The sequence below is a fragment of the Vigna radiata genome, chromosome 7 (genome assembly GCF_000741045.1).
Source record: "Vigna radiata var. radiata cultivar VC1973A chromosome 7, Vradiata_ver6, whole genome shotgun sequence".
NCBI classification, from domain to species: domain Eukaryota; kingdom Viridiplantae; phylum Streptophyta; class Magnoliopsida; order Fabales; family Fabaceae; genus Vigna; species Vigna radiata.
The window spans coordinates 4052316-4124007 of record NC_028357.1 but is presented as its reverse complement, the minus strand read 5'-3'; the positions used below and the strand labels follow the sequence as shown (position 1 = coordinate 4124007).

General features: G+C 31.1%; 5 protein-coding genes across 17 annotated transcripts in view; 2 read left to right on the top strand and 3 right to left on the bottom strand.

Annotated features, from left to right (window-relative positions):
• Nucleotides 1-1054, bottom strand: part of LOC106768331 (protein RRC1) — an 18656-nt gene extending 17602 nt beyond the window's left edge. For all 5 annotated transcript variants that reach the window (XM_014653418.2, XM_014653419.2, XM_022782886.1 and 2 more), the window contains exons 1-4: nucleotides 931-1054; nucleotides 646-754; nucleotides 98-184; nucleotides 1-7 (exon numbers count right to left, since the gene is read on the bottom strand). The exon at nucleotides 1-7 is cut by the window's left edge and continues 129 nt beyond it. In XM_014653418.2, coding sequence (XP_014508904.1) covers nucleotides 1-7; nucleotides 98-172 — 82 coding nt within the window. In that variant the 5' untranslated portion in view covers nucleotides 173-184; nucleotides 646-754; nucleotides 931-1054. The remainder of the gene's footprint in view (nucleotides 8-97; nucleotides 185-645; nucleotides 755-930) is intronic.
• An 8036-nt stretch (nucleotides 1055-9090) lies between these two features.
• LOC106765731 (probable calcium-binding protein CML21) lies at nucleotides 9091-12342 on the bottom strand. 4 transcript variants are annotated; one of them, XM_022782885.1, is made up of 6 exons: nucleotides 12277-12342; nucleotides 12044-12133; nucleotides 11252-11485; nucleotides 10637-10839; nucleotides 10068-10242; nucleotides 9091-9467 (listed from the first exon to the last, which is right to left on the bottom strand). In XM_022782885.1, exons 3-6 carry the CDS (start codon nucleotides 11448-11450, stop codon nucleotides 9364-9366), a joined length of 681 nt encoding a protein of 226 aa, XP_022638606.1. In that variant the 5' UTR covers nucleotides 11451-11485; nucleotides 12044-12133; nucleotides 12277-12342; the 3' UTR covers nucleotides 9091-9363. The 4 variants fall into 4 exon arrangements, with proteins under 4 accessions (XP_022638606.1, XP_022638605.1, XP_014505930.1 ...); XM_022782884.1 differs by having other exon boundaries at nucleotides 12020-12133; nucleotides 12279-12297; XM_014650444.2 differs by lacking the exon at nucleotides 12277-12342 and having other exon boundaries at nucleotides 12044-12270.
• Nucleotides 12343-24488: 12146 nt separating this feature from the next.
• Nucleotides 24489-34600, top strand: LOC106769032 (actin-related protein 8). 3 transcript variants are annotated; one of them, XM_022782883.1, is made up of 13 exons: nucleotides 24490-24935; nucleotides 25017-25105; nucleotides 25200-25270; nucleotides 25373-25440; nucleotides 25906-25967; nucleotides 26693-26790; nucleotides 27562-27612; nucleotides 29200-29281; nucleotides 29510-29652; nucleotides 30580-30725; nucleotides 33612-33745; nucleotides 33936-34054; nucleotides 34270-34600. In XM_022782883.1, the coding sequence occupies exons 1-13, from the start codon at nucleotides 24622-24624 to the stop codon at nucleotides 34345-34347; spliced, it is 1455 nt and encodes a 484-aa protein (XP_022638604.1). In that variant the 5' UTR covers nucleotides 24490-24621; the 3' UTR covers nucleotides 34348-34600. The 3 variants fall into 3 exon arrangements, with proteins under 3 accessions (XP_014509966.1, XP_022638604.1, XP_014509965.1); XM_014654480.2 differs by lacking the exon at nucleotides 34270-34600 and having other exon boundaries at nucleotides 24489-24935; nucleotides 33940-34053; XM_014654479.2 differs by lacking the exon at nucleotides 27562-27612 and having other exon boundaries at nucleotides 24491-24935.
• Nucleotides 34601-37412: 2812 nt separating this feature from the next.
• Nucleotides 37413-49853, top strand: LOC106768275 (phototropin-2). 3 transcript variants are annotated; one of them, XM_022782882.1, is made up of 23 exons: nucleotides 37413-37436; nucleotides 38003-38748; nucleotides 38936-39118; nucleotides 40943-41034; nucleotides 41109-41379; nucleotides 41570-41786; nucleotides 41892-41962; nucleotides 42442-42548; nucleotides 42795-42844; nucleotides 42970-43074; nucleotides 43194-43253; nucleotides 43409-43498; nucleotides 43741-43817; nucleotides 44205-44289; nucleotides 44729-44809; nucleotides 45500-45603; nucleotides 45791-45840; nucleotides 47139-47245; nucleotides 47613-47735; nucleotides 47897-47948; nucleotides 48485-48597; nucleotides 48913-49053; nucleotides 49439-49853. In XM_022782882.1, the coding sequence occupies exons 2-23, from the start codon at nucleotides 38072-38074 to the stop codon at nucleotides 49553-49555; spliced, it is 2973 nt and encodes a 990-aa protein (XP_022638603.1). In that variant the 5' UTR covers nucleotides 37413-37436; nucleotides 38003-38071; the 3' UTR covers nucleotides 49556-49853. The 3 variants fall into 3 exon arrangements, with proteins under 3 accessions (XP_022638603.1, XP_014508814.1, XP_014508815.1); XM_014653328.2 differs by lacking the exon at nucleotides 37413-37436 and adding an exon at nucleotides 37656-37787; XM_014653329.2 differs by lacking the exon at nucleotides 37413-37436 and adding an exon at nucleotides 37804-37906.
• A 5919-nt stretch (nucleotides 49854-55772) lies between these two features.
• LOC106765403 (CTP synthase) lies at nucleotides 55773-60941 on the bottom strand. Of its 2 annotated transcripts, none has more exons than XM_014650011.2 (21): nucleotides 60653-60941; nucleotides 60350-60429; nucleotides 60085-60171; nucleotides 59946-59996; nucleotides 59694-59811; nucleotides 59529-59585; nucleotides 59360-59424; nucleotides 59186-59269; nucleotides 58785-58835; nucleotides 58621-58683; nucleotides 58485-58531; nucleotides 58291-58360; nucleotides 58148-58210; nucleotides 57611-57700; nucleotides 57476-57514; nucleotides 57165-57392; nucleotides 56982-57067; nucleotides 56767-56815; nucleotides 56619-56699; nucleotides 56448-56541; nucleotides 55773-56357 (listed from the first exon to the last, which is right to left on the bottom strand). In XM_014650011.2, exons 1-21 carry the CDS (start codon nucleotides 60768-60770, stop codon nucleotides 56167-56169), a joined length of 1812 nt encoding a protein of 603 aa, XP_014505497.1. In that variant the 5' UTR covers nucleotides 60771-60941; the 3' UTR covers nucleotides 55773-56166. The 2 variants fall into 2 exon arrangements, with proteins under 2 accessions (XP_014505497.1, XP_014505498.1); XM_014650012.2 differs by having other exon boundaries at nucleotides 60350-60483; nucleotides 60653-60767.
• Between the last annotated feature and the right edge of the window lie 10751 nt (nucleotides 60942-71692).

The following is a 71692-nucleotide window of genomic DNA, read 5'->3' as shown; positions in this document are numbered from 1 at the left end:
CCGCTCTCTGCATGAGACAAATTCAACATAATAATAAATAAGAATGGCTTTGCCAAATTCAACAAAGAACTAACTAACTTGGGCATATCAACCCTACCTTCTTCTTTGCCTCCTCTTCTTCTCTATGCTTCTGGAATGGCGTTTTTTTCCGTGTGATGGAGAATGAACTCATGCTTGCATCAGACTGCAAAAAACAATAAAAATACTTCATATCCTCAAGTCAGGCATTCACCCAGAAATTACACATCTTGAAACGATCCTAAATTCTTTGCTCCACCATTTCTCATTCTCAAAAACAATCTCAAGTTTCGATTTCAACTTCACATCAGGTCCTCCAAAATAAATAAAAAAAAAAATCACAGAACGCAGAGAAAACATATCAAATACAAATCCCCATCAAAGAGTACTCTAACCTATCGAATTGACTCTTTCCTCAAAACCCAAGAAACAAAATAGTCACAGATGGAAAATAATTGGAAAATGCAGAGCCAAACTTCTGAACTCAACCACCAAAATTAACAGTAATAACCCAACAGACTCTCACTCTAAACTAACATAACCTAACAACAAAATTACCACACTAAACTCTGCCTCAAAAACAAAAAATAACACGAAACATCAAAGTGTAGAGGAAATCGAAGCTACCTTCCCGAAAAGAGAGTGAGGAGAAGCTAAAAGAGGAAATCCAGCGTCAGATAATGCGAGTCCTTCCTCCCCCAATCCCAATTGAGCAGAATCAGAAATAGTGACTTCACTGAAGGGCAAACACATCACCTCATAGTATCAAATAATTATGATTATAAACACACAAAAACAAAACAAGGTAATAAAATTGAAAACCCGGTTTTGGGGCTTGATTACGAGAGAAGCATAAAATAGAAAAATAGAAAGGGGAAAGAAAAAGCGGAACCTGAACTCAGCACAACTTACCTGCCTTTGGTTTTCACTCCTTCCACGGAGTCGCTAGTAGAAACGAAACGAGGCGCAGTAACAGTGATACAAGGGCACGCGAGCGACAGGGAAGGAAGGCTATTCTTTTCTTTTCCGATTAACTCCCCAAATAACAAAACTAAGGGATTGCATTATTATATTTTTACAATTATTCTATGAAATTCACTATTTTTTTATCAAAATAAATTAATATATTTCTAGATTATAGTAATTATATTTACAGACTAGATTTTCAACATTAGATTAAAAAAATTAGATTTTCAAGATTTTAAATTATCTATTTTCTATAACTTTTTTAATTTTTTTTTAATGAAATGTAATGTAGTGACTATTTTATGAAAAGGAAATGTGATATTTGAATAAAAGAAATAATTTTTTTTAAAGTTCTTTATATTTTTATCTTTTTTTTTCTATCTTTTGACTCAATCTTGAATAATATACTGTCATCTGTCTTTGATCAGAACATCGTTTACTCGATTATGGTTAGGACATTATTGGTTCGATATCAATTTTTCGACTATATTAGCACTTTTTTTAGTTATTTCATAATGTTTCAAATAAGGTTCTCTTACACATAATTATAATTTTGACATCTCACAAAAGCTCATCCATCAATAATAATAATGTGATTATATGAAAATTCATTAAAACCAAAAAATAAAATAAAATAATACAATAAAATTATATCAAATTTATGATAAAAATTATGGTTAAACATCTTTTTAGTCTTTAAACTTTAATACCAAATTGAAATTGATCTTTTTTAAAACTTTGATACATTTTAGTATTTCATGTTTGAAACTTTGATACATTTTAATGTTCAAACATTAAAAATTATTGGTTATAACACTTTTAACCCATTAATTTTTTTTTACGTGTAAGACACATTTTCCAACAAATATTAACTGTGTAAACAATTCACATGCTAACATGAAACGCATTTAACATGTTTAAAAAAATTAAAATAATTAGGTTAAAAATATTATATGCATTAATTTTAAGAATTTGATGATTAAAAGTTCATCAATAATAGTAATTTGTGACTATATAAAAATTTATTAAAATTATAAAATAAAATAAAAGAATACAAAGTTTGGGAACTATGTCAAACCTATAATAAAAATTATGGTTAAATATCTTTTTAATTCTTAAACTTTGAGAAGAAATTGAAATTGGTCTATGTTCGAAATTTTGATACATTTTAATGTTTAAACTTTAAAAATTAATGATTATAGCACTTTTAACCCAATTATGTTAAGGTGTGAAACACATTTTTTAGTAAATATTAACATGTAAGCAATTCAAATGTTGACCCAAAACGCGTTTAATATATAATAAAAAATAAGATAGTTGGGTTAAAAATATTATATCCATTATTTTTAAAAATTATCAAAATATAGCAAAATTTTAACATAAACGAAATTCAATTTCGTGTCAAAGTTTAGAGACTAAAAACATATTTAACCAAAAAAATTACACTTCACAAGACATATGCAAACTATTATGGAAAAAAAAAATATACAAGAAGGTAAAGCATAAAACCACTTGTTTAGCATAATTATTTCCTTCACGAAAAACATGACAAACTGCATATGCTTACTAAAAGGCAAGTCTCGGCGTCATCTCCCTTTAAGACTCAAAAAAACCACTCATTGATTCAAAAAATCATGACACACTAAAGAATAATCACTTTTTAACCAAAGTCTTTGAAAGTCCTCTCTCCAAGTATGCTCTAATGCGTAAATGACCATTATAAAATTTAGCATAAATAGAAGTTTGTACTTGTAAAATAGTTGAAAAACTACTCACATGTTCACACTGACTTCCTTTAAAAATACCAACACATAGAGAAAAATCAAGACAATCATAGTTACACCACCAATATTCACTTTAAGTCAATTAATAGATGAAACTTGTCATATTACTTCCATAAATGAAACTACCCTACCTTTCCTAGTATGAATATTGAGAAAATTTAACACCAAAAAACCAGAGATAGTATTATTCTTATGTTTCTTATATTTATTTTCAACCATATACATTAACTCCTTAATTTAAAAAATATCAAAAGGGATCGCAATTGAATCCTGAAACCTCATGTGATTTCTCATCCTTCAAATCATCCAAATAATTGTAGTAATGACAATCACTTTAAGCAAAGGACTATAAGGAAACTTCATAAACTAAAAACTCAAATCTAAAGAAGAAAACTACAAATCTTGAAAAGTTTTCTTTAACCATGCCCACAATCGTATAAAATAATGAAAGAACAAATGAGAGAAAGATTCAACATTATTACCATACAAAGAACACATAAAGTATAAAATCTATCCTTTTTCATAACCTTCAAATCAATAGGTAAATGACCATACAACAAATTCTAAAGAACCAAAATTTTAGCTAGTGACACCTCATCCAACCAAATCAAATTTCCCCAATTCACATATTTCATACCACACTACGCCAAAATATTTAATAGAGATGCTTTTTTTCCTAATTGATGACGCTTTTTAGGCATTATCTGTTGCAGCAATGTTTATTAATCGAAAGCGCGGGGAAACATAAGCACTACGTATCTATTATCCAAAAGATAGTGTTTTTTTTACAACGAGTGTTCTCTATTTTTCCTTTGATAGACAACGCTTTTCAAAATACAAACGCTCTAACTTTACTTTACTATATATGTTTTCTAAAACAAGCGTCGTTCTATATTGGTTCAATTATTTTTTATAGTTTATTTAGTTTTTAGTTCATTCCTCCTTATTTTAGTGTTATATATGCAAAAATAGCCTAGCAACCAACATCAAATCAAGGATATAACCTAAATTGTTCTATGTAGTCAACCAATATCTGGCCACAAATGAGTAACAAAACATTAATATAAGCTTGAATTAACACACTAACCAAGGATTAAACCAATAGAACAACCAAAAGCAACAAAACTAACAAGCTAATCCTATCCTAGTAAAGATCATTCAAACCATAAACGAGAAACAAAAGCACGTGGTAGAGGAACTTGAACAAAAGCAACAACATACTAGAACCAAGTAACCAAAGCAAAGCTAAAAATGCATAATAATTGTGAAATAGATGCATTAATTTGAAACATATCCACAGAGTGTATTCTAAGTTTAGCATCAACAAACTATTTCCATGTAAAAAACAACCAAAACCAATAGAACTAAGGTCCAATGTATAACTCCATCAATCCAAAAAAAAAGGTCTCTAAAGCGACTAAAGTAACAAAACTAATCATAGTCGAAAACAATCTATACGTAATGTATATATGAAAATATTCCATAGCCAATTGATCCTACAATAAAAATAAATTTTACTTGTCATCAACTAGATACAACATTAAAATGAATTGTAGAGATTTAAATCAACATGAGCAATGACAGTTTTATAATACAATATGTAAGCATAACATACTAACCTATAACATTTAAACGAACAAAACAAATATGAACAAATTTACAACAAATCTAAAATTATCACAAATTTTGACAAAAATTTAGAATCAAATTCCTGGTAACGACGCCAAAAACTTGATAATCCCCCGAGTTAGGAGCAATCACACCAACAAGTACACTAGTTCAATTATAATGTCAAGTGTTATATCCATAGGTATTTGATCAACTTTTGTAAGAACTTGTGATTATATTTGGATTTACAACTAAAATGATTTGATTGTAAAATATGCTGATCCATAACTTCAAATTAAAATGGATAACTCAATAAAATAAAGTGTGTTGACAATTTGATGCCACAACTTTGTTCTTAAGTGTGGTTAGTGTTTCATTGAATTAAAAAGCTTCATTCATTATTCTTGGAAGTACACTAATGTAATCCTAAACCCATATTTGCAACCTAGGACCTAAAGATATTCAAACTCAGCGCAATTTCATCATTCTTGGTGAATGAACTCTTTACATTAATTTGAATAAGACTCTACCACTAGTTAAAATATACAGGTGCATGTCTACCACCTAACAATAGATGACTCAATTGATCTATAAGATGAATTAACTTTCATGTAACTCGAGTTATATATACAAGATATAATTGATTAGTTCATCACACGTGAAATACAAATTTAATCACTAACATATGAATGAATACTTGTATAAAGCAATAAAACAATACCAATACAAAAGTTCACAGTACTACATTCAATACCAACACTATGATGTTCAACAACTCATGATAATTCTAATAATAATTGTTCCTAGGAGTTGTTGTCCTTTCCCATGTCTCCTCTAATATAAAATATATTACAAGTGAAGTGAGAGAGAGAGACTTTAGATAGAGACTAAGAACCTAGATATTGAATTCCATATATAAAAAAGGGAGTCTGCCATTAATTTATAGAAATTTGGAGGTTGGTTGTAACTCCAAACATGGTGGCCCATCTCATGAGTTTTTCTTCCATGGAGGGTTTCCTTATATCTTGGACCATGTTCTTACGGCTCAATTACGAAGCTTTCTTCAATGGCAGGTTTTCTCTATGGTTGAGTTCCAGAACTTGGTGTTTCATATTGCTTCGTGATGAAGTTTTCATCGTGTAGTTGAAACATCATATTCTCTGTTTAAGCTATAGAAGAAAAATATGATTTTATTTTAAATCATCTTTCAGTGCTCAAATTTTGATTCTGAAACTCGAGTTCTATGACTTGTTTGTCCTAAATTTGCACAAATTCATCAATAATGTCTTAATTTTTCATGTATATTCACGTCCAAATGTTTTGACTAAATTCTTAAATATTAGTGGACATAAAAAATAAAATCAATATAAATATTAAAATGCATGTAAATTATAAGAAAAAAAATTAAACTAGCATATTAAATATATGTTGGTTTCTATTAATCTCATCTTATTTGGTTTTTAATATGCATAGTTATATTTAGTCTTGGGATATTTTTTTTATAAGGTCTACTACAATATAAAATATATAATCATTATATTTTCACCCCCGAAAGGACCATGCTATCATATACAATTAACTATTAACTTTACATTTTTACTATTCATTTAAAATTAAAAACGTTAAAAAGAACTAAAAAACAAGATAATAATATAACAACTTTGTATGTATCTCATATATTAAACACATACATTATTAGTTCTCATCCATATTAGTCACAACAAACATGCACATATCCACACTTCAATTCAACGATTAATAACATCATCTCCTTTACTTCTTGCTAATTTATTACGTGAATCACTATTATCCATCATGCTAGACATATTGTATTCACACAAGGCCTTAAGATGAAAATTAAAAGATAAAATATAACAGTTACAAATAGCCATACGAAACCACAACACCATGATAAGGAACACACGCAAAAAGAAATGAAAGAAGTAAAGTTGATAGAAGATTTTGGCAAATAGTTTGAAAACAATGGTAGTTTTTGAATATTATTAATTTGAATAAAAATTAGTATTGGAGACATAAGATTATACTAAGCTAATTTTGTAAATATGGAAATAACAAGAACATGCGCAATATAATTGTATACAAATAATACTAAATGCTTATAAATAAATTATAGAGCCAAAAGAATAAGGAAAAAAGTAATAGAAAATTATTGTTGTTAACGTAAGAAATATATTTGTTTCTATCCACATTTGCTTTTAGAATTTATCCTATTTATAAGAAAATCATACTTTCGAAGTGGAATCACAGATAAATTGTTTTATTTAGGTCTACTTTGTTGTTAAGTCCTTCCTTCGTGTTTGCACGTTTCATTTGAAGTAAATTATTCTCATTCATGTGCAATCTTTCCAAACAACTGTTCTTCCACTTTTGAGGATTTTCAGACCCTTCTACCTAATTCCATATCTTAATTTGTAAAGTCCAAGGTTGTTATTAAACTTTTACCAGGTTGTCTAAATTTTAGGTATAATTGTATTCTCTTTAATTCCTATAATTTTTAAATTGTATAGTATTGGTATGTTACTTTTTTTTATCTATTTTTGTTAGCCAATAATTTTTCTATAAATTCTGATTTCTTGCTTTATTTTATTAATGTTTATTTATTTTTTAAAATTTCAGCATATTTGAATTGCATATTACAAGTAAACAAGCACTTAAGAGTTCTAATAAATAAAAAATACATGTGTTCATATAAAGTAGAAGAAAGATTATAGATAAAAACATTGTAGAAGAACCACACCATGGGAAATCTTATTCTTACTTAAGAGTACTTGCATTCTTTATTAATAGTGATATAACTGGTTTTTACTTACTATTGTTTATAAAACAAGTATCAGTTGTTATAAATGATATTGTTATTGAATTACAACAGAATTTATGGAAGATCATTTCAGTGACTTGTAGGACTAATGAAATATTTAAGAGGTATTATAGATTATATAATAAAGTTCATTTCTCACTGTACCAAAAGGCTACAATGATATTAATTCAATGATTTATATGAGACAAAAAAAGAAAATTAAAAAGTGATTATGTGTATTTAGGGATGGTGTTGTTACATAAAGATTAGTCAAGCAAACATTCCATTGAGAATTAAATCAACAACAAAAAAATGTAATATAGAAACATTCCATAAAAAGTGTTAATGTATTATAATTGCTAGTAGGTAGTAGCTATAATTATACTTACAACAACAAAAAAATACAATTCAAATATAGTTTGATAAAAACAAGTGTTAAATAGTGAAACAATTTTCATTATTTATGTTAAATCAAAACAAAATTTAGCATATCATTTAACGAAATTCCTAAACATTGTTTAAAAAAACATTAAAGGAAATGAGACTTGAATCAATTGAAAAACAAACAAATGATTACATTTCCCATAAATATAGAAACAAGTCACTTGTCAATTTTTTCTAGTACTAAAATTGATTTAAATCAATTATATCTCATCAAATGGTGCTTCAAAAAATGTTAGATATTTTGTCACTAAAAAGATAAAATTTGTAATTAAATTTCATATGGTATGAAAATTTTTTAACTTCTAACAAAGTTTTAATTTTCGTACATTTATAGATACCTCTAGTATAAGATATGAACAAGATGTCTCGAGTAATTGTGAACATTGAGTAAGCACATAACCCACTAATATAGCAACACAATAATAAGAATTATTAAAATTTACTGTGATCGATTAACTCCTAATATCTTGTTCTTAGCATTTCTTTTCTGCATCCTTCATTATAATATTGAATTTTCCATTATAGAATAAATGGTTAAATATGTTTTTAGTTCCTATACTTTGGGACGATTTTGGTTTTAGTCTCTTTTTCAAACTAAGGTACAATTTAGTCCTTCAACTTTAGAAAACTCTGGTTATAGTTCTTTTTACCAAATTTTAACTTTATTTGTTGTTTCAAACGCGTTTCTCAGTTAACATTAAAGCAAAAATGTGTCAAACAGTGTAAACAATCCAAATGCTATAATGAAACGTGCTTGAAACAACAAATAAAGTTAAAAAAATTTGGTAAAAAGGACTAAAACCAGAGTTTTCTAAAATTAAAAGACTAAATTGTACGTTAGTTTGAAAGAGGGACTAAAACCAAAATCGCCCCAAAGTATAGGGACTAAAAACATATTTAATCCTAGAATAAACTTTCTAAAACAATCTAGTACATATTTCGGAATGTTATTTCAAGAACTTTTAAAATTAAAACTTTCGGTTACCATTACCATGTTGTTTCTAGGGAAAGATGGGTCACTGTCACGGTTGCACGGCTCCAAGCAAATCCTGTGGCTGCTTGTGCTTTTTCCCTTCTCCAAGGGTTGTCCTTTTTAGGGTCCAACCATGGTTGATTAACAACTAAATAAACCAAACATCTCCATGTCGTAACACGTAATCTTACACTATCAATCAATTAATTAACTAGAAACTGAAAAGGCGACAAAGAGAAGGTTTACCATGTGTTGGGAGTACGAGGAATTGAAGGACTACTAAGTAGATGAATCAATCTTTGGATTTTCATCTTTTCGGTATGTTAAAATATTGTTAAATGATTCTCTTTATATTTTACTGTTTCAATTTTACCACCAGCACTAGCATGTTATTGCCAAATAATTTAATAAATCCATGAGTAGTTATGCAGTTCCCCCTGTTTGCCTCTCATTGGTGTAGTACCAAAGGATTCTCATAGTAGAATACTAAGCCCAAATGAGAAATATATGCACGAGAAAGAGAAAACAGCAGCAACCAATACAATCACTATGGTAACAGTTAACATGTAAATTTGAATATTTCTTCAATACTCACCTAGTTCTACACTTACTATTTACATTGTGAAGGTTCACGAATGGTAGTTTCAACAAAATTCAACATGTAGCAACTAGGCCTTTATTGCAAGGGAAAACTGGAAAAGCCCTTTTGCTTGTTTGGGCTGAGAGGCAGTCAGATATTTAGATGACAAGATTTAGGCCTCTTCATTTTCCTCATCCTCAATTCCAACCCAACTTGTAAAAGCAAAAAGAAACTCCTTGAAGTTTACCATTCCATTTTTATCCCAATCCATTTCTTCTGTCCATTTTGCAGAGAAAACAAAAATCCTTATTAGTAAATAAAATACTACTTTAGGAAGAAACAAAAAAGACAAGATTGCTTTTGGATTGTTACTGTATAGAAAGTCTTGGAATTATAATTTGGAAGTTTATAGCAATGATAGGTTTTTCATTTTTCAGTATGTAAAGTAAAAACTGAGATACCAAGACATTCATACTGACATTTTAAAATATAGTTCTATATTTCATTCAATACTCACGATTAGAAACAGAATCATATGACAGATGAATAGACAAACTCTCTGCAACAGAAACAACTCATGGTACCTATCATGATCTGTGAGTTCCTTAAATGTTTCCATTTGCTAATCTTTTCCAATAAGTGTGTTGTGTTATGATCTAGCTTGAAAACTATATGTAATGATGTTCTTTCGTCTGTGATCATTGAAGAGGCACTGACTTTTCTTGTGTAAGAATGTTACATTATATTTCAAAATTAAAATACATAACACACCCTGATAGAATGAGTATTTCTGTGTTTAAGCATGCTTGAATGCCCTTAATGAGTTTGCGTGCACGCCGTTATTTACACACAAAGGGAGAGGGAGAGAAAACTGACCAAATCTTTTCATGGCTATTCGTCCGGAAGAACGTTCCCCTGTTGTAGTTTCATTTATAGCTTGGACCATCTCATTTTTGCTGACATAGCCATCCTTGTTCTTGTCTAAGAATACAAATGTATCAACCAAAGTCTCGAATGTTGCCTCCAGATGTGGCATCCCAATTTGTGATTTCTAGGGAGGTTATGGCAAACAATTTAAAGAGGCAGCAAAACATGGAAATTCAAGGCTAAATGTTATCAAACATACCATGAAGACCAGTATGAAGAAATGCATGAAAGAGCAAAGCAAGACCATAACAGAAAAAATGATTAAACATATAGAACCGAATTGTTCATTAAGCATAAAACATCAGAGGCACAGGTTGAAAAAAGACAAGAATCTAGATTCAATTTCAGTAGATAAACTTGTAAAACCCCAACAAATTCAAATATGAATCAGCACATAAGAGCAGGTTACTAGTTAATTTGTCTTTCAAAATTGATTTCTTTAAGAATTTCAAACTACATTAATAAATAGACTCATACTAATGAAATTAATATAGCAAAGATAATGTGTGCTAGGATACAGCGTGAACAGCAGCTGGGTCATCCTTGAGAAGGTATACAAGGCAAAGAAGCACGATAAACTCATTGAACTTCATTCCCAGATCCTCGTTAATATCACATGCTTCAAAAAGATCATTTATCTCCTCCTCGGTAAAAGACATTTCCAGCTTACTGAAACTCTTTTTCAACTCCTCTTGATCTATTGTCCCATTAGAGTCCTCGTCTACAAGAAAAGGTATAAACACACAGCTGTTAAGAGTTATAACAGATCTAAATGCCAATGAGTCAATTTGAGTGGCCATTAGTGCTGACAAAAACAATGTGTTAGAAATTTTTGCTTCACAGCTAAAGCCTATGAATGTGCTCAACGGATAACAGGTCAGACCACAAAAATGAGCAAACTTTTTTCAGTTTTAGTGCATACAATCTAATTGAATTTCAATCAGTATTGAAGTGTTTGATCATAGGATTAGCTGCAGTCTTTCATGACAGAGGCATAATAAAAATGATTCCGAGAAGACGTCTATCGCTTACTCTTGCTCTGAAGTGAAATTTATGGTATCTGCTTTCAAGTCAAATATATTGTTGAATAAAAGCCCAATTTAAAAAACTGTAAATTGGAAGTGGAAACCTACCAAACTGCTCAAATATGGCTTTGCATTTTCTAAGACTCTCGTCAATCTTCGGGAATTTCAAAATTATAGTGTTGAATGATTTCACAGAACTTCCATGGGACTCCCTCCGCTGCATTGCTTCGACCATTTTAGCTTCTAGCTTGGTTTCTGGCATCCAACCCTTTTTTGGCGAGTCACTCTTTCCCAGTGTAGCTCCCATTGCCAATCAATAAACCAGAAATGCGCCTCTGGTAACTGACATGTAAGGAGGAAAAATTTAGAACAAAAGTGAAAAAAAAAAAAAAAGAGTTCTCACTCACGGACACTATGCATATGATGTCTTAGAGTGATCATCAATCACACATATGGTTAGATCCTTTTTCGATCCTTAGATCCAAAAAGAAAACTTTTCTTGAAATCAACACTTCCCATGAAGTACATCACCGCTTATATTATAGTATCTTTAATCAGAGCCAATTTTAAAACGTCCCAAATTGTAATGAAACTAACAAATGAAATAAAACAAATCTTTTTTTTCTTTTAAAGAGAGAGAGAATCAGTTTTGGACATGTTATGAGATTGGATTCTTTCAAGCATAAATAGTATATAGTATATGCTTGACAGAGACCAAACTGAAAAGACAAATTAATAGATTTAACCAACCAACAATAAAGAATTGAAGACGTAATCTGGAAATTCAGTAAAATATTCAAGGCCCTAACAAATTCTAAAAGGAAGAATAACTAGAAACGAAATAGAGACATAAATAAAAGAAGAAGGAAGAATTACTTGAAATGGAAGCAGAAAGTGTACCCTGAGACGAGGGAGAAGAAGGAGCAGGAGTTCTGAAGCTCCAGGGATTGAAAGTGAAGATGATCAGAAGAAGCAAGGGAGATCCAATAACTGAAAATTGAAAAATCAGAAGGATGAAGAAATGAAAGAGCTTTGTGGTTATTGCAGAAAAGTGAGATGCACGAAGACAGAGACAGAGAGAGAGAGAAAGAAAGAAAGAAAAAAAGGAAAGAGACAATGGAAGAAAATTTAACACAGAATTGTGGGTCTTCATGTGTCTTAGCCTAGGTTTGTGCTTCTCCCACCACGTATTCTCCTCCCTCTTACTCTTCGCTCACCATTTTCTACATTTTACTGCATTATACTCATTTTTTTATCCAATTTAAATTATTTTTTTAATTTTCTTTACAAAATTTAAAATCTGAATATTCTTGGTATTGGTCAACTACTCGTCTATTGTCCTATTTAAATTTATTATTATCATTATGATTATAATTATTTATATATTACTGAAACATGACGTGCTGACGCTTATACTTTGCACAAGACATGTTTTTCTCTTTTACAAAGGTTGTGTCTCCCATGTAATGTAAGATATGAAGATAGGATCATTATTATATTTCACTAGATTTAATTTTTTATTACACTATTTTATTTTAATATTTACGTTTTTATATATTCGTTTAAAAGACGAGTTTGTTGAAAATAATTTTGAAGTACTTTCATATAAAGAGATGTGTGTGGTTTGAAATACTTCTATTAAAGGAAAAGACTTATACCGAAGGTTTGTTAAAAAGTTTCAGTGCCGATTAAGTCTCATGATATAAAAATTATAAAAGTTAAACCTTATAAAAAAAAATACCCACTAATCTTGAGATTTATTTTATTAAAAATGATATTATATTCCTTAATAATTTTCACAATATAAAATATTAGAAAATGACATTTTAAAAATAATGATAATTTAAAAATAATTATTTTAATATTAATTGTTTTTAATATAAATAATTTTGTTATTTTAATATTAAATTATTTTTAATATAAATAATTTTGTAATGAACGAGTTTCATTATTTTAAAATATATTATTTATTTAAAAATCATTTTTTTAGATTTCTGACATATTTCTAAGAGTTCTTGTTTTTTGTTCGTCTGTTTAAAGATTAGATACCGTCTTAGTGATTTTCTTAGCAAGATCTTCAAGTCTAACCGATCAGTTTTTGCAAAAGAGTAAGTTGGTTTCTACTTTTTTCATTAGTATGTTTTCTTTTCCTTTACATGCGCACCCTCTCTAGTTACATATGTCATCTGAGTTTCCTATGCGACTCTCTACTAATCAGTGGTTCTAATGGCATACCTTGATCATGATTTCGTTGTTTGTATGTGCAAATAGTGTCATTTGATATGTGGGAGTTGTTTGAGATTCTATAGGTTCATTTGGTCATTTAATAGGTAGGGAAAGTTGATTACCACTTTTGATGTTGCTAATGTTTTGGTAAATTATGTTGTATGCTTGATTTGGCTTGAGATTGAATAAATTGGTATATGGAGTTTTTGATGTGAGCTTACTGGAATTATGCTACTGGATAGCCCAATTACATGAAATTAGAGTGAATATGTGATGTCTCATATTGAAAGGACCTTGCAATAATTGCTTGTTGAATATACTTGTTTTTGGTTGCTTGAATATGGGATTGTTGTTGAATTGTAGTGTGGTAGAATGATAGGGTTATAGTTTTTTGTCTAAAATTTAGGGTTTTGACATGTCAAATTCTAGAAGAATTGTTTTAGGAATTTATTTTATATTGTAGAAAATTGGGTTTTTAATATGTTTAAATTTGTTGTGAACTTTTAAGTTGTTAGTTTGATCTAGTGAACCTTGTTCCTAGCCAAATAAGTGAATTGTTATTCAAATTAAGTCATAAACATGTTTTTTAATAAATTATAATGTCAATAATACCAGTTTGGTCATTTGGATAGGTCTTGAGTGCATTTAGATCAAATTTAGAAGTTGTTGTCTTCTAGTATAACGTTGAGTGGCCCTGGGAGGCGTTAAGCGTTGCCAAATACAAGATCTACTAAGTTCCAGGACATTGAGAGACAATCTTTGGTGTCGAGCGTTGCAAGACCAGAGAGCTCTCTAGTCTTTGGACGTTGAGTGGTGGTTTAGGGGCATTAAGCGTCACTTCTCTACTACAAGTCTGAACCCCTTTGCTTCATAATTCGTTGAGCGAGCATGTTTTCTTGAGTTATATCGAAGCTTTATGCTCTTTTCTTTGGTATGTTTTCTTTTCCTTTGTATGGACATCATCTGTGGTTGCATGTGTAATTTGACTTTCCTATGTGACTCTTTATTAATTAGTGATTTTAACAGTAAACCTTGATCAAGATTCCATTATTTGTAGGTGCAAATAATGTCCTTTGATTTGTGGGAGCTGTTTGGAGTTTTATAGGGTTGTTTGATTGTCTAATAAGTATGGAAAGCTAACTACCACTTTTGATGTTGTTAATGTTTTGGTAAACTATATTGCATGCTTGATTTGGTTTGAGATTTAATAAATTGGTATATGAAGTTGTTGAATGTGAGCTTATTGAAGTTTTGCTATTGGCTAACCTGATTACATGAAACTTGAGTAAATATGTGATGTCTAATAGTGAAAGGACCTTGCAGTGATTGCTTGTTAAATGTATTTGTTTTTTGTTGCTTGAATTGGAGGAATTGATATTATTATGAGTTGGGAATTGTTGTTGAATGTGGTAGAATGATAAAGTTATAGTTAGTTTTTAGTTTGAAATTAAGGGTTTTTGTTAAAATAAAATGGCTCAATTTCTCACACCAAGAGGGGCATGGGTGAATTAGTGAAACGTAAAAACAAAGTCTTTTAAAAAAAATCGCAAAAGGTGATACCTTTAAAGCTTTCTCGAAACGCAAGAAAAAACACTTTCTAATGCAGTGGAATTAAGTCGAATAAGTACAAAGTAAAGTCAATTAAACATAAAAGAGTAGGGATTAGAAAAATCAAACATTGTTTTTTATACTGGTTCGGCTAACCTGCCTACATCCAGTGTCACTCCAACCACAGGAAGCAAATGCACTATAATGATCAAGGTTTTTACAACAAGGCTTTTATAGAGACCTCGCGTCAAAAATATAAAACACCTCTCTAACTCTCTAATCAAAATATAGGCAGTACAATAATTAGACCAACGGCAAGAATCCCCACTTCTGCTGTTTAAACCCTTTGAGAAACCTCTCAAAGTCAAGAACGCCACACGTTCTTCTTCTCGTAGTCACAACAGGGAACACAACCCAATCTTCAGCAGATTGTAGAACCTGATCTTGCAGTAAACACCCAAATGTGTAGATAGATCAGACTTTGAATACACGACAACCTTGCTCTTCAAGAAATCTTAAAGAGATGATCACCACAGTTACTTCTTAATTCTTGGAGCTCTTTTCCTCTTTCTGTAAGATAACACCTTTCTGAAAAAATATCACAAAAACTGTTAGATTCACAAAAGTTGTTATAGAGATCAAATTCGCATCAATTTATAGAATAGCACAACTCTGACGCATTTTAGTCGACTAGGCTACTAATGCAATCAAACATAACAAATCAGTTATAGCAGTTAGTAGCAGTCAAAGCAATTAATTGAATTCGCAATTAATGCAGCCGAATGACATTTAATGTTTGGTCAACATATTTAAAAATATGACTGTTAGACAGTTATATCAAGCATTAACAAAATTTCAAAACAGCAACAGACTTAGTCGAATGCAACACGCATATAATCGACTATGCAACAATGTAAGTCATAGTTTTGAAAAACTTTCTTTTTGAAAAAATCTCACAGCACACTTTGAAAAAGGTTTGTGCAAAAACACAAGTTTTAATTGACTCACCCCATAATGAAGTCGACTTAAAACTGTTGTTTTGCCACACAATTATAATTCAACATTAATGCATGTGGTTTTTCTTATCCAAAAACACGTGTCATGCATTCATGTATGAAATCACATATATAACACAATGAAATGCAATGAACAACACAACAACACAATCATGTTCTCATATAAACATATAACATGTAAGCATAGAACATGTAACACATAATACACGTGTGTTATTAATTATGCGTTGTCATCATCAAAAGCTCATATATTACTGAGATTATGGGTTCAGCTAAACCAGTGCTCCCCCTATCAACAATCTTAACCGTTTTAGCAAGTCAAATTCTAGAGGAATTGTTTTATAAATGAACTTGATGTTTGGAGTTTGTTATTAAGTCATTTAGGACTTGGTTAGCCTTTTATTTTACAAAAAAAATTGATCTTTAATATGTTTAAATCTATTGTGAACTTTTGAGTTGTTGGTTTGATTTGACAGACCTTATTCCTAGCCAAATAAGTAAATTAGTGTTTAAATTAAGTCATAAAATGTTTTTGAATCAATTATAGTGTCAAAAATACCAATTTGGTCATTTGGATAGGTTTTAAGTGCATCTAGATCAGATTTAGAAGTTGTTGTCTTCTGGTATAGCGCTAAGTGGCTTTGTGAGGCATTGAGCGCTGCCAAACCCGAGAGCTACTAAGCTTTAGGGCACTGAGCGACAATTTTTGACGTTGAGCGCTGCGAAACTAGAGAGCTCTTTGGACTTTGGGCGTTGAGTGGTGGCTTAAGGGTGCTAAGCGCCACTTATCCATTATAAGTTTGAACCTTTTGTTCCATAATTCGTTGGGCGAGCAACCTTCTTGAATTGTGGCGCTTTGTGCCATAAATTGGTGTTGAGTGTGCCCTATTCTCAAGCATGTGGTTTGTTTCTTTGTTTTTGTTCATTTCTTTAATTGAAGTGAGTTAATTCGTATCATATGTATATGTATTATTAGATTGGTGATGATTTATGTAATGAAACTTGAATGTAAGTATGTATGGTAGTTATTCACACAAGATATGGTGGTTATGATGATTATGAATGTGATATTAATGGTAAATATGGTATACGTTGATGAATCCATGGATCTCATGGAGAGATTCTATGATGGTGTTTAATAGTGTAATGTATTGTTATAGAGGCTTCGAAATGGGGATGATCTTGACATTTCAGTAAACATCCAACCTCAAGTAGACATGGCTGGTTATGTTGTGAGAGTAACAGGAAGTCTTTAGTTTGATGATCGTTAAATATTTAACGAATTAACCTTAGTGTGGGATAGTTTGATGTGGACGAGTTGTTTCATCACACACATGACACGTCCTCTAGAAGTTCGACATCAATACATGTATCAAGTGGTCAAGTCTAGAAATGATTATATGTTGTAAGATTATTTAATTTATCTGTTTTATATGCTTACTTCTACAAAGTTGAAATATAATTGTTTTTCTATACATTAGCTCCTCATTTATTTTTTGTTTGTTTCTTTGTATGTTTATTCTTGTTTACAATGATCACTTTTATGTGAGTATATAAAAATATTTTAATTAATCCCATGTAAAACCGGAGTGATGCTCAAGTTAGAGTTAGATTATTAAATTTCATGTTTTATTAAATTTTGTAAAACGGTAATAGACTTTTGTATACATTCTCTTTGAAAAATGTGTCTTCAAAGGAAAAGCTACTTACTTTTGTATAGACCAAAGGTTTTATTAAAAATTATTAATTATGAGTGGCAAATAACAACCCTCCTTATGTTTGAAAAGTAATAACTGAAAATGATGTAGAAAGAATATGCCCAACGATCAATTTTATAAATTATATTTCATTATCCTAAAAAATCCCTATTTCATTGGTTTCACTTTTCATAACAGTTGTATTGTATAAGCAACTACTCAACCACCACCATCGATTAGAATATTCTTTTTTATTCCATATGCTACTTATCTGAATGAATTCCACCTTTTCAAATAATTAAAATATCTACTTCATTTTTTAAATAATTAGTGTTGTCATTATAAAAGTGCTTTAATTAATGTTATACATATAAAATATATTTTCAGAAATATAATATATGTATTTGAGTTATACTTGAAAATAAGTTTGATGATAGCCAAAACATTAGATACTATAATTAGACTTGTGTTAATACTCTAGTTAGTCTTTATTTACTGGGTTAATTTAAATTTTGGGAATGTAAAATATGCTTATATAATTAATAAATTAAAAAATAGATTTTAAATTTAATTCAATTTTATAAAATTAATTTATAAGATAAATATTTATATCTATTTATATATTATAGGTTGACGTTAACTTTTCAACGCGGTACTTCTACCATAAATAACCATGAATATAGATGAGAAAAATTATGTTTTACAACTTCTTACGTTTACATAAGTTTCCAAGCAAGTTGATCTAAGAATATTTCCCATAAGCTTAATAAAAAAAGCTTAAAAAATGATATAAAATATTTAATATCTTTTTACTTTATATAGAGAAAACATTTTTAAAAGATAAATTTTATAAAAGGAACTTTTAATCTAATATTTATAAAATAATAAAATATTTTATATGTGAAAGAAACTTTTAATCTAATAATTAATTTTTACAAATAAGATTTAATTAGAAATTATGTTGTTCTTGACAGAATAGGTCGAAGTGACATGTCTGAGTGATGTCTAATTAATAATGTCTCAATTGAGATTAGATTAATAACATCCTAATTGGAATCTATTGATGGAGGTAAAGCCAATAACATCATGATTAATATATATCAACCTGATAAAGGAGAGTACAAATATAATAACATCATAATTAATATCGATTTGCCACCTAGGAAAAATAATACCACCAGTTAGGGATGGCAAAAAAATCTGTGCCCGCGGATATCTGCGGATAAAATCCGCAACTGATAGTTGATACCCACGGATATTTACTACCCGAAACCCGCGGATAGCGGATATTTTAATACCCGCTTGTAAACGGGTCGGGTGCGGGTATTATACTATCCGTACCCGCGCGGATATCCGCTACCTGCAAAAAATAAAAATAAAAATTTAATTTTTATTTTATTAAGTTAAATATAATTAAAATTAACATTAATTTATATTTTACAAGGTTAAATTTAATTAAAATTGTACTATATGAAATATACCGATCGAAATTAATTGTGATTTATTGACAATTAACAGATATTAATAGGTTAGATTGCCTTACTCCTTATAAAATATACGGTATTGATTATTGGGTTTGATTGCCTAAAAATATACCNCACTAATTAATAAGTCAGATTGTCTTACTCTTTTTGCAAAATATNCGATATTAATTATTTATTATACGATATTAATTATTTANTATTGGATTTGATTGCCTAAAAATATAATGCACTAATGGTTAATACCGTATATTTTACAAAATATACGGCATTGATTATTGGGTCGATTGCCTAAAAATATACCACACTAATTAATAAGTCAGATTGTCTTACTCTTTTTGCAAAATATACGATATTAATTATTTATTATACGATATTAATTATTTATTATTGGATTTGATTGCCTAAAAATATAATGCACTTATGGTTAATCAATGGGCTTGCCTGTCACAGGCTCTATAAATATATAAGTGATATCTAAGTACAATCTTCCTCTTCTATCCTAATAAAATTTAGACCTTTTTATATCTTGAGTGTCGGAGTGTCTTCTGCACGTCAACAACCCATCGGAGTGGATGACATTCTCAAGAAGGATTCAAGATCAAAAGAGAACAAAGCAAAGAAGGACGACTGACCATCGAACCAATTCAACCCAAACAAAAATTAAATTTTAATTTATATTTAATTTAATTTATATTATATTTTATATATTTTTTTGTAATTCTATTTAAATTTTATTTTAATAATTTATAAAAATTTATATTTTTTTAAATATTTGCGGGTATCCGCGGATTTTAAAATATCCGCGGATTTTTTTTAGGCGGATACCCGGCGGGTAGCGGATCGGGTTTCGGGTACAGTTTTATCCGGCGGATCGGGTTCGGGTATCACACTATCCGACCCGAACCCGACCCGTTGCCATTCCTACCACCAGTAAGTTTGTTTCTAATAAATTTATATCTCACTCTCATTTTTTTCATTGAAAATATTGTTAAATAATAGGAGATATATGCTTATTTTATAATAGTAAAATCTTTTTGCCTCAACAATTTTGTGGTAGATCATGAAATAATTTGTTTAATAAATTTTCATGATATTGTACTTCGATTCAAAGCAAAAACATAATCGATAGTTAATTTTGTACTAAATCAAAATTTATATCGTTCAATAATCTTAAGAAAATTTACAAATTGAATGTCATAATTAGAATAAACAAACAATATTATCAGTAAAAGTAAAAAGGTATCACAAAGAGTTTTAGTGTATGCATCTTTTAAAGGAAACATCTATAGATTCCATAATAATATTTAAAAAAAAACATTTACTTGAGAATAAATAATCAATAATTTTTATTTTCTTAATAAAAGGTGTATTAATATTTGTAAGACATTTCTACATTTTGAAATATTTTAAATGTGATTCTCTTTTTTTCCTTAACTCACAGGAAGTTTCATCACCACCTTTATAAAAATATCATGTTTAAAAAAGAAAGGGAAGTTGAACATCGTTTAATACTATAGAGAAAAAATAAGTTGTTTTAGAAATCACATCAAATATCCGTTGTCACAATTTCCTTAGTAAAAAAAAAAATACAATTAATTTTATTTTTAGACATACATGAAAGTGGCTTAATCATAAAGGCATGCTATATAATATTATTTTTGGCAATAAGAAGAATAATGATGAATAAACTAAAATAATTGAAAGTTTTCTCACTAAGAATATTATAAAAGATAATCAAAATATAAATAATTATAATGATAATAATAAAACCAGATAGAGACATGAATAATAAATTATTTATTAAGCCAAACAGATAATAACAATATAAGACAAAATTATATAAATAAGGAAAAAAAAATAAAAAGAGTGTGAGTTGAGGCATGTAGAACACACCCCTTGTTACATAGGGCAAGACAAAATGTTATGTCTTTCTCTTCTAAAATATAGCAACCCATGAGACTGGTCGAGTGTAATGAAAGACTTCTGAATAATTTGTAATCAATAAAATAAATGTAAAAAATTGTTTATCCATGTTTACTCTTTGGACAAACTATCATATTGTATAAGTAATAAAGATTGTAAGTTCAAGTATAGTTTCTCAAGAGATTTGCGTATGATTACTTACTAATTTAGATAGTGAATATGAACATTGCTTGATTCAAACAAGTTAAAAACATATGAAGTTGCTAAATATAAAATAAAATGATCCAGGGTAAATACTCATTATGGTTGAACTTCATGCCCAAACTCTATGTAATCATTTACAAAATATATCTCTAACACATTCAAACATTCACATTAAAAGCATACAAGCCTTAATCCCTTAGAAATAAGTTCTAAATCCTTATGTGAAAATACTAATCCCTTAGATATTCCAATGCAAGATTTACGTTAAGAAAATATGTCTAGAATGACCAAAAGCTTTGGTCTATGTCTAGAACCAAACCTCTTGGTTGTTCTATCCATGTCTAGGTTCCAAATCATTTTTCAATGAGTAAATACCACCCAAATGGAAAAGATGTTCCATCATGCACGTGAATAGTAAGGATAAAACACAAGAATAACGACAAATATTCTATTGCATAGAAAAAGTTACAAAGAGTTTAGATACATTACATCCAATCCCAATGAAATGGAGTTTAGCTACTCATATACATCTAAACACAAGACAGGATTGAAATGGTGAAATGGATGAAGAAAAGTGGAGTCCTTAAGCCTTAAAAGTGTCTCAACTTGTATCTTGAGCTTCAGGTTCGTTTCTATGTCCAAAACTCATTTTTTTCTTCAACTCTTGACACCTTAAAATGTTATCCAAAAAGTGTATTCTCGTTGAATGAGAATATCCTCTCGTTGGGTGAGATATAGTTTATTTGACATATTGGATTGTTCTACTTCCTAGGCCATAAGACTTTTTGATCGAGCTAGTACCAATATCTTGATAGGTGAATGTTAATGCCTAGTTAGACGAGTGACTCCTAGCAGCAACTCTCATCCTTCTCTAATTCTCAATTTTCTTACAAAAATAATTCACATAATGAAAATTAAATTTATCTATGAAGAATATATACAAATCTTACATCTTTTGGTGGAATTTAACATAAAACATATGACATAAAAATAAATAAAAGATTCTAATAAGAGTTAATAATTGGTAATTATCACACTTATCGATTTATAATAACATTTACCTTTAAAGTTAATATTACATATAATCATTAGTAATATTAGAATTTTATTTTAATTATTTATTTTTAAAATTATATTAAATATTTCCAACAATTTCCACCTTCAACTTAATCTTTGTTTGCCACAAATTCTTCACTGTCTAACCAAAGCAAAGCAACCTTTTTTGTGCATAGGTTTGACAATAATTGGGGGCACAATCCCAATTCTTGTGGACTGGTATGCTCTCTAAGGAATTTTTACACATGTTAAATGTTCTCTCGCGCAAACTGCTAACATTTGTAGCATTTCATTAACCAACTCTGCTAGAATATCGCCTTCATAAGAAGTTATCAATGAAATATTTTATATGTTACTTATTTAATTGAAACTAAAGTTATATATACTCACTGTTCTATTTAATATGTTTTTTTAGATTGCTTTTGTTGGAAGTTAAATATATAATAAACTTTATTTTTTTGTTAATTATAATAAAATAATTACATAGTTTTTATTTATTTTTCTCTCTTCACCTACAAAATTGAATTATTTAAGAATTAGAAAATATACAAGAATGTAATTAAGATTTTCCATTTTATAAATCATAAATAAATACAAACGGAATTTCTAAAATAATCCAATACTTAAAAATAAACATACAAAGTACTGGATAAAGTTTTGAGTTCTAGTTAAAGTAAAAAAATATATAGTTAGAAAGTGAAACATAATATAAATTTCATTGCAAAGACCTGTTATTCCTAAAACTAAGATATACACACTAATTTATTGTGATGTAAATCTATAGTTTTATAATTTGTACTTATCAAAATGATTGAAGATACAAAATAAGACGAACTAAATATTCAATTTGTAAAATTTGAGACAATTTATAAGAATAATTTATTCATTTAGAGAATTTTTTAAATAAAATGATTTATTTGAATAAAAAATTAAAAATAAATTAAAATTGAGAATTTTTAAAAAGAATAAAATAATAAAATTTTAAGAAGGCAAAACAAGCCTTGGTCAAATATTTCAAAACCTGAATATTTTACTAGAAAAAAACTACTTTTTAAGTTAACTTATAAATGAATGACAGAGCAGCTGTCAAGTGTTAAAGATTTTAAAACTAGTGTAATATTAAAATTAGTATTTCAGTAGTTCAATTCAGTTTATATTATAATTTAATACAATTTAATATAATTCAGTCCAGTTTGATAAAATAAATTGAACTGTTTTACAATTCAGTTTAGACAAATTAATTTTAAGTTCACTGTAGATTTTAACAGTGACATGGTAAGGATTTTAACTTTGAGTTTGGTGGATTATTCAAGACTTTTTCTTATGTTTGAAAAAAAGTGAGTTAGAAATTATGAATAAGGTGATCTTGTAATTTAAGTTGGAAAATGATGATAGAGAAAGAGAGAGAAAGGAAAAACAATTAATAGAAGGTGGATGATGGATAAAAAAGAAAAGAGAAAATGTTAGTGGAAGGTAGAGGGAAAAGAAAACTAGAAAAAAAAAATTAAATTAGGAACAGATGATAACTTTTTAAACCAATTTAACATAAGAAAACACATTGTACACAAATATTTGTAACATATGAAACAACTCATATTATAATATATTACTTATATCATACTGTTAATAACAATGTCATAATTCTTAGTAAGAATTCTATCTTGTAGTTTAAGATAAAAGTACATACTATATTTATCATTTAAAAGTTCAATTATCATGTTACCGACACTTTGGTAAACGCCTCATCCGTATAGTTAGATAAAGAGATTTCAAAGAAATTACTCGATATCTAAATAATACAAGAATTTATTGAATTGGATAATGTGATATATTTCTGACCATTTGAAAGTCTTTCATACCAACTTGAATGATAAACTAATGTTTTATTATATGTGATAAAATGACCTACCTAACATCTTTCCTCTATTCTCTTCATACTTAAGAGAGCATAAATTTATAATCAAAATGTAAGAGTTTAATTTATTTTTCATTCATAAAACTATTTTAAGTCTTATAAATTCATTTAAATGTAGTGAATTCTTATTCTTATGACTAAAATTTCAAACCTAAAAAATATTGATGGAAAAGGCATTTTATTTTTTTTTTTACAATTCATTATAGAATTATAAAATGTTTTAAAAATTTTAACTTTTTTAAATATAAAAATAAGAATGATTTAGTCTAAGATAAGAAAAGAAACAAAGGCAAGAATACGATAGAGCAGTGTTAGTAAAGCAGAAGAAGCGCTCCCATCCAAAAAGAATCAATACGGTTTTCAGTTTTCGAGCAGCAACTACGAACGAGACTCGTGGCGCGTTATCGTCATGGCTACACTGTTGAGAAAACTATGCGAATCCGCGTCGCTCAAGCGATCGGGTTCCAATCCGAACCCGAATCCGAACCCATCATCGGAACGCGCGCCATCTCCTCTGGGCGCCTTCGACACTCTCCCCGCCGACATACTCATGCAAATCGTGCGACTCGTGGGCCCCAAACACGCCGCCAGACTCAGCCTCCTCAGCAAGTCGTGGCGATCTCTTGTCTCCGACAACGACCTCTGGGTGCACTTTCTCCACACCCACCACCCTCACTCGGCGCTCTTCGCAGAAACCGCTCTCAGCTCCGGCTACCCTCTTCCGTAAGTTACTTAACTAACCACTCTTTTCCAAGTTTCCATCATCGCTTGCCTTTTCGATTCTGCCCTAATTGAAAACTGCAGGACCTTATCTGCTCAGAGCTCGCCACGTGGCTCGCTCCAGCATGTTTATGCCCTCCGTGAACGCCTCCCTCCGTCCGTTGTTATCGACGGTTCGGTTTTATGACTTTTCTTTTTTGTTTGTTCGTTATCTTTGAAGACTCTTTTGCGTTTGTGTTTAGTCCTTTGGTTTTTCTTCTTCTTCAGGGGGTTCTGGCTATTGCAAATTCGGTTGGAGCAAAGGCTCTTCTCCTTCTGGGCGATTCGCGACCTTTCTGGTGACGTGCTTCGTTTCTTGATTTTCTGTTTGGGGCCAAAGTTTGGAATTGAAGTGTTTCGTGTGTTGATCGACGGTTATTTTTATTTTTTTTTTTGTGCAGGAATTTGGTAACGTTGAAACACCCATGTATACTAGACTTCGACATTTTTTCGGAACTATCTATAACAGGTGTGTGTGTGTGTTGGGCGTTTTGCTTCTTGTTGGTGGAAGAGTTCAGTACCTCTGATTTGTCATTTATGCTCTGTTTGTTGGAGAAGAGAAAATCGGTTGAATGGAAATAAGGTGTGGAATTAAAATAAATAGGAAATAAAGTAGAACTTGAAGGGTGTTTGTTGAAGATAAATAGAGGAGAGACTAGGAGAGAGATGAGGAGAAACAGGTGACAAACAATACAAAGAGTCCTATTAATTTAACTTCTTTTCTTTTCTCCCCCGCCAAACTACTTATATTAATTCCATCTTAACCCATTCCCTCAATTCCTACTCCAATCCAAACAATGGCTTACGCCAAGTGTGTGCAGATAGATGTTTCCTCATGAAACACGAGCAATCTAGTTGTGGAAGATAAAGTAGTATTTATTGATTGTTTGCTTAGTTCCGTTGGTGATAATATGTTGGGTTACTTGTTCTGTAGGATGCAGGTGAAACCAAGTTCTCAACCAGCTGTTGTTTCTATACCAATTTGTCACTATGATGGTCAGTTAAGTTAAATTTTATGGTTTTTCTGCTGTTGTTAAAATGTGGATCAATATTTAGTAAAGCCTTAAATCGGTCTTGTGAAGATTAGTGCCACAATGTTTTAGCCATTTGAATATTTGTCACCAAATTAGTCTTTCAAAGATACAAACCAGCTATTAAGTTTGTACTTTTGTGTGACAACTTCAGTCTTCCACAAGGACAACTGTGGTGATAAAGGTTTTTATGCACTCTGGTTAAATTAATTTTTTTTTTTTTTTTTTTTTTGCTTTGATCCTTATAGAAGAACACTTACATACAGGTCCATGTTGTTTGCTGGAGTAATAATGGTATTAGATTTTGCTGAGTTAGCTAATGTTTTGTTGTGGTAAAATCTAACAGCATCATAACTAAAGCAAATGGTACAGACTGAGTTGAAATACTTTTTCAAATGGGGACCAAAATGTAGAGGTTTTCATAGGGACCATAGGGACCAAAATGCGAAATTTTTTCAAATAGAAGGGTCAAGTTGTTGATTAGATCTACACACATAGGATGTGTCTACTATTTGGTGAGAGGCAAGTAAGTTTTGACTATAACCATGCATGGATGATCAAAATTGTTTTGCTTAAATTTGATCTTTCTTAACCATCCATTTTAGTTATGTGGTGAAGATTATAGTCTCTTATTCTCTCACCATACATGATACTCTACATGTATAATGTTGTGTCATTTCATACTTGCAGATACTGAATCAGCCAAGGCATCAAGACAGCAGCTTAAAGAAGCAATCTATGCTGCCCTGTTTGACATGAATGTTCCTGCTGTTTGTGCTCTCAATCAGGTAACATTTTTCATTGGAAAGAAGATTTTAAATCTAACTCAATTTTACAAAATCTGTTTGTAAGATGAGATTTGTTTCTATATATATATATATATATATATATATATATATATATATAAAGTTGACTTTATCTCTAGTCAATGTGAGATTTCTATTATACTCTCTTGCATTGAGTATTGAATATCTCGAGTGTGGGACGAGATATTTGTAAGTGGTTTGAAAGTAGGCCAATAGTGGATAACATGATAAATCCAACAAACGATGCTAGTATAAACTACAATACTATTTTAGATAGTGAACTTTAAGTTTAACTTAATCTCAAATTCAACAAATTCAACTTGTAAGGCAAAATTTGCACTAACTTATTTTGTATAATTTGGCTTGTTCTCTAATTAGTATGAGATTTTCAACAATTTTAATAAGAATAAAGAACAATCCAATTACTATTTTTCCTATTCTAAATAAGTGTATTCTAGTTATCACTTCAAATTGTTTTAATCTCTCTCTCTCTCACTTATATTTGTGTGTGTGTATATATATTACCTCTTTAAAGTGGTCATATACAAGTTAACCCATCTTATATTACCACCCCTTTAAATAAAGACAACAAGTGCCCTTGCACATCATATCTTTTAGAAAATAATTTATAGCTTATTCCTGTTTTTCACGTCAATTGAACTTATCATGATCAATCAGGTTTATGAAGGCATTTAGAATGTAAAATAAATAGATCATTGAACTCTATTCCCCTGCATTATATTTTTTTAACAGGAATCAAAATATATTGGCATTCCTCATGTCTCTTGTTGTTCTGCTCTGTTTGTAAGATGCTCACAAATCATTTAACATGTTTTATTCCGTTGTAACACATCTGCAAATGGCACTGTAAATTCTAGATGCTTGTCCTTCTCATAATATTGATAGTATCATCATAATGATGTGATTTGGATTACCCTTTCTAATTCCAACATGGTGTGATGCACGGTTGGTATACTGGGTAGCAGCTCACAGTGTCTGACCTAAAAAATGCTTTAGCTGGGTATAGTGCATATTAAATGGTAACAAAGGATGTCATGTTCTTAAGCCACTAAAACTTTGTATATCTTTGCTTTGATCTAACATACAAGAAAATTGTATTATAGTAACATAGGATGGCATAACCTAAGAGATAGAGAACAAAGGAGTTAATGAGTTTGGGTCTTTTGGAGATAGATGACCAAATAATAAAAGACTTGAAAATCAGACTAGACAGGAAACAAATTGAGATCATGGGCTGATGGAACAGAGAGAATAGAGAAAAAACTCAGAATTGAGAGACAACAGCATGGAAAATAAATTAACAGAAAACAAAAATAAATGGGAATAAGATAATGAAAACAAATTTTGCAAGAGAACTAGAAAATAAAACCTAGAAAAATGCCTGCCAGATGGGTTGTCATAGACATACTGTAGAGAATTATTAGGTGTTTTGACACCATAAACTAAGCAGTGCTGTGTCTCCATTAAATACCAATATTGTGGCCATTACAGTAAGTATGACACTTGGTGGTGCATGTAGCAGCCAGGGGCTGCTTTGCACTGCTGTATATAATGAGCTATTGACAACTAACGGGTGATGCGGTATTTGTATGAATGGCAGGGGAGTCTTTTAGTTCATGCTTATTTGTTTATGCTCTTGAAAATGAACAGTGTTTGCTAGGATTTGAAAGAAAAGGAATTTGTATGTTAATTTTTATTGTTTAGGATGTACAATCAATAATCTCCCTCGCAGAGGATGAAGATTAAGAAAATAACACAAAAAAGAATAATTGCTTCTTTTTTCTGTACCGGTCAGGTCTTCCCTGCTCTAAGATTGTTATTCCTCTATCATTGGTATTACTTGGTCTATTGACAATATATGCTAAATTATTTTCTCCAGATATCTTCACAAAGTTTATTACAATTTGGCTTCTTCTACATTATGCTATGTTCTAAATTTTGAGTTCCTATCTTTTATGAATTCTATTATATGAAATTTTAGCTTGCATTCAATTTAATTTTAGATTTACATTGATGTTCCATATTTTTGACATTTAGAAATTCATATCCATATCAGGTACTGGGTAACCAGTATAGTGCCCATGTCTTGGCTACATAGTTGTTAGGTTAGATGTGGAAGTTCCAAAGAACTGAGGAGTTGAGTGGAATATAGTTGTAGTTCTGTTTCACCTTAAGAGCCTTGGTGCAAAGGACTTGGTTTTCAATCAACCTAAAAGTGTAAAATGAACTGCAATTAGTCAAGGTAGATTTTTATGTTTTCCCATGTAACTGCCTACTCCTTTTGTTCAGTCAGGTCTGGGTGTTTATTTCAAATACATTATTTTATCTGCACCATTATTATTTATTTCTTTTTCTACTTTACAAATCCAGGGGACTTTAGCTCTGTATGCTTCAAAACAAACTTCTGGGATTGCTGTTAATATAGGCTTTCAAGTGACATCCATTGTTCCAAGTATGCTCTACAGTTTTATTCTCTGATGTTTCTTAATTTACACAACAATAAATTCCTGGAAATGCCTTAGTCTGCTTTCTTTGTTGGGTTCAGAGGTAGTTATGACTTCTTAACGTTATGTTTTCTCTTCTAATTCATACGTTGTTCTTTGTCTAAAGAAAATGAGTTCATGGACAGTATCTTCTTTCTCCCTCTCATCGTGAGTGCATGTGCACTATTGTTTTGCAGTTTTAAATGGTAAAGTGATGCGAAAAGTGGGTGTGGAAGTTGTGGGGCTGGGGGCACTAAAGCTTACTGGATTTCTTAGAAAACAAATGCAAGAGAACAACATAAGTTTTGAATCTTTATACACTGTCCGCACTCTGAAAGAGGTATTATTGTTGTCTTTTCTGTTTCAAATAGTTATTTTGATTTTACATTTGATGTTTCAATGCTGTTGAGAAGATAAAAGTGGATCCCCAATATTTATTATTAAATTTACAATACATGATCCACCTAAACATCTTTAATCTAGTCAGAACACTTTTTCTTCTATGTTCTCTTTAAGTTTTAAATTTCCACTTCACACCTTTTTAATCCTAATACACTGGAAGGAACAGATGGATTTCAAATTCTCTCTCCTTTCCTCTCGATGCATGAAATTATGTTCTTCAGGCAAAACATATCCTATGCAGCAGTAAGAATGGACCGATAAGTCCAGGTATCACACCTTACTAGTGTCTAATTACTACTAAAGAAATCCCATTTAGCTGACCAAGCAATTTCAAATTCAAACGGTTGAAACAGGCTCAACTTTTAGAAAGAGATAAATGAAGTTACACTTAATTTGTGCACATGAGAGAATATGGAGTCATAAGTAGGCTGAAACATGCGTGTAAAGGATAGTTATTCAGTTTTATCAAATCCTTCTAGAGGTTAAGCACGCTTAAGGAGAGAATACAGATAGATATTCAGTTTCCTCTAAGTCATATATCAAATCATTAGTTATATACAGTGAAGCAAATGACTTTTTTCATGACAAGAGCTCGAAGAGATATATTCCTTGGACTTTTCAGAATTTGATGATGAAATTTGATCAAATCCTTTGTGTTCTCTTTACACACACACACACAGATATTTGTAAATATGTATGTGTGTATGTATGTATGTATGTATATATATTGTGTTTGTCTCCTTTCCTTTTTCTGTTTCACCATTTAAGTTTGGTGAGAGTGATTGGTACAATACTTACATGTTTCTTTTCGTTCAAAGTCATCTGAATTAAGTTGTCTGATATTTCATTAGTTGCATGGCAACAGAAGTTATGTTATGTTGCTGCTGACTATGAAGCTGAGCTATTGAAAGATACAAAAGCATCATTTGAAGCTGTAGAAGGGTTGTTTACACTCTCAAAAGAGCGGTTTCAAACAGGGGAGATATTATTCCAGCCACGACTTGCTGGGGTGTAAGTTTTTGTACATTTTTTCTGTATGGTTAGATTCAGTATATGATAGGAAATAAAGAGGGAAAGAAGCGTTAGGCAGTTATAATCATATTAGTAGTATTATTAGTTTGGGTGGGAATTAAAACTCCTATATAAGAGCAGAGGGGGGTGAGGATATTTTACGTTTTGGATTTGTTAGTGTCTAGACAGGATCACGTTTATCCTGTAGAGAGAGAACTTGGCTCTCTTGGTTGTTACAGTTGTGCAGTGGCTGAATAGAGAATATACACATTATATTCTTTTTCTAGTGTATACGTGTGGGTGAGTGCATTGCAGATAGGTTTTCCAATCTAGGAACCTATCAGTATACTACTATAAATATTGTTTCAGAAATTTTGCTCATATCTCCAGTGACTATGGTGCGATCCAATAAATTAACATCTTATTATAACCGCAGTTGAATGTCAGATTAAAATCAGTGCTTTCCAATTGCAATTTTCTCTTGATCTTTTGTTGTAATAAACTTAATTTTTTTTCTTTGCATTTGTTTGAGCTGTAATTATTTTTAATCATAATAAGGAACCATTTTCTTTTTTTGAAGAAAAGTAATTGAATAAAGACATTGATTTGGTTTTTCAGTTTGCTATCAGAAAAGAGTGACTATATTTTGGATAGACTGACATTTTGATAGGTATCCAGACGTTTATTCAAACTGTAAGTACTCCAAGATAGGTTCTTGGATGATCTCTTAGGAAAACCAGACAACTTGGCGTTTTCTAAGAACTGAGAATACACAACAAAGGCCAGGTCTCGCGAGAGGACCGGTCTCTCCCTTACTTCCACTTACAATCTTTTCACAATCTACCCATAACAACCCACATACAGACTATATATATAGGAGTCTGTTTACAACAATTCCTCCCACAGGCAATTATAACTGCTTGTTATCCTTATTTCTCCTAACATATACTTTACCACTAAACCTAGGCCTGATAAGTCCAGCTTGTAACATTTGTTGTACTAATATTTCAATCTCATTCTTTTGTTGATGGGAGTACTTGTAGGGCCTCAAATTAGGAATAGCAGCTTCTTCTTGGAGGTGTATGGAGTGATCATACTGTCTACTAGGGGATAATCCCTCTGGATCTTGAAAGACCTCATCATTCTCTTCCAAGGTTGCTAAAATTTCTCTCAGCACCGGGCCATCCACAGGTTCCTCAATTTGCCCCCATATAATAATAAAACACGATCCCTCCTGCTTGAAATCATGCCCCAAGGTTTTCAAAGAGGATTCAGATTTGGATAATGTGGGATCTCCCATTAAAACATGCTCCTCCTGCCCTTCCTATGGCCAATCTTAGATTTCCAAAGTCAGCCCTGACTTCCCCAAGGGATGCCAGCCCTTCGAAACCCAACACAATATCAGCTCTACCCAACGAGAACACAAAGAATTCTTGCTGAAGTTGTAGGCCTTGTACTTCCAAATAAACCCCTGGCACTTCCCTTGGCAATGCATCTTGTGCCCATCCCCTACTTCAACCACATAAGGTTGGTTTGCTTCCTGTTGCAGCCCACATCTTTTTATTAATTCCTGGGAAATAAAATTGTGTGATGCTCCACAATTTAACAAGACCACCACCTTTTCTTTGTCAATTGTTCCCCAAAGTGTCCACGATTTCTTTGTAGTGAGCCCGTCCATTGTACATTAGGGGATAATTGCAAGACTTGTTCTGTTTCTACCTCCACTTCCTCGTGTAAGGGTGTACTGACCTTGCAGTCCCCTAATTCTTTATTCAAACTGTAAGAACTCCAAGACAGGTTCTTGGATGATCTCTTAAGAAAACCAGACACCTTGGTCTTTTCTAAGAACTTAGAAGACGCAACAAAGGCCTGGTCTTTTGAGAGGACCGGTCTCTCCCTTCCACATCAAAAACTACACAAAGCAACCCACATACAGACTATATATAGGAGTCTGTTTACAACAATTCCTCTTACAGACAGTTTAACTGCCTGTTATCATAATTTCTCCTAACATATACTTTACCGCTAAACCTATCACATTTTATATTGATAATTGACTAGACATTTTTCATTTCAGTTTTGTTTTTCCTAACTTCTAAATTTTTTCAATGATTTAAGTTGTTTTAGTGTTTTTTAGATTTAGATGGAGGTTTGATGAATTATTATTGTATTGGGAGATTTATGTCTTATCGTAATCTACTTCTCTTTTTCAATCTGGTAAATAAAAAGAATTAGTGTATTATTGTTCTTGGATGATCTCTCAAGAAAACCAGACAGCTTGGTCTTTTCTAAGAACTTAGAACACGCAACAAAGGCCAGGTCTTTTGAGAGGACTGGTCTCTCCCTTCCACATCTTTTCAAAAACTACCCAAAGCAACCCACATACAGACTATATATAGGAGTCTGTTTACAACAATTCCTCTCACAGGCAGTTATAACTGCCTGTTATCCTAACTTCTCCTAACATATACTTTACCGGTAAACCTATCACATTTTATCTTGATAATTGACTAGACATTTTTCATTTCAGTTTTGTTTTTCCTAACTTCTAAATTTTTTCAATGATTTAAGTTGTGTTAGTCTTTTTTAGATTTAGATGGAGGTTTGATGAATTATTATTGTATTGGGAGATTCATGTCTTATCGTGATTCTACTTTTCTTTTTCAATCTGGTAAATAAAAAGAATTAGTGTATTTGACAAATGGAAAAATGAACGAGCCCACTCCAACTACAAATTGTTGGTAACATGAGATTAAAAAAGAGTGGGAGGTATACACAACACGTATTAGGAGTTTGTAAATGTGTAACATGAACCCAAACAATGGGCTTTAGTTGCTTATATTTTTCAGAATTGAATCTTGATGCATTTTTTATTTCCTGGTATAGGCGAGCAATGGGTTTGCATCAGGCCATCGCACTTTGTATGGATCACTGCTATTCTGCAGAATTAGCAGTTAACAACGATTGGTACAAGACTGTTGTCTTATCAGGGGGAACTGCCTGTTTACCTGGTTTAGCAGGTCTCTCTCTCTCTCTCTCTCTCTCTCTCTCTCTCTCTCTCTCTCCATATATATATATATATATATATATATATATATATATCTATATATATATATATATAAGCCACTTACATCTTTGCAACAAAGCAGAATGATGAAATGGAACTACTTAAGATTGTTTAATTAGACTTTTGGGATTGTTCCGTTTCAGAAAGGTTAGAAAAGGAGCTTCATTCGGCACTTCCTCCATATATATCCAATGGAATTAGAGTCATACCTCCTCCATTCGGCGTGGATACTGCATGGTTTGGTGGAACGATTATTGGCAGTGTGAGTTATCATCCACTCAGTCTAATTAATGTTCAATTTTTTTATGCTGCAGAGGACGCCAATGTTAATATCAATTACCAAGTATTGAAAAATTCTATAAAACTGCATTGACTTTCAGTTAAATTGATTTTTTTCTTAATAATCTTGTGCCAACTTGATTGTCGGTTACACAAGAGTACGTGTGTCTAAGGGTGATTGTTTTCTCTGATGTACAGTTGAGCACCTTTCCTGGTCCATGGTGTACCACAAAAAAGCAATTCCGTCAGAAGTCTAAACTTAACCGCATTTGGTGATTACTTGAATCTAGATTTTCTTTTCTAAATGGTGTAAATTGTATAACAGATGCTGTTTCATTATTTTACAACACGGGGCAGCAACACGAAAGAATTTTAACTTGTATTTTAGTAACAATACTTGTATACATATGTTTGGTAATAGAAAACCCTTATTGCAGCAAGTTTGGAGAAAAAGCTTCCCAGCTTTCAGTATGTGTTGTACTAGCACCGTATGGAGATATTGTTAATGCAGTTTAACAATTTCAATTCACATGCTGGGGTTTTATTTATCAAAAGAATTCTGAATTTAGAATGCATTCTGAGGTTTATTTAATTTTTTCTTAATACTTGGTCATTGGTCATGTTAAATTTGAAACTTAGTTTCACGAAACTAGGAGGAAAGCTCTCAAAGTCTTCTTTACTTACATCATAAAATTTAGTCTATTTAAGATGTTTTAACTTGAGAATTGACGTCCTTGTGACTACATTCTACAAAAATTCAGTCAATCTTTTGGTTACCCTTTCAACAAGTATCTTCTTTTGGGACATTGACAATCAATTCTAGAAGGTTGCAATTTATTGAGCTACAAAGCATGTAATTGAGGCAGCTTGCAATGAACTCACAGTTGCTAAAAGTAAAACTAAAGATACTAAAGATGCTTTGGGAAATAAACAAGATATCGGATGGAAAAATGTTTAGATCGAGCATAATCTCTTAGAATTATAGTAGATTTTGTGCCTCATGAAAAGAACAAGTTATGTCTAGAAAAATAAAGTTGAACCGCGTTTGAAACATTTTTGGAAGATGTTGTTAGTAGATAATTTAGTAAAAATGTTTACTGATTCGGGAAACAATTCAAAATATTTTTGCCACGCATGCAAGTAAAAATGGAATAACAGAGAAAAAAAAGTTTCTTATATTGGTTAGTTTCAATGAGCTTTTAATTGATTCTATTATAATTAGAAGATTATACAAAATATTTTTTTACTACCATTTATGGATTATAAGTAGACAAAGTAACTCTTTACTATAATCTTTTATCTTCCGAGATAAAGAATACAAGTGCTATTTGACAATAAGTCATAATTTTTAGTAGTATTTTGTAGCTATCATTTTTAGTTACAACAAAGAAAAATGTTGTTTAAAATTTGAAGGATAACTCTAAAATAGTGAAATAAAAAGTAAGCACTTATTGTTTGAGACAACTACATAAAAGGGAATAATTTACAAAATAAATTTATACTTTCTCACATTTGTCTATCATTTAGTCAAGGAACTTACCATTATGAGCAAGCATAGTGTGATTCTAAGCAAGAGCATTAGTTGTTTTTGCATCTGTTTATAGACATTTTCAATAAAATTGTTATTATGTCTTCTATTTGCATGTTAGAGTTTTATCAAGGATTCATAGTCTTTCAGTTTACAACATATTCTGTGACACCCAATTTATTATGTATAAAAGACATATTCTTTTATACATGTTTTTCTTGTCAAATTTAACATATATACTTCCATGTGTTAGTTTTTTTATGAAAGAATCTTTATTGAGATTCTTAAAGTAAACTAAAGTTAATATTAAAATTTTCAAAGCAAAAACTTATGAAATTTAAAGATTTTTTTTTAAATATGAAAGGATTATTAACTAATGATAAACTTTTTAATATACCGAAATTTTTTTCTTTTTCTAAGTATGTGAAGTTAAAAATATAGAATGATTTTTGTGAAAGAAATCATGATTTTTTTTTTTGTTCATAGTAAATATTTTTTGACTATTCATACAATGTAATTTTATCAGAAGTTTGGTATGGTCTTCATGTTTTTTTTTTCTTTCTTTTTTATTTTTTTTCATAAATTCTTTATGTAATGAATAGCATGTGCTTATCTAAAATAACTTAAAGAAATTTAAATTGTAATTTAAGTTTATAATAAATTATAAACCATTGAGTTGTAAATTTAAGTTCATGTTTTTATTGAAAAAGAATTAAAAATATAATAATTAAATTCTTTCTAATATTACAATTGTATTTTTTTTAATTTATTATTAAATTTAGGGTTAAATATGTTTTTGGTCCCTTAACTTTCTGTGAAAATTGGAATTAGTCCCTCTTCAAAACTTTAGCCTAATTTAGTCTCCCAACTTTAGAAATGTATGAATTTAGTCCTTTTAACTAAATTTTGTTAGATTTATTTGATGTTTCAAGCACGTTTCATGATAGCATTTGGGTCGTTTACAGTATTTGACACATTTTTGCTTCAATGTTAACTGAGAAACGTGTTTGAAACATCAAATAAAGTTAACAAAATTTGGTTAAAAGGACTAAATCCATACATTTCTAAAGTTGGGTGACTAAATTAAGCCAAAGTTTCAAAGAGGGACTAATTCCAATTTTCACTCAAAGTTAAAGGACCAAAAACATATTTAATCCTTAAATTTATTTTAAGTTTACAGAAATGATATATTTTTACATACTGAAATAAAATATTTAATTATTTGTTTTCATAATATACAAAATTATCGACTATTACTTTATTTAAATTTAAATTCTTTAATTTAATTAATTATATATATAATTTAGATAGAGTTTTACAATAAAAATATTATGATTTTAGTTTTCAAGTTAAAATAATTATATTTTTATAAACTTAAATTTATATATATATATATATATATATATATATATTAAATCCTTTACATTAGAAAAAAACTTAGAAGGAATGAAACCAACAGTGTTACATATTAATAACTTGTGTTGGGAATGTTATGAATCAATCGTTGTCGAAATGTGTTTGTGTTTTAAGGCGAAGGTTAATGAGTCCCACGTGGTATCTGTATCACACGATAATGCGCCTATGCATGGCTGACAGAGTTACTTAGCGATGTTGTGTCTGCTGTCGTGGAAGTTTCTACCACCACATTGCAATGCCACATATCACATTCCCCTCTATTATTCTCACTTGTCATCTTTCTAAAGGGAACCCAAATATTAATTTTTGATAGTGAAATTTATCTCCAATAATGTGCCACGCCAAATACTTTCTGGCCTCACAATTTTTCCTCACCATTCATCGATCATCACAACTTTTACCACTTCAACGATTAATCTCTGTAAAACTTCTTCTCTCAGATTCATGATTAAATGTTACAGTTTTATCTTCTTCTGCTCTTTTTTATTTATTTATACATTACTGATATCTATTTACAGTTTTAAGATCAAGGGAAAACCACTAAACATGAAGAAAGTAGAATCCGATGAAGTCTACGTCAATAGTAGTGAATTTCAAACGTTAAAAAATGTGATATTCCAGCCGAGAAGGTGGACAAAATAAATGGATATTTTGTTTTTTTAAAGAGAAATATTTAGCAAGTGTTTGGTGTGTTTATGTGAACCTCCAACGTTATCTTTTCTATTTGAGGTTCAACATGAAGTGAAAGCGGAAAGACATTTGAGAGAAAAAGGTTAATTGTCCAACCACAACACCATTTTCATGATTTCGTTAGAAAAAGTTTTCATGTTTCAATGTTTCTTTCCTGAAGAAACTGTCTGTGGTTATTTTTACCTCTTTCTGCACAATTTGGTGAATTTTGGCTAGTTTTTTTGTTCTTTTTCCATGTTTTATTTATTGCATGTACGTTATGTACTTAGACTTATTAATTCTTTCTCATTCCAACAGAACCTTAGGTGGTGGTGGTGGTGGTACCTGTTCTGTAGTAATCATCAACAGAGATAAGATAACTCATAAATGGAGAAACTCAAAGTGTCGACAAAGCATGATTCTGATGGCAGCAGTGATCAGGTAGATTCATTTCCAATATTCGAATTGCGCGAGAGTCAAAATGTTGGACAGCAGAGGTTCAGAAGAGAGGAAGATGATACAAAAGCTGTGAGATTCGATGGAGCTTCTGCAATTGCTTCCTCTAATTCTCCAACTGGTAAGGAATCTGCCAACAAGTGGATGGCATTTGCTAGGGACCCTGATTCTGCAGTTGATAGCAACTCAGCAGTAAATGATAAAAGTACAACTGAAGACAATTACTTGATGAATCATCTGAGTGACAAGTCTTCTTTTTATCAACAAGATTTAACTGAAGCAACCATAGCTGAGAGAACTGCTGAATGGGGTCTTGTGGTGAACCCTGGGAACTTCAAAACCAGTTCTTCTTTCGATGGTGACAGAACCAGAAACTTGTCAGATAGATTTGCAGAATCAACAAGGACATCTGGGGACTCAAATTTTGGATCTGAGTCATCATCAGGAGTTTTAAGGGTGTCACAAGAGTTGAAGGATGCATTGGCGACGCTGCAACAGACATTTGTTGTCTCAGATGCAACTAAACCAGACTGCCCAATTGTGTATGCCAGTAGTGGTTTTTTCACTATGACTGGCTATTCTTCAAAGGAGATTATTGGAAGGAATTGGTGAGCATTCCTGCCTTTACAGTACCAATATATGTTGTTTCAATCACCCTTTAAGCTAGCTATTTTCACCAAAAGTAGCTAACTGAGGAAAACATACTCTACACATGGAAAATTTATGCTAATTTAAGATTTTTAACTAAAAGAATGCATAGTTATTAATGAAGCAGACAATTTCTGGTGGTTTCAGTCGGTTTCTTCAGGGGCCTGATACAGACAAGAATGAAGTGGCGAAAATCCGGGATGCTGTTAGAAATGGAAGAAGTTATTGTGGAAGATTATTGAACTACAAGAAAAATGGAACTCCATTCTGGAATCTTCTCACTGTCACCCCAATCAAAGACAACGAAGGCAATACTATCAAATTCATCGGGTCAGTTCTGCCTTTCCTATCTGGTTTTTCCTGGTTTTCATGACCAACTTGTGTATTATTTGTATCATTTCTATTGAAGCTCACTTGATTAGGGAAGTCTGATTGGATAACTCCAACTGTGCCTAGCTTTTATGTTAACCAATCCAAAGGTTTGAAACAAAACGCTGGGTTTAGAAATATATAATCATTCTTGGGACTTTGGTTAATAGCTCAAGGTTTTAAGATAATGTGTCTCAGACAACTAATATAACTAATACGAAGTGCTTCGAATGCATAATAGAGCCCTTATTTTTTAATTATGAAGTTGAAGTTTAGAACAAGGTTTTGGTTCATTATTTATGCATCAAATATGTTTGAATTTGAGGAGTTTATTACTGTCTCATAGGTTACTTTCTGATGGGTTTTTGTTACACTTATTGCATTTTTAAATTAAAATAAATTGTTTCTCATAAGATATTGATGAATAGTTAGTACTTGTTATCTAAATGTGAACACTTTCTTTAGATTTACAGAAGTAGCTCTTTAGGTTCACTCTGTATGATATGAGTTTGTGATTCTGAAGCATTATTATTATCACTTTAGCATGGTACCAGAGTTTAAATGTTCTTTTGAGGGATTGTGAGAGAAAAAAGAGAAGCCAAAAAAGCCAAAGAGAAAAACCACACACAAAAATTCTTTGAAACAAAAATGGCTTTCAATAATTCTTTACCTTCACCACCCATTTTTTCTAGTGAGAACTTTCATTTTTGGGCTGCAAAAATGAGGGGTTACCTGAAAGCTCAAAGCATGTGGAATACATTTGAAGACGGGTAGTACTTAAACTCCATTACCTGAAAACCCAACAATAGTACAACTCAAGTTATATTGATGAAATAGCAAAAGAAGGAAAAACACTTGCTATCCTACAAAAGAACTTTACATGATAATATTTTCATCAAGAAGTTTGGGATCAGTTGAAGGAGGAGTTTCAAAGTAGTGGTAGAAAAAATAGAATTCAGGTTTTAAATATCAGAAGAGAGTTTGAAGCAGTAAAAATGAAGGACTATGAATATGTCACTGACAGTCTTTTAAAAGGGTCACATGTATAAGGTTGTTTGGTGAAGAACTAAGTGAATCAATGTGTAATGGAGAATATCTTAGTTGTCTTTCTGAGAGGTTAGAATAAAAAATCTCTTCTCTAGAAGAGAACAAGGATTTCACCATGATATTAATGACAAAATTAGTAAATGCTCTACCAGTCCCTGAGCACCTAAGATCTCTCAGAATGGAGGAGTATAAAAGGTGTGCTATTAACACATATATAAGGTAAAATCCAACTATGGAAAAAACCTTTTAGTGATAAAAAAGATAAGAAGTAAGCAATATTTTCTTCCAAAACATGGCTTCGCAGGTTTCAAATGACAAACCAAACAAATTTAATCTTTAACAATGATTACTCTCATTTCCATTTTCTTATCTTAAATTAATCCTTTGCTGCAAGGCAAAACATCCGTGGCCTGTTTTTGGACTGTAAAGGAAGCTATTTTAATCTTATATCTATCAATTGTCTGTTCAAATGGTTTAAACGATCTAGAATGAGGTTTAGTACAATTGATTGAAAATTAAAAAAGAAAGAAAGGAAAAGCTGGCCATGCCGCCAAAGCAAACTGAAAGCAATGCATTGAAGGGAACAGTTGTGATCCTTGTACATTTTTTAACATTAACAAATCCAATAATGTGCTTTCAGGGAAAATGGTTGTATCTGGAATGTGAGTTCCAAGTATCTAAAGTTTTTGTTAGTAGCATCTGAAATATGCTTACTGCTTAATACAGTTATTACTACAGAATGCAGGTTGAGGTGAGCAAGTACACTGAAGGAGTGAATGAAAAGGCGTTACGACCAAATGGATTACCAAAGTCATTAATTCGATATGATGGTAATATGCGGAGCCATTTTTAGTAATGTATGAAGTTCTGAGTTTATATGTAATCATTTAAATTCATTTACCAGCTCGTCAAAAGGAAAAAGCTTTGGGTTCCATCACCGAGGTTGTCCAAACTGTTAAGGACCCAAAATCTATTATTAAAAACAGGAGTGATGATAATGCCTCCATGCAAGAAGTGGAACAGAAAATGAATCTTGATTTTATTTTGCCAAAGTCTGCTGTTGCTGGGAATACAAGCACACTTGGTAGACAAGCTTCTTCACTTAACATCCAACGAGTGAGTTCTAATCAGGAAAAGGTCAGAACATCACGATCAGGACGGATTTCTTTCAAGGGGTATTAATTTCTTTATAGTTTAGCCAAAAATCAATTCTCATTTTCCATATGCTTAACTGGCTGCTAAAAATTATATTTTGAAAGCTTTTTTGTTTTGCTTACATTCGATTCACTAGCTATCTCCATTTGGGTTATTACCTCAAACTGAAGTTCATTGTATGTTCTTGAAATGCTTTTCCTTTCATTACAGTTTTAAAGGGAAATCTCAGAGTTATAGTGGGAGAGATGGTGAGAAGTACGCTGTTGAACCTGAGGTTTTGATGACCAAAGAAATAGAGTGGTCGAACAATTTGGAGAACTCAATAAGAGAGAGGGACATGAGGCAAGGAATTGATCTAGCAACCACATTGGAGCGGATAGAAAAGAACTTCGTGATTTCTGATCCTAGACTGCCAGATAACCCAATTGTAAGAATTTTTTTTTCTCATTGGTGCAGCATGTGTATGCTGAATATATTCTTGTTGTGTTTGTTGAAAATAGCGTTTAAAGTGATACTATTGCTTTCTTTGCAGATATTTGCATCTGATAGCTTTCTTGAGCTTACGGAATACACACGAGAAGAAATTCTGGGAAGAAATTGTCGGTATAAACTTTTTTATATCTTTGTATACAAAAGAGTTTCATTTTTCTTCAGTGCTGTCTTCTCTTTCAGAAACACTCTTCTGATGGATTTCTGTCTACTTTTAATAGATTGTCATTTCAGTATCACACGGTTTTTTACCAACTAGAGAAGTTGGTCTATGTTTTTTCTGATTGTGTATTCCTCTGTCGTTTGCTAGCATTTTCTTCTATCATTTAGAAGTTCACGTCAATAGAAGAATGCATGACATACAATTTCATAAACCAGGGTAGTGATACGTAAGAAATGTGTCAATCACCTTTGTCCTTTGAGTAGTCCCTGTACTTTTCTCTTTCAAAGAAGAATACGTCATCAATTTAGTTAGAGAAATTTATTCATCAGGATAACAGGTCCTGTTTCTGACATTTTTAGATTGATAAACTTAATGTAAGCTTTTGATTGCAATACAAGTAATGTGATAGTTCACTTCATTCATTGGTTAGGTTTCTTCAAGGACCAGAAACAGATCAGGCCACTGTTTCCAAGATAAGGGATGCTATCAGAGAACAGAGGGACATCACTGTTCAGTTGATCAACTATACTAAGAGTGGTAAATGACTGGTCAGATTATATCTATATTTCTGACTTTCTCTCTTCATTGGAGAATACCTTGTCTTCCCCGCAGTTGTACTTCAATCATAAACTTTCTTTATTCATTTTTTTTTTCTATTTAAAGTTGTACTTTGAAAGTTGGGTGGCAACTGATTTAGATAACATGTTTTCATTTTTCAAACCTAGCAGTCTTTTTGTGTATTTATTGTTTGCCTGTTCAAATCTTGTAATTTCTATCATGCAGGAAAGAAGTTTTGGAATTTGTTTCACTTGCAACCCATGCGTGACCAAAAGGTGATTATGATATTGTTATGCAAGAAAGCAAATAATTTGAGTCACGAGCATTCAGTGTCTATTAAACAATACATTGTCTTTCCCTCTTTTTAGTTTTTATGTCATTTTGAACGATTTGTATTTAGGGTGAACTTCAATACTTCATTGGGGTTCAACTAGATGGAAGTGATCATGTAGAACCCTTACAAAACCGCCTGTCTGAGAGAACTGAGCTACAGAGTGCTAGATTGGTGAGTATTGTCTTTTCAGTCTTAGCTTTTCACTTAATGGTTCGATAAAATTGAGTTGCTCATGTAAATTTCTCTACATGCTTTATTTGACTATCTTCATCATTTGCCTCTCATATTAGGTGAAAGCCACTGCAGAAAATGTGGATGAAGCTGTCCGAGAACTTCCCGATGCCAACTTGGTAAGGTATTCCATTTGGGTTAGCAATAGCCACCTGTGTAAATATTTTTTAGATTTCCTGTTATGCATGATTTTATATTTGTTATAGTTGTGTCATTTGAAGAAGAGTGATATGGTATTTTTTTGCTGATATCAAATGAATCTGTTATGTTGCAGAGGCCAGAAGATTTGTGGGCAATTCATTCCCAACCTGTCTATCCACGACCTCACAGAAAGGATAATCCTTCTTGGATAGCAATACGAAAGGTACCTACCCATTCATGCATTTCACTTCCTTTGTATGACTTTGTCGAGAGTGAGATTTTGAAAAATCCATTTCATGATCACCCGTTGAGAGTCAGATTACTAATGTGGAGATAGGAGAAACTAAAATGCCTTATTTACTAGATATATGCCTTATTTTCTAAATAAATCATTTACCTGGCCTGTTTTGTTTTGTCGTAGAAATATGCCTTATTTTCGTTTATTTGTTTCTTTGACTTTTTCAGGTTACTGCAAGAGGCGAAAAAATTGGTCTGCAACATTTTGTGCCCATAAGGCCACTAGGTTGTGGAGATACTGGCAGGTAGAGTTTGTTATCAACCTGTATCAAATATTTGCTTTGAATAAAAGAATCCTTAGATTTTGATTTATAGGGCGTAACTCAATAAGAAAACCAGTTCCAAAGTAGGAGTTGCCCTTCCATTATATACTTGGTCAAGATTTCAATTTTTATCACAAACATTTTCTTACATCTAGCACAATTAGACTTCATATGTCAGTAATATAGCAAGTTAGCCTATAAAAGATCTTGGACAATGCAAAGCCATCATAATACAATGACAGTGATGTGATTATCAAGTAATCAATTTCTAAGATCACCCCAAGAATTTGTGGTTCCAAAATTTTCAGTATCATAGAATAAAAGTTATCTCTTAATTTATCAAGACATCACTGTGTTTTTTTGCTACAGTGTTCATTTGGTGGAACTCAAAGGCACTGGTGAACTATATGCAATGAAAGCAATGGAAAAGTCTGTCATGCTAAATCGTAATAAGGTCTGGATATGTAAGAGTCACTAGTTTCTTCTTAAAGATTCTATGTTTTACTTTGAAAATACATGCCTTTTTGTATGAAAAGTTGAATAAATTATGAATCACACCATTGCCGTGAATTCATGGGTTTGTTTATTACTACTTCGTATTTTCAACTTTGAAAGGAAAAACCACAAATGCATAGCACAATGATGAATGCTTAGACTTTAGAGTTGAACTAATGGTTCTCAAAAAGCCATGGCTCTGTTGTATTCTTGGTTGTCAGCATCTGAAAAGAAAAACACCAACCTTGCAACCCAGTCTTTCAAATATAAGTAAAACATATTAAGTTAGGCTTGTGTGTTGGTGTTTCTTCACAATCTAATACCTTTTCCGTTCATGAAAGTTATAATTAACTTGTCTCACTCAACATGTTCCTGTGATTAACTGATCACTATTACAGGTTCACCGATCATGCATTGAGAGAGAGATTATATCATTATTGGATCACCCTTTTCTTCCAACACTATACACCTCATTTCAGGTAAATATAACTCATCTGTCATTATTTTGGACTGAGAGACAAGTGATGTGTAAAGTTTGATCAAGATATTGTGCTAACAGAGAACCTATAATTCATTAAGCATAACCCTGGTATTCACTGGAAATGGGGAAGAACCTTTTGAACAATTATTAATAGATGAGAAGAGTTGTATCCTGTTTTTATGTGTGCCAGGACTGTTGGATTTATAGCAAAACTTGATTGGCAAGTCAAATCCTTCCGAAGACTCTCACCTATTCATCTTGATATGATTCTCTTCCAATGTTACTCTCAAAGCTACCTATAAATTGATAAAACGCTAAAACTGTTGCCTACAAAATTACTATGAAATATATTGAGCAAAATATTTCTTTTAGAAAAGTCTTGAAGGATTTGTTTCATGTAATGTGTAAAAATTGTAGTGCTTAGTGTAGAGGTCATTATGATGTATACTACACATGAATATGGAGATATTAAAGATATTTTTATCCTAATAAATCACTAACAAACTGCTATTTACAACAGTAATATACTGAAAAATAGGATTATTGGTAATGAGAAGGGTAAGTACAAAGTGACTACCAATCCTTTTACATATGCTTATAAACTAATCACTAATTACATCTCTAATAACTAGGGTTCCTATCTGAGTGGGCTCTTGCCAATTGTTCTAACAGTTCTTTGTCTCAACAGACTTCTACACATGTATGTTTGATTTCTGACTTCTGCCACGGGGGAGAATTGTTTGCATTGCTTGACAAACAACCAATGAAGATTTTCAAAGAAGAATCAGCAAGGTACTTTTAGTTTCCTAATAACACATAATAGGCTAACAACTATTATATAATAAATGAGATTGAATACTCACTACATTCATCAACATGGACATATTCTACCTTGAACTATTCAGAACGATGAATATATTTATATATTTATAACGCAGACCGTTATCTTTTTTGTTAATTTTATCAATCATGTATCCAGATTCTATGCGGCAGAGGTTGTCATTGGTTTGGAATATCTCCACTTTCTAGGTAAGCTGCTCAGCATATCTTCATTTTGATTAGTTCATAAACGTTCTTAATCACTTTTGTATTCAATATATCTTTGATCTCTAAGCTGACATGGGTAAAGTTCATATTATTTTCTATGCTAATTTTGGTATTGTTTGTTAAGTTAGAATTCATTCCTTCAGCATTGCCAGTTGATCCACCTATGTACCGATAGCTTAGCAATATCATTTAGCAAAAAACCGAACCACTGAAAAGTCTAAGGTTACAATTTAGAAGACAATGGCAGCAAGTAATCATTTATGTAAAGCAAATCAGGCAAAAAGCAGCTTCGCTTGAACTAAAAGTAACTATCAGTGTTGGTTTGGTTCAACACATATTGAAGATATTGTATCTTATTTTTGCTAACTCTGTAAAAGAGCTTTAGTAAATGAGCTTTCAAAATATTTAAACAAGAAAACGCTTTTTATTTACTTTTCTCTTTGTTAACCTACTAGGCACTTTCATTCCACAGTTGCTGTTTTTTTAAATTGATTTTATTCTGGTTTTGGAATGGTATCCTCTATTTCATTTTTCATGCCACATACTGCATTGATTTGGCTAATTAGTTTTGTTGCTGTGTTAGTTTTTCTTTAATGGTTTAATAGCAGCAAGTTCTGTTTTATGTTACTTGTCACAGACAGACAGTCGGCATATAACAGATTAACAGTTTAATTGTTTCATTAATTTTGATTCTGTTTCTCTGCATAATAATTAGAATTAATGCAAAATCACAACATAGTTTTTAATTCTTTTCTTAAATGAAGTGTAGCTTTTTAATAGCTCTCATAAAGGGTTTAAAATAAAACTGTCACACCTTAACGACACCTTCACTTTCGACCACCTTGCTATATATGTCTGAGTTATATCCTTTAGTGACAAGAGAGGGAAACTATGTCCAATGAGACACTGTGCATAGCTGGCATTCATCTTGAATGAGAGAGTGCCTTTGTCTTTAGTGAAAAAGACAGATCATCAAAAAAATTTGCAGGTTTGTCTTGCCTATTTTGGGGTTAGGGATGTTTTTCTTTCCTTACAATTTTTGCATGTATTTTAGCAGTGTTCAAGGTTTTCTTGTCTTATCTTTGTGTTTAATCATACCGTTACCATTTTTTTTTTTATAATTTTGCATGCTATGACAATATAGTCCGTGTGATTGTTTTGGAAGCAACCTGTCCTGATAGATTTTTTTTTTTTTTTATTATGCACAACAATGAGAGAAAAAGGTAGACACTGAATCTTAGGTTATCTGAATATTGTTTTCTTTTATTGAACCTGTCTAGGTATAATTTATCGTGACTTGAAGCCTGAAAATGTCTTACTTCAGAAGGATGGTCATGTTGTATTAACTGATTTTGATCTATCATCTATGACATCGTGTAAACCCCAGGTACGTATCCTTTATTCCTGCATAAACATGGTCAATTTTGTAGTTATTGGAAATTCTTGACCAATATATGAAGTTAATTGGTATCATACTTCTCCAATGATCTAGTTGTGGTAGAAAAAAAGTGTTACCCAAGGCTTTAAATCTCTCCACTTTTAACATAATGCATTTTTTTACTGATGTTTAAAAAACAATTTTGTTATTCTTGTCTTCTTTTGGAGTCACCAGGTATCTAGTAATGGCACTTTTCTTAACTATCATTACATGAAAAGTATGTCTCGCCCTTAGAAAAGTTAAGGAACTGATGTACTAGGGTTGCCTTTCAGCTTGATAATTTGTCAGATGCTTAAATTGAAATTCAATTTTACAGGTTGTGAAGCAAGCATTACCTCGTAAAAGAAGAAAATCCCGAAGTGAACCGCCACCAATACTTGTTGCAGAGCCATTTACACAATCAAACTCATTTGTTGGAACTGAAGAATATATTGCCCCTGTATGGCGATTTTCAATTCTGCTTCATTCACAATCAAACATGAGGACATTTATTGTAGTCCATTAAAATCATAACAACATTATTTTGTTATTCATTTGTTGTTATATGTTATTACCACTGCCATTATCATCTTTTAAGCCTTTTAAGGTACTTGATTTCAGGAAATTATTACTGGAGCTGGGCATACTAGCGCTATAGATTGGTGGACTCTTGGTAATCACTTTCATCCTTATGCTTGAATACCAACTATGAAGCTTTATTTTGTTACTAATTGTTGGAAGTCCTACATCGACCAGAGATAAGGCCGTTTAGAGTATATAACTAGGTGTAAACCTCACCTTAGAAACTGATTTTATGGGTTGAGTTAGACTTAAAGTTCACTTTTTAACATAGTATTAGGATCATCGAACCACCTATTAATATCTAGTTTCATGCGAAAAATGTATATACTTCGACATAAAGAACTGTTGGAAGTCCTACATCTATTAGAGATAAAACCAATTTAGTTTCTGTTAGAAGTAACAAAAATAATTACTTCTCAAAAAATTTGGTGGAGCCTACTTTATTTATGCTTTGTACATAGAGGGGTTTTGCTTGAGGGGGCATATTAAAAATCGAAGCTATTCCTTGGATCCACCTAATAAGTTTTAGGCTCAAATGGTTCTTAATAAAGACACAAGGATTCAAAAGAGTAGGTTTTTTCTTTTTCTTTATTTTTGACATTAACAATTCTGTTTCTTTCTGTTTAGGTATCTTATTGTATGAGATGCTGTATGGTCGCACACCATTTAGAGGAAAGAATAGACAGAGGACATTTTCCAACATCTTACACAAGGATCTTACCTTCCCAAGCAGCATCCCGGTACACAAAAATTGTGCTTGATTTTTATTAGTTGAAATGACAAGTTTCTGCATAAATTACATGTAATTCCCAACTTCAAACAATGGGTAGTAAAACTGATGTAGAAAATCATAAGTTCATAACCACTCAAATACATAGGCACTTGATTTCAAATTCCTCTATATAAGTTTGAAAAATAATACATTGTATTGACAGAGGAAGTGGTCTTTTGACATCCATAGATACATTTCACAAAAAGTATGCAAATTATCATAATTCACTGTGCCACTGTTTTGATCTTACTACGTCAACTGATACAGTTCTGAAAATTTTCAGGCCAGTCTTGCAGCCAGGCAGTTGATTAATGCACTACTGCAGAGAGATCCAACAAGTCGTCTAGGTTCAACCACTGGTGCAAATGAAATCAAACAACACCCTTTTTTCCGTGGAATCAATTGGCCTCTAATCCGCAACATGGTAAAATCCTTATTATCACTTTTCAAGTCAGTGATTAGAAAAATACCGATTACCACAAATATCCCTAAATATGCATTTACTTGGTCAATTTTGAATTTATAATCCAAATCAGTCCATAAGGTCCTGATGTGGGGACTACTTTGGTTGACAAAATGTACATTCAAGGACCTCAAGAACAATGAATCTGTATCACTCAACGTGACATGTCATATCTCTGTAGAAGCCAATTTAGGGTTGGTTAAAGTAGTGGAACTGAATGGGACAGCTACTACCATCTAAATCTTTTAAACCAGAAAAAGAAAAAAAGAAAACAGGCAGTCAAATAATGTTTTTAGTACTTGTTGAAGTTGTTACCTGCTTATGTTCCTATGTATCTTTGATGCAGACTCCACCTCCATTAGATGTTCCTCTAAAATTGATAGGAAAAGATCCAGTGGCGAAGGATATAAATTGGGAAGATGATGGAGTGCTTGTTAGCTCCACTGATATGGATATTTTTTGACAGCTCAGTGTTTACTTTACTGATATGGATGTTATGTCAGCATAATATCTGATAGATCATGCTGCAACAATCACGGAGTGATGTTAAAGTGTAATATATAGAGTATCTGTTGATTTGGTAATGGTTCAAAATCTAAGTTATGTAGGATTAGCAGAAAATTAGAATGTACAATGTACATTGAACAAGCATCCTAGTTATGCATGTCGACAATACATCAATAATATACTTCTGTAGATGCCTTCAAAAATATCAATGTTACTGCTTATTTTTATTATCTATATATAAACTCATTTATTTATTGCCACTCTAATCCTTTCTAGGACTGTCAGAAACAGAGAATGGAAAAAAAATTCAGAATACCATGTAGTCTTTTACACACACAAGAGCTATAATGGCAATGATTATTAACACGTAAGATCTGAAGCATATATTCCAAAAAAAAAAAAGCATAATGAAGTGATCGTTTAAATGATTCTTCAACATTATTATATAAAATTTGAAAAAGATTTAATTTATCGTTTTAACAATTACTAATATATTCCAGATGTAATTTCATGAAAACTATAATGTATTTTCGATTTTCTTAGAACTTACAGGGATATTGTTTAATATTAACTAATTATAAAGTCCAGAAATGAAACCTTTTCAGGTTATTTGAATTAAGTATTTATTTGTGTCAACGAATACAGAGAGGGATAAAATATCAAATCACCAGAGTGAATCCTTTAATTTTTAGAAAAAATTAAGTGGTACAATACGACTATTAGACTTTTTTTTTAAAAAAAAGGAAAATAAAATAATTTGATGTCATTGTGAGTTTTTAAAGCTTAATAAATCTTTTATCGTTAAGGAATTTTGCTAATTTCGTTATTTAAATAAAATGTCTAAATTATTTACAAAACCTATACATATGTTTTAAATGAAAGAACAATTTAAATGAGAAAATTATGAAAATCCCCCTTAACTAACGCTCAAAGTTTATAATGCTTTGCATAATCATAACAATACCAAATTAATTTATTTTAGTTTACGAAGAAAGGAGCCTAACAAATTCATTTATAAATTTTATTTCACAGGAAATTCTTTTCAAAATTAATGAATTCACTTTGTATTGAAATTGCCATTTTTACCCTTGTTATTGTCAGAGTTGTCAAAATAGATCATAATGCGCGAGCCAGTCCGATCCACCACAGGTTCGAGTTGGGTTAGGTTTGAAAAAATTGTATTTTTTTATACAGGTTAGATTTCAACGAGCTCACTTAAACCCGACTTATCCGGGTTGAACCTGTGGTTAGCTGGGTTGGCTCACCTGCCTAATTTTATTTTATTAAAATTTAATTTTATTTTATAAAAAAATATTTATTTGTTTTGCTTGAAAAATTATTTGAGTTTCCTATTTTAAAAATTAATTAAATATCTATATTGGGAGTGAAATTTGTTTAGATTTGAATTATAGAAAGTTTGTAATTTTTTTATTTAAAAAAATTGTAATTAAGTGAGTCACTGAGCCAACTCTTTACCCATCAACCCGTGGTGGACCGGGCCAGGTTCAATTTTTCCAACTCACTAATAAATGAGTCGGATTGAGTTATCTCACTGAATAATCAACTCGTGGTGGACAAAATCGGATGAGGCCGAGTGGCCGTTTTGACAACAATTGATACACAATAAAGTGTATTTAGTTCAAACTAGTTGTCAATTTTTATTTTTGGAGTTTATACTAATAGGGTATCTCTAGAAATTAAAGTTTCTAATTTTAAAATAACAAATTTACCACTTTATGAAGGAAATAGTAGTAAAAAAGTATTTTTGGTAGTGTTTATATATGTTTTAAAAAAAAAAGGAAACAGTAAATATAATTTTTATTGAAAAATTAATTTATTATCATCTTGAATATTTTAATAAAAGTAACATTACATTTTTTTTAGTTTAACTCACGAAAGTTAGATTCTTATCTTCTCTATCAACTGTTTCCGTGGGAAATTTGATTAAAAGTAATTTCTGAAAAATCTGAAATTTTAAATGTACTGTATTTTAAAATGTAAACTGAACATAGGAAATATAGTTTTCCAATCCTAAATTCTAAAAATAACACTAAAAGCTTCTCACCAAACTTACAAGAAATTCTTTAATTGAATTTGAGATATAGTACTTTCACCAAACGTAAATGTTAAAGATATGAACTACACATAACTAGTTTGACAATCTAGTAAATAGCTTAAAAACATTTGTGATTTTTATGAAAAGATAATACTATAATATTATAATAATAAAAGGTTTAAGTCATTTAAAGATTTTTAATAATTAAATTCATTTTTATAAAATAATCATTTCTCTAAAATTTTTTTCTAGATTCTTCTTAATTTTTTTTTACTTCAATCATCGTATGATTGAAGGTCATATAAAAAATAAGATTAATCCTTGTAAAGAGTTTTATATTTTTATCCGACCAAAAAGTCTAATAGAGTAAATTTTCGTTTGACCCTCTTTTAGGCATTTTAGCTCTTAGGTTACATCTGGTGACGCATGTGATTCAATAGAAAAATAACATTTTGACACCAATATTTTGACACCATTTTGACACTACACACGTGTCAAAATGTGATTGGACGATTTCAAATTAGAAAAAGAAACTTTGTTTTTTTTTTCCAAATATGCCCCTATTTCAGTTTTTTTTAATTTGAAACTGTTCAATCACATTTTGACACGTGTGCAGTGTCAAAATAGTGTCAAAAATTGGTGTCAAAATATCATCTTCCGATTCAATATAGTTCTTCTTGGTGGATCTTTGTTGTTCTATAATCATGATGTTATGATTAAAACTTTAATTGAGGCTTTGATTGTTTAGGTCATCTATGGGTTTTAGACCTTTAGATAATGATGTAGGAAAATAGGGTTTCCTTAGGTTGAGAGAAGCTAATTTTGTTTGTATATTTTATTTTTGTTCTAATTAATGATTGTAATTTAGATGCTGTGATTTTTGAATTGTGAAATACGACTTGTTTTTATTTGCATTGAGTTGAATATTTGTAAATTTAACATTTAGTTGTGATATGCATGAAAATTTTGATCTGGTTTTATTTGAGAATTATTTAGTGAGTCTTAAATTAAGTAATATGACATTTCCTAAGTTAGTGACCTGAAAGCTTCTTCAGGTATTTAAAGGATTAAATCAGTAGGTTCCATGGAATTGTAACATTAGGCATCACTTGTCCAACGTTGGGAGCCACCATGTTTTCTTAGTTTGCATCATCTTCGGAAATGGGATTCTTGTTTCATTAAGAATTAAATTGAGCTGAAATTTTAACAAGTCTTAAACACATGAATTGTTACTTTCACAAGTAGGATCTTTAATTTGAGGTTTGTAGTTAGAAAAATAAGTCTATTATGTTTGTCTTATTTTATGTTTCTCTTTTATGAAGAGCATTCTTATTTGGGTTTTGGCTTGATCTTGGAAAAAAGGAATATATATGGTGAATAATGTGTGTGAATTGAAATGTAAAGTATGCTAATATAATGAAATAAATAATAAATAAATAAATAAATATAATTTACAATTGGTAAAGCATGCCAATGTGATATACATGCTTTACCAATTTATAATTTGTAAATATTTCATTTAGTTGTGATGAAATAAATAAATAAATAATAAATAAATATAATATATATATATATATATATATATATATATATATATTATATGGATTCTAAGTTTTAATGTTAAATGTATTTGAATAATTTTCATTCTCAAAACTAAAACAAAAAAACAAAAAACCCCAAACCCTTAAACCCTTACTCACCTCTCTCTCATCCCTCATTCCTTTCAACATTTTCTCTTTCATCTCTCTCACCTTAACCTTCTTTATGTCATCCCTATAGTAGCTCCAACTGAAAAAAAAAATCAGAAACATTCATTTAATCTTAATCCACCTTCCTCACTTATCCAATTTGTTTCTCTCTCATCTTCATCCCCTCTTCGTCTCTCTCATCTTCATCCTCTCTCCCACCCACACATAGTAACCCGTGACACCACAATTTGTTACTCTTGCTCTATTCGTTCATTTGTATTCCACTTTAATAACAAAAATAATTAATGATGTTGATGTTGATTTTTGATTGAATGATTGTTTTATATCTTTTCCCTTTTGATAGTTATTAAATTTCATTTTTAAATTTTAGAATTAGTAGTTTATCTCTAGAGAGATTTGATATTTTGACTATTAAGTTGTCCAAACATATTTTGCAGAAGAAACCCTTATGTGGAAAGGGGATTTTGGAAGGGGTAAGTCATTGTCCAGAAAATGAATTTCTGAAGTCAACTCTTAAAATAATTCTAAAAACATATTTTTCGTTGAAAAAAATATTTTGGAATATACTTTTCACCTTGTTGCATATAACCAACATCAAAACACAACAAAAAATGATGTTCCTGCACATAGTACTAAATGATTTAAGAGGAACAAATTATTAAAGAGAGTTATGAACAGAGAAAATTGTTACTGTACAATAACAATTTTTGTAAAAAGAATAAAAATATTCTAACAAATTACATATCTTCTAGATTTGAGCAGATTGCAAAATATTGAGTAGTTTCCAAGAAGAACTGCAATGATATACCAACTAATTAAAAATCAACCAAAAATTAGTAAACTAGTCATAATGAACATGTTAGCTCTTAGTTGGACCAGCAAACTACTCTCCAAAGTAAATCACATCATGTAAGTTTATTTTAAACAATTCACATCTCCAACTTGTTTGGTCAATATAAACATGATGCCATTTGCTGCAAAAGTGAAATTAAGAAAAACAAAATGCACTGGATTTCAAATTAAAATTTAAACTTAATAAATTTGTTACCATCACGCTCATAGTTTAACTTCTACTCCTTTCATTTCTATGATATCAAAATTATAAACATGATATTGTCATTCTTATTTATCATTTGCTCAGAAGTGAAATTAAGAAAAACAAACACTCTGAATTTCAAATTGGAATTTAAACTTAATAAATTTTTTACCATGGCACTCAAAGTTTAACTTCTACTCCTTTCATTTCTATGATTTTATTAAAATTGGTATTAAGAAACTAATTGCAACTATTATGGGTTGATGCTAACGTCTTTTTGTGGGGTTTTATTTTTTTTTAGTTTTAAAATTATTGTAGACTTTAGCTTTTTACAAATTTAATAACAATAAGAAAGGAAAAAATATAATACAATCCTCTAATAAAAAATCAACATCAATGTCATCAATTATTTTGTTATTAGAATAGAAAACAAATGAATGAACAGAGTAAGAGCAACAAATTGTGAAGACACAGACGGTTGTGTGTGGATGTGAGAGATGATGGAAATGAGTGAGGAAGGTAGATTAGGATTAGGTGAGAGACAAAGAGAAGGTTAAAGTGAGAGAGATGAAAAAGAAAAAGTTGAAAAGAATGAGGAATGAGGGATGAGGTTGAAAATAAGGGTTTTAGGGTTTTTTTTTTTTTCTTAGCCTAATCACATTCCTTGTGTATTTTTTTTTTCATTTCCTTAATCAAATTCTGTGTGTTCTTTATTGTTTTTAAAATTGGTTTGTAATTTATTTCTAAATCATCCCAATTCTTCTTTTATAACTTATATTTCTATAAGTTTCAATCAGTTGAATTTGATTAATAGGTGATTCTAAAACAGTTTATGGATAGGAATATTTCAATATTTATTTGTTTTTTCATTCTTGACTATAACTTGAAATATCAAAATCTTCAAGACTCATCTTATGAATGTACTCAACCTTTAGAGTAGAATTGATCACTGTCTTCTACTTTGAACTCTGAAGCTAGCATCAATGTATATCTCTTTACAAAAGACCTCTGCTAACATCGGAATGGTGTCTGGTCACCTTCCTCAAGGCATGAGATATCTTCATATATGATAGAACCCCATTTATGAAGCACAAGGAATCTTATTTAAGTCTTCGCTTTCATTTGATGAACAAATACTGACATGTGACACAGGAGAATTCCTTCTTGGAATCATGCGTACTGAATGCCAAGGCACTTTGGCAATATGCTTTGCCTAAGTCTTTCATTAAGAAACAACTCTCCAACCATGTTTTAACATGTTGTAGTGTTAGGATGTCATTTTCAATGAACAATATGTAATCATTCAAAAATTTGCAGTTTTAGATGTTTGTGTGAGATTTCTTTGGTCTAGCCATAGTAGACAACCATGAAATGATCAAGAAGAAATAATTGAGATTTCATTCACTAAACACCTTTGTAAAACATTGTGAAAAGAAAATTGACATTACAATAAATATAAGAAAATAGTTGAAGCTCACAAGAATTTCTCTATAGTCTGCTTAAGATCTTTACAAAACCAAGAGTTTCCATTGCCTGAAACATAAGACAAGCTTCATAGTTCCCCAATCAAACCATTATAAACTTAGATGAGCTGGTCCCATTAAAAAGACCGGGAGTAAGCTCTTCTCTGTATCCTCTGAAAACTCTATACCTACCAAGTTTCAATTGACTCACTGTACAAACAATCTCTCCTACACAACTGAAAGCCCTCAACATTTAACCAATTGACTTGAAAACTCTAAAAGATTAAGGAACACCGTTAACATTTAGAAATGCAACCCGTTGCGACTCCCATATATAAACTCGGTCCTATAACCTGTCTTTGTTGCAGTTATATTTTTGTATGTTTTGTTCACTGCAGAGATGTCACTGCCTACTCCTTTTGAGAGACTATTATCAACAATTGAAGACCTCTGTAAGACAGCATCAAGTTGTCCACATGCTGCTCCAATGAAACCTGAATTTGACATCATCAACAAGAAATTTACAAGTTACATTGCAAAATGTGAAAGTGCACGCATAATGCAGACATGTATCAGAGAATTACCTAGGAACAAAGGAGAAGGTTTTCCTGGTCTTGATTTGAATTCAGGATGAAATTGAGCTCCGATGAAATATGGGTGGTTAGGTAGCTCAACAATCTGTAGCATGACAAAGCAAATAAGCAAAGGATATGCATGTAACAATAATTCAAAAAGTCATATGAGACTGTTCATACCTCCATGCGTTGACCTGTTTCATCCTTCCCAGTAAAAGAAAGACCTGCATTTTCTAGGCGAGATACCAATTCTGGGTTCACCTGCATATGAAAAGATCATTTTCTGTTCTACTCACATTTACAAGATAGTTTTATGCAACACTCATACCTCATATCTATGCCGATGTCTCTCATCAATGAAGCTTTTGCAGCCATATCTAGGAAGGATCAAAGGGTTAAAAACCTAATAGATCTCACCGTTGGAGCCAAATAATGTAGCAAGTCATGTGCAGGGCAGTCATAACATACACAAATTACTCATTCATATTTCCTATTGTGAGCACAGAAAATGTCCTAAAAATTGAATGCAGTGATAATGCTTACAATTTTGAAGATTTGCATTCCTTGGTCTGGAAATATGTCCTCCTTGATCCAAGGCGCATGGTACCTCCCATTTGTGTTTTTGATCCCTGTAGCAAAGAGTCCAAACAAATAAAAAATAAGAAACAGGACAGTTTCTTTAATCTAATTTCTGATTTTTCGAGAAAGATAAGCAAATATAGACACCTCAGGCATAAATATGATGTATGGGCTTTTGGTATGGGGATCAAATTCAGTACTGTTAGCATCTTGCACACCAAGAACAGATCTTGCAAACTCTATGACAGCAATTTGCATTCCAAGACAAATGCCAAGGAATGGAATCCTGTTTTCGCGGGCATATCTAGCTGCAATAATCTTTCCTTGCACTCCTCTATCCCCAAACCCTCCTGGAACCAGCACACCATCTGCACCCTGAAGGCAGAGACTAGTTAGATGATTGAAAATGAAGAAATTGACAATATAGGACTGGTTAATTTCATGACTGTGAGGAAAACCTTCAATAACTTCCATGCTGCCTTATATGCATCGGGATTCTGCAAAATTGAACAATAACACGTCGTTGAAATTTCTATTATGAACAATAATAAACAAAGCATGCTTCTGATATAATGATTCATAATTGGCCATACCTCTTTTGCAGTTGTACTTTCAAGGTTGGTAGCTGGAATCCAGTCTACAACAAGCTTCTTTTTACAATCAACAGAAGCGTGCAGTAAGGCCTGAAGTCAATAATTGAAGGTACATCAGCGAACGCAGCAAACTTATGCTTATAAATTATACTTAAATTATAGTGGTGTAATGTAACTCTTCCAAACTATTATACCATTTAATAACTACAAAAAAGTAAGTTTTATCAATCTAACAGTTGAGTTATAATTTTACATTATCCTGATTGCTTTAAATAATAAGATAATCAAATTATTCACATTTTAATATATTTTAAAACTATATATCAAAGCAACTTTTATCAGTATGAATAAAGTATCAAATAACATTTGTGTGTGAAACGAGGATGGTTAACAAAAAGGGCATAGGAATGTTCATCATAAAGAAGACAGATAGGTACAATTATGCAGGGTGGGATGTTAAAAGAAACTAATGTCTTTTACTCTTTGAAAGATGTTGAAACTATAATACAGTAACACAGCCATGAAGTTGAACTCCACCTTTAGAACGGAGAGGTAGGAATCTGAAAGGCATGTATATTTCCCCACTAAGGCTATACGAACCTGCCAATTAAAAGAAATAAAAATATAGCTATTGCCGAAAATCAAGGATAATATAGATCAGGTTTGGAATAGAAACCCACTGGTTCATGAAGCAAATCACTAGATTCAGCTCTGCAAGTCCATTCCTCTAAATTAGGCTCTTTAGCTACACTGTATACGTTAAAAAAACTGCCACTTAAGCTTTCTACAAGAATAATAAAGGATTGAAACTTCTTTGTATCCATAAAAGCCCGATCCAGGCAATAGAACAAACATTTGAGTTTGTGAGACTAACCCCTGAAGATTCAGCACTTTAAACATTGCTTCATGAGCCTTTTGGTCCTATATAAGCCAGAAGAATATGGTTCATAAGAAATGGTTCCTACAGATATAAGATGATTTGAGTTCAGCAGTTTTAGAGGAAAACTTACCCTTAAAAGCAAAGGAATGTGCCAGATGTTGGGAACATCATAAAGGGTAATAATGTTTTCCGCCTGTAAACATGAAGCTTCAGTAGAGAAAAATCTTGCAAAGCAGACACAATGATTTGAAGTCAAACATATTCATTAAAATACTTATCCTTAAAAACTCATACCGGAATTAGGCAAAATTGAGAGAGTTTTCCCCTTGCATTTTCATCCAGTACCTGAAACAAGTTACAAACAAGTTACTGTTAGAACCTTACAAAATTTTACAGTTAAGAAAAGTTTGGATATTCCTTCTGTGCATCATAGTATGTGTTTGTCCCTACATTCAGATTTTCATGCAATCAAGCGGTTGGTGAACTGGAACTGTCGGATAAAAATAAGACGGCTCACATCTCATCTTAGTAAATTGAAGCATTACAGATGTGAGTCATCCGATCTTCATCTAAATATTCCTGTTATCTGACTACATAAATTCGTCTGCACCGAATCCTATTTCATGTTCTCTGTTGCAGAGAGAGAGAGAGAGAGAGAGAGAGAGAGAGAGAGAGAGAGAGAGAGAGAGATTAACCATTGTACTGCGGCATGCTAAAATATGTGGAGTCAGCCCTTGGCCTCGCAGTGCACGAACACTATGCTGGGTTGGTTTTGTTTTCTGAAGAAAATAATAATAAAGTAATTTCCCATGTTAGATGAAACTAAATCATTTTCTACAAGGATCTAAAAGATGTGAGACATTACAAACCTGTTCACCAACAACATTTAAAACAGGAACAAGGCTGACATGAACTAAGCAAAAGTTTCCAGCACCTGCAAAATATAAAGCACATTATTTATATATTTTATATACAGCTCACATTAATTATTCAACAAAAATAGAATCTGTGAACAAAAAATGAAGTATCCTCACTCACCTACTCTGTATGAGAATTGTCCTAGTGCCTGAATAAATGGCATGGACTCTATATCTCCTGCATCCATCAACGTTATTATAAATAGAATGAATTAATTATTCACATAAAAGATGGAAACAATTATCCAACTGTGAAGAAGACTGAAGAATGTTTTCAACACTGTACCTATGGTTCCACCCAATTCTATGACACATACATCAGCTGGACCGGTTTTTCCATCTACCGGTATGTGGGCCACCCTTTCAATCCAATCTTGAATAGCATCAGTGATATGAGGAACAACCTAAAGATGAAAACGCCATCATCATCACCATCATCGTCATCATGGTGTCAAATATAAGGACCAACATGAAAACCTTGGTTTATAGATAAATTATCATCAAAGTAAAAACACAGTACAAATTGGTTAATCCAGACCTGAACAGTTTTTCCCAAATAGTCTCCTCTTCTCTCTCTATTAATGACAGACTGTCATGAAAACAGGAAAAGAAAAGTAAAGTTAGGAAAAAAACTTGCAATGATCTTCAAAATCAGCGTGATAATCTAAGGAACTTGCCTGGTAAATCTTCCCAGTAGTTATGTTATTATCACGGGTCAACTTGACGTCCATAAAACGCTCATAGTTTCCAAGATCCAGGTCCACCTTACAAAAGAAAGAGGGTCAAGTTTCATTACTTTAGAAAATTGTGTGAGGTTGGCACTGTTATTTTTCTCTTGTTTTCCTTGAATTAACTTTGTTTTCTTTTCTAAGTTTTTGGGGTTTTCTTTCTGGGCATCATGAAAAGGAATGGTGAATTAGTGAATCAGAGGAAGTTGTGTACCTCACCACCATCATCCAACACAAACACTTCTCCATGCTCAAAGGGGGACATTGTTCCTGCATCTGTGTTTAAGTAAGGATCTGAACGGCAGAGGAAAAAGTGAGACCAGAATTAGAATGCAACATCCCTTCAAACTGGAAAACAAAGAGGATTAACAGTCCATGCTTTATAATCTTTTCTGCAATATCAACTGTCAGTGGGAGAGAGTATTTAAAGTTTGGTGGATAAAAAAGCATGCATGCTTTATCCACTTTGCTTTTCCAGAAAAAAACAAAAAAAGGAAGAAAATGAAGAAAAGTTTACCAATTTTAATGGCAGTGACTCTAAGTCCACAAGCTTTGAGAAGCAAGCCAATACTACTGGCCGTAACACCTTTGCCAAGACCACTAACAACTCCACCAGTCACCAGCACGTACTTCATTTTCCTTCCTATTCCTCACTCTCTTCAATGAAAAAATGATTTTTGCTTTTGCACTCTGTGTAGCAGAACACAGAATCTGTGTGTTGCAACCAAAATATGCAGAGTAGAAAAAGAAACAGAGTTTGAAGAAAGAGGAGGGAAAGTAGCAGGGAATGGCAACCAATGCTAATATTGGTTGCTTTATATACAAAAAAAGTATCTGCTTCTGATTCCAAGGTTGAGACATAAAAGAGATGAGAGAGAGAAAATATAACCGAAAAACTTCACTCCAAATTTATTATTTTTAAGTTTCTTGCATAGGCGTGAAATATTAATGATTACATATAAATAAGTTGTCTTTCTACTGATTAATAAATTTATTTATTTTTATAATATTTATTTTTAAAATGTATATTTAACATAATTTTTAATTGATTGATCATATTGCTTGGAAATTCAACTTTTTAAGAAACATATTTTTGAGGGAATTGACCTCAGGTCAAGTTTTAACCCCACAATTTTATTTTTTTTTCACATTTTTTTTCTGATATATAATAATTAAGCATATTAATCTATTATATATTAAGGAATAAAATAATGTGGAATTTACGACAAAATAATATCATATACTTGAAATAATTAATCTATTTTAATATCATACATCTTAAACAAACAATATTTTATTAAAAAAGAAATATAGGTGAAATTTGAGAACAATTCATGCACCAGAAATAATCTGAGGACAACCTATGTAGTGCTTACGTGTGTTTGTGTGTATATTTGAACAGTTTTTGTCCTTACAATAAATTGTTGAAGCAACAAGCTGTAGTATTAATCTTAAGAATCTAAATTTTAGAATAATCACTTTTGATAATTTCAAACTAACTTTTAATAATTTTACAAAATTTATAAGGAATTAATGTCAAAGGTTTGTTTTTGATTTAGGACTGAAAATAAAGTTAGAATAAGCAACAATTTAAAAGAAATATATCAATATATTTCAAAATAAAAACTACTTTAATTCTTTACAAATTGTTCTTATCTATAGTCTTTCAAGTTAGGAGAATTTCACATCTACTTTAAAACAAGCATAAGCTAAATTTTAACATAAGTGTTAGTTTTTAATGGGAACTATTATCAAAATGAGGAAATTTAATGTGTTTTTAAGAAAATAGGTAAATTTAAAAGATTTGTTATAGAATGAGTTGTAAAAAAAAAATTGTATTCATATAGATAATTTTGATTGACTTTTTTATTTAAAAAAACGTGTTTTTGATGATTTTTGATTTTTTTGTTTAGAAGTCGTATTTATATTGTGGGTGTGATGACTTATCATATTTAATCTTTTATTTATTGTTTTTAATGAAAATCGCATTTTGTTTAGGGGAGACTTCCACAAATTTTAATAGATATTGTGGGTGTGATGACTTATATTTTTGTCTGAGTAAATACTATCCATATTATGTAAGTTAAAAATTATCTGTAATTATGTTAATTGTTGTTTAATATGATTATCATAATTTTGTTTATTTTTTAAAAAAATAATAAAAATATTATATTGTGAAAAATAATGTAAAAAAACTGTCATAGAAAAAAAAATCATAACATAAAAAAAATATTAGGCCTAATAATACTATAAAAAATTTAGAAATTGTACTTCTGTGTACTACTTTTATTTTGAAAAAAAAAATTAAAGTTACGTATGAAACAAAAACTTATACAAGTAGATGATATATATATATATATATATATATATATATATATATATATATATATNATATATATATATATATATATATATATATATATATATATATATATATATATATATGTGTGTGTGTGTGTGTGTGTGTAAGGTTTAAAGTACAATTTTAATTAAGTGGAAAAAGACTTGTTAATTTTCAAAACCTATCAACATTAAAGTTTTGTAGGATAATATGATATATTTTTGTCATTTCAAAATTAAAATTTTAAATTAAATTTATTAATTTTTTAAAACTTTTCAAAAATATAAAAATATTTAATTAAGTTTTAAATTTTTTCTGAAATTGAATATTTTTAATTAAGTTTCTATTAAATGTTGTTAATGACTATATATTATTTTAATTTTTTAATTTTAACATAAAATTATAATTTATTTTTATTTAAATTCTTAAACTTTAAAAATATATTGATATAGTTTTTTTAATCTTAATTACATTGAATTATTAAATATTTTTCATGTATTTGACTTACCTTTCTGTTTTAATATTTAGTTGAAAAACAATAGGTAATTGAAAAATATAGAATATAATTATATTAAAATTTGGAAAAATCATCAGAATTAAATAAAATTTGGAAATAGATGGAGATGTTAAATTGATGAAAATAAAATGAATTAAATAAAAACAGGATATGGTCACATCATCGTGTCAGCTCCAAGTCATAGAAGAAATTAGGAGAGAGAAAAGGAAAGGTAAGAATCCTGGGACACACGAGCTAACACGGTTGGCGTGGGGGCGGCAGCAGCAACCATGAACCACCTTCCTAGGCCATTTTTCATTTTATCCATCTCATTAATTATAAATATTATTTCTTTTTTTAAATAACTTCATCTTATTCTTCAACTATTATTTCTAAATATTCAATTTCTATTTTCATATTCAATCAAATATATATATTCAAAATGTTTACATTTATTTAAGGGTTTAGTTTCTTCTTAATTCATATTTAAACATTTAACATGGTCTATCAATTATTATCTCATCTAATTATGCAAATTAAATTACAAATCGAATCGAATCCTAATATTTAAATTATTATAAAATATAAAATATTGTGTTTTAATTATGAATTATGAATTCAATAAAAATAATAATTGGGAGTATCAAATATTTTTTTATGATCATAACCACGCTCTTAGATACATTTATTATCCATATAAACTAATGCTATAAAATATTTTTATTAATTTATTTTATTTTCTCTTTAAAATTAAAAGTATGATCGGTAAGGTTGTTGTAAGAGAAAATATCATTTCAAAATTATAATTTTATTTCACTTTACATAATGTAATTGCTTTTTCACCCTAATTATAATTTTATTAGGGTAGGCAAAAATAAATTAGTTTACAGGAAGAAGAAATAGCGGCAATTCTCATTTTCACCTTACTTTTTGGAAATAGTATTATTTTGAATTTTTTATTTTCTTTTAGATTCTAATATTGCGTGTTGGTGACACTAAAAAGACTAATGATGGAGATTAATTAAAGTTGCCGACACTAAAACGGCTATTTTTTTTTAATGCAAAACTCAAAATTTAATATTTTTAATTAATATCGTGAATTATTGGATAAGTTATTATTTGTAATGAAGAGACTATGATCAAATTTCGTGTTGAAGAATGCAAGCTGTCATTATACTATATTGGAATACACGTAACATTATCTATTTGTTTTTGGAACAGTGACTAAATTGCCTTTTATCTTCTTTTAATTCCTTATTTCAGATTTTAATCTCTTCTTTATTTTGTAATGATAACACCTTATATTAATTTTGTAAATATCAGTTTATATATTTTTTAATTTATAAAATATGTTGGTATATATGTATAAATATATTTCCGTGTACATATATAATAAATATTAGCATTCTTCATGCAATTCTATATTCAAACATTATTTATAATATTTTAATTTGAAGTATACAAAAATATCTTCTCTTAAAAAATTACCAAAAACATATACTATAACATTTACCACGAGGGCATTTGATTTTTAATTTTGATCCTACATAAAAATATTTTCATTAAATTTAATTATTCTAGTAAACTTAACAGAGTAATCATATTTTGATACACAACTTCTTTTTATACTCATTGGACAATTTTACTTTTCTTTTTATAAATAAAAAAAATTCACTTTTTTATAATTATTTTATTCTATAAAGTATTGTTAAATGTAATATATGTTAAAATACTATTACTCAACTTACTTATTAAAATAATTAAGATCATCACCTTTGTACATAATAGAGCAAACATTTAGGTGTTTATTTTACAATATTAGTATAAGATGTTAGTTTACATTTGATCTTAGTTTCATTTTAAGGAACAATTTTTTTTTTAAATTGATTTCAAATCAAATATTAATTTTGATAACAATGTGTTTTTAAATAAAGTTATGTTGGACATTATTATAAAATTTGACATCTCAATTATGTTGATACTTTAAAGCTCATCAATATTTTTTTATTACATAAAAATTTATTAAAAAATAAAATAAAATAAAATAATAGAAAACAAGAGACCACACAAGTCCATGATAAAAATTATATTTGGTGAAACCTAAACAAACTATATCTATTATGACAAATACAGGTAAAACATTCAACCATTTGTTTTATTCTTTATGAATAAAACCTAAATTAGCTAATTTATGAGTACAATTATTCTGTTTATGAAAAACACGGTAAACTCTTTTGAATTGTATGTAAAACTCCAAAAAATGGTATTTTAAAAGTAATGGTAATTTAAAAATAGTGAGACTCAATTATTTTAATATTAAATGGTTTATTTATAAAAAGATTTGTTATAAACGAGTTTCATTATTTTAAAATGTAGCATCTCTCTATAAATCACTTTTCTAGAGTTATCTACCTTCTCTATAAGATTTCTAACTTCTGAGTCATCCCTTTGACGATCAACAAGTGTCTAATCGACCACGACGACGAGATCTACATTCCTATCCAATTGGTTTCTACAATAGAGCAAGTAAGTTTCAATTCCTTTTTGCTCTTCGCTCTTTAATTGAGTCCATGCATGGAAGTTTCCAATTGCATGTGGACTTTGGCTTTTTCACTGAGTTTCCTTGTCAATCTAAGGTCCTAAGGACTCTTTCCTTTTTCAATTTGGTGATTCGTAGGTGTCTTTAGAAATTCCTTGTGCCAGAAGTAATCATGGTGTTCTTAGAGCTTTGTATCGTTGGTGTAAGGTAAGCGAAGCTAGTTTTATTTTATTTTGTTTGTTAGGCAAGTTGTAATCAATGTTTGTATGGTGAAATAATGATTGAATTGTGAAATTTCATTGAATTGATAAATCTAGTATGTTGAGTTGTTTGCATATGTTGTGTATTGATTTGAAAACTGACGAATGATGAGGTTAAATGTGATTTCTGATGTAAATGTTATGTTTGATGAATTTGAGATACTAAATTAGATGAAATGTGAGTTTTTCCTTTTATTGCACAACACTAGACTAGATCTTCTAGTTTATAAATATTAACCACACATAAAAGATTTTGATATTGGTTTATCTAAAGTCATTGGTTACTTGTAGTTTTTCCTTAAACACACAATTTACACTAGTGCGATGAAAAGTTACGACATCGTTAATTATTTTTTATATTTGACAACGATTTTCGAATCGAGATATACTAAGACGAGATAAAGAAAATGAAATATTCTTGGCCTTGGTTAACAACTAAAGCAAAAAATAGTCATGATTTTGCCTCTGAATCAGTAAACCCATAATAATTAAAAATAAAAATGGGTTTTTGGCACCGGTTCTCTTAGGAACCACTATCATAAACCCTTAAAATAAATAAAACATAAAAATTGTCGCATATTTTTTAAACTATTATAATATTTGCTCCGGTTAGCCTTTGGTCATATTATATATTGATTTGGGATAGAAAAAAATTTCTTCTAGATATTTTTTTTTTAAAAAAAAGACATTTTTTATTTGTCATCAATTTATTTTATTTTTTTCAAACTTTACAGAAATATTTCACATACTTACACTTTGAATTTTGATCCAAAATTTTTTGTGGGAACTTTTCATGAAATTTTGGTATTTTGAACAAATTTTCAAGTCCTTTAGGTATATATTTTCAGTTTTACCCTATGGTGTTTGAACAATAAACGAGTTCAAAAAACGAAAACGAAAGTTCATCAAAACTCATAACAAAAGTAACCATGAATGAAGGTGGGTTCGGTGCTGAAATAAATCATTGCATCGTGAGGGAAAAAGGTAATCGATGAAAATGAAAGAGTACATTTACATGAAACCAGTTAGTCAAAACAAAAGAAAATCATCCCTAAAGTAATTAATCAACGACCATTTGTGTAAAATGAAAGAAAAATCACATGTGTTGAATTATAAGGGAAGCTATTGTTTTATTTAATTTTGAGTTATAAAGTATGAAATGATAGATATTAGTATATGAGTTGAATGAATGTTGTATTGGATGTTTAAAATGAGTATGTTAACATTAAGTGTGTTTGATAAATTTCATTTGATGGAATTATTCTAGTTAGATGTGATAATTAATTGGAATGTGTTATGGTTGTGAAGTGGTTTGTGATAAATTAGTTTGTGTTAACAAGAAATGGTGTAGGTTGAAACATAAACTAGTTGTTTTAAAAGGGAGGTTTAATAGGTGATATTAAAAAGTATGGTCTAAAGGGATAAATAACAGTGTGTGACATTTTGTAAGGTCAAATTAAACTTGTTGAAAGCTTGAATTGATTAAAAATCTAAGATTGAAGTAAGTATGAGTCAAGAAGATGGTTTAGGGAGGTTTTAGGCTTGACTTTGGGATTTGATCTAGTGAAATTTTGAATTAGGAGTTTGATGACGGTAATTCTTATCATTATATATGGTGCAATTTTCTTTCCAAATCAACTCTCTTGAAGTTTGAAACATGCTTAATCATCTCTTTTATCTAACTTTGTGAATAACTTCAGCTTAGGTTACATATACCAATTTTCATAACTAATTCCCCAAATTTTGTAGGAACTTTGTGCACTTTGGAAGAGAGTTTTAGCTACCAAGAGTGGCAGCACAGGAAAAGCTAAAAAGAGGTAAGAATTCTTGAAGTTCACTGTAGACGCCACGCTTGGGCTCCCCTAAAGGGGGCTAGGCGCCCTTTGACGCTGTGTTTTCATTTAATATTGGCGCCCGGGCGCCCCAGAAAAAGGGGTTGGGGCGACTTTTTGCTGACTTGGCACCCTAGACCTATAAAAGGCTCACATGCAATGAGGGTGCCATCTTCTGGGCGGCTAAAGCTCGAAAACACCATTTTGGACCTGTGGGAGCTGATTTTGGGCAGTGGGAACTCTCATTTCTTCTTCCTTGGATCTCCATCTTCTCCACTTTCTTCCATTGTAAGCTCAAGCTCTCCATGACTATGGAAAGCTAAGTTCTTTTTGTTGGGGAATGATGTAAACTATGAAACTCACTTATAAATGCACTTGTTTTGAATGAATATATGCTTCTTTCATTTTTGCTAGTGTTTATGTTCTGTGCTTAAAGCTTGTTGTAACTTGATCAACCATAGCATGATTCTAGGGTTTGCTTAATGTTGGGAAATGTTTGGTGAACCTTGAATTGGACTAAACACCTAAGGGAAATTGTGTCTAGGGATAGAGCTTGGACCCTTAGTTGTCTTAAACTTCTTTTCTTAATGCAGATGAACTTGTTAGGTTGCCAAGGGATTGGGATTTAATAAGTGAATCTAGGCTTTCTCACCAAGGGATTGGGTTCGAGTAACTTAGTAAGTTGACAAGAGCAATTAAATGAAGAAGAAGTAGTTATGTGCATTTGCATAGGAGTGTAACAGTTGAAATCATTCTCCAATATCTTCATTCCATATCATCTTCAATCATTTCATTCTCAAGAGTTTTGACCACAAGAAGTTCAATCTTTTACTTATGCATTATGTTTATTTTCATTGCACAAATTCACATTAAAGGGAACCATTCTTTAGCCTAAGTTAGTTAGATAATTATACAATAGTAAAGTGTAGACCGAGTCTCTTGGAATACGATATCCGGTCTTACCAGTTTATTGCTTTAAACGATTTGGTACGCTTGCCAATGAGTTAATAGAGTTCTTTGTTAAAGATTAAGGTTTAAGGTGCGTTGTTAAGTCATTTTTGACTTGTTGGTGTTTCTAAGTTGGTTAAAAGTGAGTTAGAACTTGTGGAATTCAATCTTGTTCTATAAGTTGAAGATTTAGTTATTTTAAGTTGAAATCTTGTTGCATAACAGTAAAAAGAAACTAGTATAAGATGGGTTATACACCTTTGTTTAGGTCTATGGTAGTTTAGAATTCAATTTAGAAGTGTTAGAAGTTGGTAAAAATGGTTATAATAGGAAATGGATGGTCTAAAGGTGTTGTTTAGGTAGTTTTTGTGCTGCAGAATTATGCAACGAGGCTAGCGAACAGCAAGGGCTCATTGGGCGAGTTTCAGAAGATCTGGTAGTGGGTTCCAACGGTTGGACGAGCCAACTCAGTCAGCTTGGAGAACTTGCTATTTTGGCTCTTGCTGGGCGAATGGAGGGGCTCGTTGGGCAAGTAATTAGGGCTTTTGGCAGAGAGTTACAGAGGTTAGGCGAGCCAACTTGCATAGCTTGGGAGGTTTGTTGTTTTGCCTCTCGCTAGGCGAGTAGAGGCTGTTCGTTGAGCGAATGGGGGAAGGTTGTTTGGTTGTTTTGTTTTCCATTTCTCATTCATGCTTGGATTTATATGGTGTATTATCTTATACTCAGTTATATGGATTGGAACATATGTTTAAATTAATGTGAGGTTTATAAGAATTCTAAGGAAAATTCTTGATGATGATTATCAATGTGTGTTAGTATGAATGTAGAGAACTAAGTACTGAGGGTTTATCCTAACACTTTAATGGTCATCTATTCTCAAGTGGAGAAGGGTGAAACATGTAATTAGAGTAGTAAGAGGTCCTAGTCGAGGGGTTTTACCTTGACCTAAGACATTGGTTATCGGACTAATATTGTGTGACAACTTGGGGTGGACCCGCTATTTCATCAGTACAAATGCATGAACCATCATAGTTCGACATTCATATTATATCCGGATAAGTCAAGTTTAAGTTCATTGTATGTTTTTAGGGTGTTTGATTATTTGGCTTGGAATGTGATCTGTGTTGAAATCTTAATTATTTTAGGATAATTATGTTTAGGTTAAACCCCTTCAAAGGTCCCTATTTTTGTACCTTTTTCCCAGTTGCATCCCCGTTTTATTTTTTTTTCCAATTTGATCCTTAATAGTGTATAATTGACTCAATTGAGCCATCGCCGTTAAATCAATTTAACCCCGTCAAGTTTTTACTGACCTGTGAGGGTGACGTGGTTAGTATTCAAAATGTGGCATGCACAGAGCGTCTTGAGTGGTTTTTATTAATCACGTGGGATTTTGCAAATAATCAATTTAAAAATTGGAGGTTTTCTGAAACATTTTTAAATTACGGTTCGTAAAATAGATTTGCGTTTTGAAATTAGGAAGAGATTGTGCTGCGGAGTGAATCGCAAGCAGTCGAAGTCCATAGTGAGGAGGGAAATTAGGGCATTTAAGCTTCGTCATTTGTTTAACGGTTGCATTTTGGAGGTTCGAGGTGAATCGCAAAGACCAAAAACGTGTATCGCAAGCGGTGGTGGGGTCGATTTTCATTCCAGGTTAGTATATGTTCTATACATAGACATCAATTTAATATTTGGTGGATGTTGTTGTTATATGGTGAAGTTTTTTTTAATGTGGGGTTAGGGTGTTGGTCTAAAAGGTTGCACGCGATTGTGGTCCCGACTGTCCCCCATAGTTAAATATCCTTATCTGTTGTTATTATCAATTCATTAAAGTTTTAATATTTGTCTTTTTACGTATAATTATAGGTGTAGAATATTCTTCATTGTCTTGTCTATCATGGAGGATGATATAGAGGTTGTGATTCACCATGGGAAAAATTGGTCAACGAAGGGTGCCTAAAGTATGTAGGGGAAAGTGATACTATGTTTTTTGACCCTGACAAGTGGAGTTACTTTGTAGTATCGAATGTAGTTAAAGCACTTGGGTATAATGGATTTAAGGATTTATGGTATTCTGTTGGATGCGGTCCTGTATTAGATAATAAGCTAGAACCTTTGAGTGATGACGTAGGAGCCATGCATATGGTGAATTTAGCTAAGTTAAATGGACAAGTTCATTTGTATGTTGTGCACCTTGTGTCTGAAGCTGATGTCATTCACATGATTGAATATAATGTTGATGAAGGAGGTGAGGATGTTGAACCTCAAATGCATGAGGGTGATGAAGGAGGTTAAGATGTTGAACCTGAATTGCATAATGTTGATGAAGGAGGTGAGGATGTTGAACTTGAGATGCATGAGGGTGATGAAGGAGCTGACGATGTTGAACTTGAGATGCATAATGTTGAGGATTCTGTAGTGTTGGATGAAAGGACAGAAGAAGATGATGGTGGTGTAAGAGAACAGTTGGATGAGGGCGTAGGTGGTCAATGTGAGAGGATACAAGTTGAGGTCGAAAGAATAGAACATGATGAAGGAGATGATGATAGGACATGAGCAATTAATGTTGAGGAGACAATAGTAGTTGAAAGTGAAAGAATACAGCCTGATGAAGGAGATGATGAGAGGACAAATCTTATTGATGTTGTGGATACAACAGTAGTTGATATAGCACATGATGAGAGGACAAAAGCAAATGATGTTGTCGAGGGTAACATAGAAGTAGAAGTCCGTGAATGGTGTTCATCGGATGATGATACTAGTGAGGTTAGTGGTATGGATGGCTTAGTAGACATAAATATCGAGTGTGAATACAGAGATAATGATACTTGTGGTAACATGGATGTTGATTGCAGTGTTATGTCTGATCCAGAGATGGAAGATGATGACATTAGTGATACCTCTTTATTCAATGATGAGTGGGAATCGGAGGACCTAAGTTCTCCTGAGATAAGTGATGAAGAAAGTGATGATGAAGAGGTTGAAGAGGGATATGGAAAATTTATTACATTCAATATGCCAAAGAATATGATTGATTTCAAGTGGGAGGTGGGAACATATTTTGGGTAGAAAAAAGACATCATGGATAGCATCAAAACATATGCACTAGAGAATGGAAGAAATCTGAAATTTATGAAAAAT

Coding starts and splice junctions, on each gene's coding strand:
- LOC106768275 (XM_022782882.1), top strand. CDS start 38,072: ATGGAGAAACTCAAAGTGTCGACAAAGCATGATTCTGATGGCAGCAGT. Junction 45,604..45,790: donor TTCAAAGAAGAATCAGCAAG/GTACTTTTAGTT, acceptor TCATGTATCCAG/ATTCTATGCGGCAGAGGTTG. Junction 45,841..47,138: donor GGAATATCTCCACTTTCTAG/GTAAGCTGCTCA, acceptor GAACCTGTCTAG/GTATAATTTATCGTGACTTG.
- LOC106765731 (XM_022782885.1), bottom strand. CDS start 11,450: ATGGGAGCTACACTGGGAAAGAGTGACTCGCCAAAAAAGGGTTGGATG. Junction 10,840..11,251: donor AGCCATATTTGAGCAGTTTG/GTAGGTTTCCAC, acceptor CTTTTCTTGTAG/ACGAGGACTCTAATGGGACA. Junction 9,468..10,067: donor AATAGCCATGAAAAGATTTG/GTCAGTTTTCTC, acceptor CAAAATGGACAG/AAGAAATGGATTGGGATAAA.
- LOC106765403 (XM_014650011.2), bottom strand. CDS start 60,770: ATGAAGTACGTGCTGGTGACTGGTGGAGTTGTTAGTGGTCTTGGCAAA. Junction 60,172..60,349: donor TGTTGGATGATGGTGGTGAG/GTACACAACTTC, acceptor TTCTTTTGTAAG/GTGGACCTGGATCTTGGAAA. Junction 58,211..58,290: donor GTGATTTGCTTCATGAACCA/GTGGGTTTCTAT, acceptor TTTAATTGGCAG/GTTCGTATAGCCTTAGTGGG.
- LOC106769032 (XM_022782883.1), top strand. CDS start 24,622: ATGGCTACACTGTTGAGAAAACTATGCGAATCCGCGTCGCTCAAGCGA. Junction 25,968..26,692: donor ACCAATTTGTCACTATGATG/GTCAGTTAAGTT, acceptor TCATACTTGCAG/ATACTGAATCAGCCAAGGCA. Junction 30,726..33,611: donor CAGCCACGACTTGCTGGGGT/GTAAGTTTTTGT, acceptor TTCCTGGTATAG/GCGAGCAATGGGTTTGCATC.